Here is a 70,000-nt window from a genome sequence, read left to right on the forward strand (position 1 = left end):
CGGACATCTCTGTGTCCAATAAACACACGGCTCCAAACTAGCTCAGATTAATTCCTTCTGAGATGCCGCCAGATGTTATTAAACGACAATGAAGAAAGAAGAGACCAGCGTTTGTGCAAGTGATCCTAGTGATATGAAAGAGGAAAAACTGCTCTGAAAGCCGTGTGTTGTATTGAGAGCTATCTCTAGACCCTGTTTTGCGTTCGTGGTTTGTGATTGGCGTGATTTGACGTGGGTTTTTTTATATGTTTTAATCACAAACAGCATTCGCATATATTTTAACATCTCTAAAAGAAACTGGCAACAAAAGAAATAAATAAATAAAAATATATTTATTAATTATAGAAACACAACATAAAAAACACATATCTATAACAGTACACAAATTATACTTCTGAATTCAAAACACTGCTCAAAACTTACTTTTTTATTGATTGTTACTTCTCATAAACAATTTTTTTTAACTTGATGTCTGAGTTCTCTTCAATAAAAGACATAAAAGGCATCCAAGCATCTTCATAAGCACATATTTGTATATACGTCTTCTTCTCCATTAACATATTTATTACCATCTCTCTAACCTACCTCTGTATTCTCTGTTTCTCTAGCTTTTTCCAGTGAAGTGCACTAAGGCGTTTAGATTGCAAAATACAATTTAAGATTATTTGGATATAAATGTAATAAAAAAACTTTGGATTGAAAGGTACATTAACATCAATTATTTTGTTCCTCAAACAGTTCCCAGTCAGACTCATTCATCACATGCGACGCATTGTAAAAACTTCTAACTACATAAGCAGAAATGCGTCTCATATTCCCGTGAACCAACAAAACTGTCATGTCCTGAAATAAATCCTGTAATGTCCTGAATGTCCTGAAATAAATCATTATCCTCTACGGTCCGCTTGACTTTCATACCCAACATCTACTTACAGTTTCTTCCTGAAAGAAGAACTTGTGTTAAAGTTCCAGTGAAATTTAAAACGACAATTCTTTTTTATATTCTTATTTATTGTAAATAGTTTATCAATGTGGGTAATTTCGTATTAAAATTGGTGTGCCCTCATGTAATCTGTAAATGCACTTCCGTCCTGTAATGACTTTCCATCTCGAATGATGTATATTAGACGGCTTGGGCGGAGCATCGTTAACTCCTCCCCTTCAACCGTCAGTCTGCTACCAGTCTTATTTCAAAATCGATGCAACAGCTGTTTTTACACATCCAATCAATTAACAGTGAAAGACGCAAGCCACGCCCACTAATTTTCTCCTTTGAAATTCCTTTTCGCATGTGTCAGAATACGATAGTAAAAACAATCGCAACTTCCAGTTCACGTGGACTTTAAACACAAATCTTTCATCATTTTTATTATCTAGTTTCATATACATATATCGTATATATATTCATTTATAATGCTTTCTAAATGCCTTTTATATATATATGATATTGTTCTATCACACCTTATAGTCAGTCTGTCATTCTTAGATAATCATTTAAAGAAAGTGACATCATTTTCATCACAACATAACATAACATTGTCACATTTTTAACAAGTGTTTCGGTGTCTACAGTTAACAGTACCGCATATGGTTTGATGACGTCATGTGTGAGTTTGTGTAAGATAACATATAAGGGTTTTTTATCAGGGAAGGAAGACAAGCGTCACTCCTCATTCCACTAACCCGTCTCACTTTGCTCTCTTCCTCAGGCTCATTTTGCCCTATGAGAGATTTACTAAAGGAGAGGAGGACAGACCGCTCCCCCCCTCCAAATCACGAAAACAGGAGACCGGCGGTCCGGAGGTGTCGGTCAAAACAAAACTGACAGCCATCAAGCGACCTAAAGACGAACAAAATCCAAATTGTGGGACTGAAAAGGAGGTCTCTGGGAACGTCTCAGAGCAGGTTAGTATTTGTGTCTTTAAGTCTTCATTCATGACCGCATTTCCAGAAATGATGCAGACACTGATCCCAGAACAGGTGCACTCGAACCCTCTTCATTTCACTTATTCACTTCAGTGCACTCACAGAACCATGAGGTTAACACACTGTTATTGATACTACGCTCTATAATTTGATCCAAAAACACATGATGTGAAAAGATGTTAAACATTTCAAGAAATGCTTCTGAGCAAACAGAAAATGTCACATAACAAAACGTGTGTGTGTTCCTTAGCATATCACTTACAGCACTCAGCATGTGCAGAGGAGCACATCATAATGTCATTCAACATGTTTACTTTACATCACTATGGTTATTTGGCTGCTAGACCGTACTTCATTTTTTCTTTCTGGTTTTAGGTCTACATATATTTAAGTCATATTTTTTTAATTATATGTTCCGATTTTTTATAATTTTGCTTCAATTTACGAAAGTAAGTAAGTATTATTAGATTATAAAAAAATGTTATAACTTGTTTTCAAATAAAGGACTTTTAGTTTGATGGGGTGCCGCACAGGGGTGTTTGACGGTAGCTTCCTCGTTGTGAAACGCAGACGCTGAAAAGCTCCACAAACTCAACCATCACTCTTCATCCAGCAGATTACAAAAATATAGGGCAGAAATCATATGGCCCTAGATATCACACATATGATGAGCAAACTTCAGCCATTCTGACATCATTCATGGATGGAAAATGACAGACAGAAGCCTCTAATTCACCATTTATCACCCGAATACACAGAGATAAAACGACACAAGTATCGATAACAGTATCGTTTGTCATGAAGCTTATCCATACTCTGGTATCAATTATGTAACATTACCGATCCAAAAAAGGACCGGTTCTCTTTTAGTCAACAAAAATATGCCATTCAAATCTATTATTATTTCTTATCATACAATGTTCATCTGTCAATCACCTCACACAACGCACATTTTATTTGGAGGTTTTGAGTCCGGAGGGAAACTGTGTCGTGTCTGAAAGTTACAAAAAACAACACTCAAGGATTAGAGTCGAGGAATATGGGATTGTTTGTGAGCTAAAAAAAATCTATTTTGTTAAAATGTGTATATCACATCTGCGACCCTCTCTGTTTGAAGAAGACAGGACATTAAAACACAAATGACTATTTTACTGTCTGTCATGTGACTTGTTCTGTTCTTCCGTAGATCTGTTTAAATTACCTTTGAGTTTAATTCACAAATCAATCAGAATAATCTTGACAGGATTCCTTTTATAAACAAGATCTGTTGTGTTCAGAGCCGCTGCCGGTGCAGATGTTTTCACATCTGATAAACTAACATGAAAGGGCCAATGGATTCTGTCTTTTTCTTCTCATGGAAATTGCAAGAACAGGGCTTATTTTTATCCATGAAAGCCATTAAATCCGTGGTGATTTGCAAATGTCTCTCCAGTTAAGCATAAATATGAAAAAGAGAGCGCGGCTGTAGAACAGAATGAAAATGGAGTTGTTATTTTCACATGAATAAGCAAATGATTACAGACTAGATGAAAGGAGTGTTTGAAAGCGTCTCTGGAATTGTCAAATTTCGACACATTTCAGAGGCGTTATGTGCCGCGTATTCATTTCTGCCACTCGTGAAAGGCATTATAGATTGTGGTGTGGAAACAAAAAGGCTGGTGTGGATTCTATCCAGAGCTCATCTGTCTGGTGTGTTGTGTCATTTGCAAAACCTGTCCATGTAATTGATTGTACATTGTACAAGACAGAAAATGAAAATTGTGTTTAGAGGCGGTATGGCACACAGAATGGAGGAAAAACACTTAGATCTCAGAGAGGAGAGAAAGATGCTGGTCATGTACAGATGCTCTGATCCTCCTCAGGCATCAAATACAATCAAATGTATTGAATGATACACGGTCACGCCCCATAACAGGATGCTCATGGACCCAAAAACATTAATGACGACTTGTACAAGAACCCAAAGGGTAGAAGACAGTGTGACCCCTGAGGTCACCTGATTCAGCAGGCTTTAACACCTTCTCAGAATTTTGGCCTTTAAAAGCATCATTGCAACAAGGGTATAAGATTTTCAAGTTCTAAAATGTCGGCATACAAATGTTTTCAATATTTAAATATTACAGCATTAGGTGAACATGATAATTTTTTTTAAAGGGACAGTTCTGTCATCATTTACTAACCCTCAAGTTGTTGCAAGATAATTGAACAGATTGACTGATATAGTAGGAAGAATGACAATGGTAATCAAAATTGCCCCAGAACTGTTTGCTGACATTCTTCAAAATTCTTCTTTATGTTCAACAGAACAAAAAAATGATCAATTAATTTTTCCTACTAAGTGAGTCAATGGAGTCCAAAGCTGTCTGGATACAAGCATACTACCAAATATCTTTCTCTATGTTCATCAGAACAGAGACATTTATACAGATTTGGAACAACTCGAGGGAGGGAAAATTATGACAGAATTTTCATTTTTGGGTGAACTGTCCATTCACAGTTATTAATAAGATAAATAAATAGAATAAAATAAGGAAACACATTAAACACCTAAAATAAATGTTTCTCTTTGATTGCAAAACAAGTCTGTTATTTCAATTACTAGAGCTGCATAGATTTTTTGTTATTGTTGCTTTGACTATCTGATGTCATGATGAGCCAACCACACCAATAGAGCCTTAAAGGCTGCATTTCCATGAGAAGCGGAAGCTCGCTGATATGGTATGGGTGGGACATCTTCACTCACTCTAAGCGGGGAACCAATCACGACAGACCGGGTCACCTTAACCAATCAGAGCATTTCGGAAGAAGGGACTTTACATATACCGGAAGAACTCCAGTCATTTTGTTAGAAGAGGGACAGCGGTGAACAATAGACTTGAAATATGTGCAATATAAAGCGTTTTTTGGAAATTAGAAACATGAACATGACATGTTAAACACCCATGAAACATCATCAAACCCCAAAACACAGCAAACGACTGGCTCCTTTAAGAAAAAAAGCTGTGACAAGCTGTTGGTCTCTGCAGCGTGTAATGATCATGCTATTATCCACATGCACATTTATCCGTGTTGAGAGGGGAAATGGAGTGAAAGGGACGAGCCAGACTTTCCTTTGACACCAGCTGATGTCAAACATCTCTGCATCTCTCTCTCCAACACTGATGATGAATAGATGGGCGGAGCTCGTACCGCTGTCACGACTAGCATCCGGCAAGCATATGCTGATGAAAGTCATCTGGAGTTTACCCAGAGTGCAAAGCTTGCACTATGCTCGGGATGACAGGACTGGCAGCAGGCGTCTCGCTCTCTCTTCCACACACTTGGGTTTTGTGTTAGAATTTAATCAAAGTGCGTTTAGAAATTCTTCATCCATGAAACGATGTGGAGCTGTACAGTCTCGATTTTTATTTCATTTGTGTTTTTAACAGGAGAGAAAAGGTATTTGTATACAGATAGTATTGTATTATAGGCTTTGAGATTCTCAGATTCATGCCAAGGGTGATAGAGCTTAGATTTCGGCCTTTAGCAAGTGTTCTGTTTGTTTGTTTGTTGGGTTGAGTTACCGATACATTTTAGGTTATAAACCACCTTTGAAGACTTCATGAAACAAACTGACTGCGCCTTTTTCAACAGAATCCAAATGACTGTTTGTGACTTGTAAGAATAAAAGCATTGCATTCTTGCTCTATTCGTAACTTAATTCGTCATTAATGATTGTTTCTTTGTATGTGTGTTTAAAGGGACAAGAGGACAAGGAAGAGCTCCAAGAGGTGTTGGAAAAGCTGGAGAGCCTTCAGGGTCCAGTCAAGAAGGAGAAAGAATCTGAGAGTCCTCTTTCTGAAGATGAGGCTGTGCAGCTGGTGGTCAAGGATGAAGAGCAGAATCCAGTGCTCCACAGCACGTATGAACTGGCCAATGGGATTGTGCTTTCCTCCCTTCCACTAGATGGCGTGCCACTCAAATCAGAGGACTGTGATGCATTTCCTGTTTCTGCCACAGCCATGCCATTACGCCATGCCAACCCTCCTCCCAACTCACACACAGCGGACCAATGGCAGCATGGGTTGGTGGAGTACAAGGTACCTCCATGCGTCCTCGGAAAGGTGGAACCAAAGGAAAGCCATAACCAGGTGGGAACGGTGCTGCCCACTCTGAAGCTGAAACCGCTCATAACTCCAGAAATCCTACCCGAGAGGATTGAAGTCCCTAGAAAGGAAGAAGCGTGCTTCAGTTATAATCCACTCCTCTACCCCAGGGGCAATCCGGGCATCATGTCACCCTTAGCCAAGAAGAAGATGCTGTCCCAGGTCAGTGGCACAGGACTCCTTAATAATTACCCATATGGACCACCACCTCCTTTAGTCAGCAGGAGGTTATCCAGCAGTGGGACAGAGGAGTTAGTCACAGGGCAGCAGAGCTCCCAGACTCCCTCTACAACAGAACCAAACATGGTTATCAAACGGCCATCAGTTATCCAGCATGCTCAGAGCTTTAAGTCCAGGGCTGGCGAGGATAGGAGGTGCTCAACGGAGTCCTCTCAGAAAGAAGGCTGTGGTGAGGCAGAACCTCTAGCCCAGTCACAGCTTACCCAGATAAGAGAGCCATATCTCCCAAGGGCCGACACCAATTCTAGCGTGGAGAATTCGGCTGAGATGCCTCATCCCGGCCAGGCTCCCAGCTTCCTGAGTGACTTTTATTCCTCGCCTCACCTGCACGACCTCTGCCGACAAACCGAGCATCATCTTAACAAGGAGCAGAGAAGTAAGTATCTCAACAGGGACGCTTACCCTCGGGACTGTGAGACAGCGCAGGGCTTTCCCCCAAACCAGCATCCTGAAAGGATGGGTTTGACATACTGTGCCCGGGTCAGTCAGAAAGATAAGGGCCCGTCCGAAGAAAGGATAAAAGAGGAGCAACCCACTGATTTGAGCCTCCCGAAGCCTTCTCCTCACAAACCCTCCCTATCCACATTCCTGCATCCCACAATGCAACAGGACATTAAAAACTCTTCTCTATATCCAGCAGGCACCGGTCAGAGCTCGAGCGTAGATTACCGTCCCAGGGCTTGCCGCGTTCCTCCCATGACCGTGTCCTTGCATAAAAAGGTTGTTGAATCTCATCCGAGGGTTCCGGAGAAAGTTCACAACAGCAGAGCAGAAGACACGTTGGGCTACAAGATGGATGAGATGACTCGCCCCATTCTGGGCACCAAAAGTTGCCCGCAGAATATCTGCACTACACGGCCACTCAAGAGAAACCTTGAAGAGCTGGAGAACGGAGCGCGGGAGAAGAAGATCCGGGCCGTGACGCCCTTGCACTCCTCGATTCAAAGAGACGGCCCAGGGAAATCGCGGACGCCGGACGCTGACGGCGAGTCGACAAAGCCAGCGGAAGCCGCTCACGCAGTGCACAGTTACACTACAGAAGGTCACAAGTTCCCGCTGCACTCCCACCTTTTCCAAGGGCTGTATCCCGGGGCTTTTGTATCTCAGGTACAGGATATGTGCGAAAGCCTGGGCTCCCACGTCACGCCGAGCTACTCTCATCCACTGCAGTACTTGAAGAACCAGGCTGTGCTCTCACCCCTCATGCCCCCCTTCGCCATTCATTCCTTAATGATGCAAAGACAGTTCCTGCCCCCCAACCCCGCCCACATGTACAGGCACCAGTTGGGGACGTCGTACGGGGATCTTCTGCACCCCGGTTTCTACCCCATGTCGGCCCTCCACCCTCAGCCGGCGTTCAGTCCCCCTCAGCTCTCTTCAGTGCACCCCAGCACTAAACTCACCTAGGTGACTCAACCCACCCTAAACTTGGACTCGCACTGTCACACTACATATCTTACCAACAGCAGTGTTTTGAGACACACTGGAAGCTTCGTTTCTGTTTGCATCATCATGCCACTCTAGTTTATGATTTGCACATTTCAGCGAACAGGGGCCAAGATGGCGGCTTACACACCGCACTGTTCCAAAGTGTTGGAAAACACGTTGCCATGGCACAGGTGCTCAAGTGGAGATGGGCGGGATTTCCACGGAGGTGTCCAAAGGAATGTTGAGCGACAAATAAGTGCAATGCAACAAGTGCTAATTCTGTCTGAAACACTACCATATGATATTGGAAGAGCTGCCTGCTTAACTCTTTTCACATCACTCTTGACCGTGTGTTTTTCTTGTTGTTGTTTAATGTAACATTGTGGTAGGTTTTTCAATCCTACAAGGGTTACGCAATGAGATATCACATTTGATACAGATGCAATCAAAGAAGGCACAGTTTTGCAGTTTGACGTGTTACACGGTTACATGTAAATAAAACGAACTAAGATTTCCTCGAAGGAATCTTTAACGTCAGTGATGAAATGTGAGGAAGCTTCTTTGACCACTGTCTGCAACCGGCCTGGCTTTCAGCTCCCCACACACCCGGCCAAACCCGCTGCCGCTCGCAGGGGCCATGTGGAATGTGTTTGTCAAATGTAGGACCGAGGTGCTTGGACATAACCTTCACAAACTGAAGGAGATTGTCACGTTCACGCGCTACTGTATTCTCAGACTGCTCAGAACTGTGGGGCTCCAGGGCCATTTTGGACTTTACTTTCAGGAGGAGAAACGTAGCGTCTACAGAACTGCTCGAGTAACTTTTGTATTTGCTGGTGTACACTTGTGAACGCTCACTCAGAGGACTTTTATATCAGGAGGGAGGAATGAAATTTCAAACTACATTTGGGGAAATACGATTTTAGGAGCACTTAGTTAAGCACACGTACAGACTTTTCCATCTGTTTGAGTTTAAGGATAGCTAGTGAAAATTGGTTTTATATGATGTTTAAGTTTAAGGTGCTGGCAGCAGTCACATTTGCGTCAGAATTAAATGAAGTGTAACATTTGCTGGAAAAGTTTTCCGTTTCAAATGGCATGATTTCTTTGCACAAAAGATTTTGGGGAGGTACCAAGAGACAATTTGAAAGCAACACAGTACTCCTAGGGGTAATCAATTGTATTTTTCTTTCTTTCTTTTTTTTGGGTTCAGTTTATGTATTGGTAGTAGAAACTAAACTTTAAGAAATGTATTTACTCCAACCGTGTTTGGAGTAACACTCAAGGTTGCTACGTAACATTTTGTAATGAATAATAAACAGTTTTATAACTTAAAAGACTGCTCTTCATCCAGAAGGGTATGTGTACAATATTTCATTTTTATCAGAGAAATTCCACTGGATGTAATGGTTCAAATGGGAATTGTCTAATGGGTTTCATGGAAACTATAATGGTCTCTGTGGATCTCTACTGGTTATGTGTGGGTGGGATGTTTTCTGCCAGATGGGAACCAATAGAACACCATTAAATTCTACTGGAAAAGACCAAAAGTGCACTACATCTATGAATTTTGTAATGAGTTTAGTGGTGAACAGCTGATGTGTCATAACTGCATTTGTAATGAAAACCAGTGAGATTTTTTATAGCAATGAAATCGGTCGACTTGAACATTTTTAGCCAAAAAATAAAACTTTCGTCATTTACTTATCTTCATGTTTTACCAAACCTGTAAGACTGGAAAAGGGTTTAGGAGGATGTAATGTCCATGCTGTCTTATTTTACACAATTCTGCGGGTGACAGGACAGATCACCATTTACAACAAAATGTCATTTCAGTCTGTTTTTCACACTAAGTGTTCCTGTAGCTGCACTGGCGGAGTATAGTTATAGCAGCTCATGGGTTTGATTCACGACGTTAAACATATAAAAATGTGTACCTTAAAGGTCCAGTGTATGAACAGTAGCGGCATCTAGCGGTGAGGTTGTGAATAGCAACCATCGGCTCACTCCACTCCACCCCTTCCCTTTAGAATCATTACGGTGTCTGACACAGAACTATAAAGTCATCACGCCTTTTCTGATTTACCGAAGGAGATCATGTATTTATGAAATGCGTTCTGTAGAGCAGCTTGTCCCTTTAAGGCTACTGTAGAAACAACATGGTGAATTAAATGAAAGGGGACCCGCAGTGTGTGTAGATAAAAATAGCTCATTCTAACATAATAAAAACATAACGCTTCATAAGATACATAAGTTATGAATATTATATTGCTTTTCTGTCAAAAAATGATACACGGCACCTTCAAAGACTGTAAAACACAGATAAAATAGTCGAGGCATAAATGTTTGTCGCGTTTGCTTTTTGTGTGGGATTGACATGAGGGCGAGATGATGAGAGTTTCTGTTACGGTGAACTGATCCCTTAAATGAATCTGGAGCCTGTTTCTCTGCCCTACTTCACACTCTTCATTTATGCCATAACTGTTGGCTAGAAATGAAAACACGTGTGGAGATTTGGAAAATTCTGTGTTTGAAACACAACTGTACATGAAGAAAGCCCAAGTGTGACCTATTTGAGTTTGTTTCTGCAGCACACTTCTGAAAGAAACACTACTCTAGGACACATCTGCTGTAGTTTACACTGTTCATTATTATTGTAATGAATGCTGAGAACTTCAGAGCTCATAACTGAAGTGTTTGTCAGGAGCATTGAAAAAGACGGTACATCCAAACCCTGGACCTGAATCTGCCTTCCTGAACTATAGTTACACACTTTCTATTTAAAGTTTCACTATGATGTGTGTATACAGTGTATACTGTAGCATGCCACGGTTAAAATATCAGCGGTGGGCCTAATGAATCACTGTATATTTAACAGGTTTTCTATATGTTTATTGAGCGTTTTAATAGACACGTTTACTTGACCCACAGCTGGACTTTACTTATGGTGGAGTCATGAGATTTAATAGGACACATACTTTCAGGTTGACCACAGGACAGCAAATACTTCAAGTGTACCACTTCAAACACTCAATAACAAATATTTAAAGAGAACAAGCTCACCATGAACCAACTGCACTTCATTAACATGTCAAACACACTCCGAGTGTTTGGCGAGCATTTGCAGGACAGCGCCCTCTAGTGCTCGATTTAAAAACAGATACCTTGTTTGTGAAAGAGAGAGAAGAGAAAAAACGTGCTTAAATTTTCTCTAATAAAGTCTGAAAATCTCTGTTGGCTTGAAAATCTATTTGAAATGCTACAGTGAGTCTAAAACAGAGCGTGTGGAGTCTGTGTTCACATCATCACATTAAAACTAAAGCAAATGATTGTAAAACCCATGAGATTCTGATCATGATAAATGATTTCTGCTGGCCTAAATTCATATTAATCTCACCATAATAAAGACAAAACAGACAAGTTCTTCATCCACTAGACACGCTGTATATTTTTAACACAGAGATTGAGGAAAGCGTCTGGGGAACAAATATAAACATCTGAAACATTCAAGAGTAATTCTTTCAATTTTACTTCGAATACAATAATTCTTGATTTATTAATGGGCAATTCCGTGCATATCAAAGGTGTTCAGGTCAGAGTTTAAATGTTTTAGGTTTAAGTGCCCAGGTGATGTTTCTCTCTTAAGGCAAAGTTTTCTTTAGTGAATTGTCCATATTATTCATAGGCGCATGAGAATTAAAATACACTTTAAAACATTTTGTTGTTCTATAAAGGGCCATTCCTTCGTCATCTCTCAGGTATTTTTGCTGGTTTGCATATTTTAATTCAAATAAATCCTACAGAAAAGTATGAAACATTTGTCACATCCATAACACATGAATGTTTCCTTGTTTAAATTAGAAAACGAGTACATATAGACTGATATTTTTTCTGGTATCTGGACTCTATCATCAGGGGTTTGGCAGAATTATTTAATATATTTTTAATAAATACATTCTCTGAGAATTTAGACTTCAAGTTTTGACTGAAAATGTCACATCCACAACGCTGGAATTGCCCAAATCCGACCCAGTGGACAGTAACTGAAGCACAGAAAAGAGAAAGTACTGATGATGGTTTGTGAGCTCTCTGCTACCCCCAGCACAGTATTCATCACTTCAGCGTATACTGCTTCACCTCTCTATGGGTTTAGTCCAGTCCCAAATATTATAATTGTGCCCACATATTCATTTATTTTATTAGAAAACAGAAAAAGAAGAAAGAGTATCCAGAAGAGTAAACTTTTTAACAGTTGCGTACATTTTCCGCACTTGCTTGTCCCAGTGATGACAATGCAGTTTCAAAAATAAACACAATAATATGGACACATTTAATGTCCAACTACTGTAATGCTGTATTAAACTGTTATATATTTTTATAATATTGTATTATTGCTCCTGTATGAAATGTTGCTGTATTGCTCACTGAACTCTCTGTAAGTCGCTTTAGATAAAAGCCTCTGCTAAATGACTAAATAAGTAAATGAGTAAATGTAAATGAAACATGAGAGGGCTGTGAATGAGAAGGTCTGTATCTGGTTTGCTTTTAATCTGTTATGAAATCTTTCAAGCAGTTTGCGGCTGTTTGTGAAACTCTTATTTCTCATTACAGTGGTTTGGCTTGTAAAACAGGCTTTTTATAAATCTGTTGAGTTCTCCAAATATCAACCAGAGGGAAACCAGCAGTAAAACCTAACAGAGGGAAAAATAACTTTGGGGTAAATGCAAGACATGTTTTGGACAAAATGTGAAAAAATGTAACTTTCCTTCACATTTCTTTATATTCAAGGCTATGAAGACTATGAAGATTTTGTGATTTATTCTGGAATGTAGCTCAGAATAACCAGACCATCATACGGTATTGTTAAGTGATATAACAGTCAATGATCTTTTGCTTTGAGAAATGATGTTATCATTTGTTATACTGGATTGATCTCATTTTGCTTTATTTCTTAAGGATGTGTAATGCTGAATTCAACAGTTTTATTGCATTATTGCGGCACTATTGATGTATTCAGCTAAAACTGTCTGACTGCACTGAAAATAGATTTTTTGGACTCCAGCAAAATCACTCAAATTCATATTCTAAACCAGCATCCAGAAAGATAAAATGAAGTCGTGTTTGAATCAAAGCGACGCTGCATGAGTGATTCTGGTCAAATATTTCTCTCATATTAGAAACAGATCTGTACTGTACACACGGTTAAACATGGAACAAGTCGACACTTCCACTTCTCAACCCAGAGCTGCCAAATATAAAACATGTGAATTCATCATGTTTGTTTTGGAATATTCAAATAGAAGTCAGATACAGATGTGGTCAAAAGCTTACATAGACTGTACCTTGCAGAATCTGGAATACTGTATGTTGAACATGTCAGAAACATAAGAATTCTGAACTTTAGTTTTTGTTTACTGCCCTCAACAAAAGTCCATAACACAGATTATGCAAATATCTACATTTATAAAAATAAAGTGGTTCAAATGTTTACATCCACCTGATTCTTAATACTGTATGACGTTATTGAACCTTTTTTATGTTTTCTAATAGTTATTAAAGAGTTTCTTCATTGATCTTAATAAAAATAAAAATAATATTTGACCCTTGTTCACTGCACTGCACAATAATGACTTTCTTTCTTGTTTTCCAGTACAAATGTCAGTAATGTCTTGAATCAAAACGCTTTTTCTTGTTGAGCACAATGACCTAAGAAAAAAGTCTTGTTTTAAGACAAAAAATATGAAATTTCAGTGAATTTGTGCATAAAACAGATAAATAAATCTGCCAACAGGCTAAGAAAAAGAATCTTGAATTTATTGAATAAGAAAAAGGTCAACCTTAATTCAAGGTTCTTTTTCTTACCCAATTTGTTAGATTTATTTGCTTGTTTTAAGATATTTGTACTGAAAAACAAGACAATAAAACAAAGTAAGAAAGTCATTTTTACAGTGTGGTGACTGTATGATGATGTATGATGTTATGATCCATCTTTACACACAGAGGAGGAGGGAGAGACTCATACACAACTATCACAAAAGAAAGCACACATTTAGTCAAGTGTATGTACACTTTTGGGTTATTCTGTTGAACATCAGCTATGAGGGATGAGCGTGTGTGCGTGCCTGCATGTGTGTCAGACATCAGATCATAAAAAGTGAAATATTGAACGCAACGGTCGGATTCTGTCAGTATTCAGATCATCTGTTGAAGTTGTATTTTAGTGTTCAGTGTTTTTCATGTCCAGATCAGAAGAGTTTGAACAGTGCTGCACTGTCTGCTCAAACACATCAAGCTTCATATGTGTTCTGTGAGTCTCTCACATCCGGTCCTGAAGAGCACTGCGGTATACAGAGACAGTTCTTCTTCTTTACAGTCTGGACAGCAGGGTACAGGCGCTAATCAAGACTTATTTATTTCTTGAAAGAGCTTCATTTGTTTCCTAAAGAGGCTCTCAAACAAGCCTTTAAATATCTTAAATACAAAAAAATAACTTGCACATAAACAATCAGAGGTAAAGCAATCATGTCATTCTTTTCATGTTAGTAACCCAGTCAGACTTCTAAAGTATTGTCAGCATTTGTTTAAATCTCATTAATGAAGAACAAAGAATTGACTCACATCACATGAATAATTCAGAATGATGCTTTTGATATTTATGCATGTTTATGGGTCTGCTGTATGAAGTTTAATTTTCAGTCTGTGTTTTGTTCGCTCTTGTCTTTTATTTTAAAATCTTGTTTTGTAGTCCATGTGTCATGGTGTTTGTAGTCTTGTATGTCATCTCACCCTGATTGTGTTCAGGTGTGTCTGATTGTGTGTGTTTATAAAGCTCTTGTGTTTGTGTTGTGCGTGTCTGCTCAAGTTTTTGTGTTTTGTGTGGTTATAAACCGAACACGGGTTTGTTTTAAATATGCCTTCAGTGGATTGTTTTGACACATTTGAAGACGTTTTGAATTCCTTCAATCCACCTCATCTTCAGGATTTCACTATTTCGCTGTTAATGGCAAAGATTTTTTGTGTGTGAATGTTATCCTGCTTGGAAGTGTCGAAAACAGATGACATTTGTGAAATAAACATCATTTAAAAAATGCCCCTGCTGAGAAAAACAATAGAGATTTGAATAGATTTACTGGTTAGAATGGGAATTGTATAGGTTTTAATGGGGTGTATAAGGGTGTCTACCGATATTGTATTGGAGGGATAAATCCTAATGGACTGATGAACAAACACACTCTCACACAGATGTTGTAATGGTTTTAATGGAACAAGCTAATGGTTCATAATGCTTTTAATGGAAACTATGAGAATTTCTCTTGGGTTTCTTTTGATGTTTTTCCAGCACGGGCAGCTGACATGTTGCATGTGTTTGTGTCCTGAGTCATGTTATGATTTCACAAGTGTCATTGATGTCATTTAACAAAAGCCCCTGCTGATCAGATAATAATAATCATTAAACACACTGTCATCACTGTCATATGATCCTGAAATTGTACTTGCCTCAAAAACCTTCGTCTTGCCTTTATATCTGTGCACAGTTAGTCAGGTGTCTACTGATCGTCTATTCTAGTCACATCTAAACATTTAAACCGCACCACTCGCTTATAAAACGAGATGTTTTTGCCATGTTATGTAGATTAATTGTGTCTGCTGTTAAAATGTGTAATATACCGGTGATCTGTGCTGTGATTCATCACATGTGATTGACCGGATCAGATCACTCACTCCTGCATCTGGTCTGAAGTTTATTGGATGCCTTGACTTTAATTTCATCATGGTTACAAAACACAAAAAATACCACAGCGTGATACTGGAACGAAGGGTGGATGTACATTATATATACAAAAGCATTTTTAAATATTAAAATAATGGCAAATGCTGGGCATTCATAAGTGTCACAGTGTCTAATTATAGTAATAAAGATGATGAAGTATAAGTGACATTATTCTTCAGTCTGAAGGGTTGTTTTTACAGCTCACACGAATCAAACCTGAGAAAATAAAGTTTCTCTTACAAGCTACACAATCCCAGTACAGCGTGACAGATGATCTGTAGAGGAAAAATGTGGGAAGACATATGGAGACAATCAGAAGGAAGGTCCCTCGGGGGCACGAGCGCGCATGCTCAAGAGAACTTCAACTGTGCCACAGCATGGAAATGGAACGACGGAAATCCGAGACTGTGAAATGTGTAGAATTGAACTGTGTGCTGCTCTCCGGGTGTAAATATTGTGTCGCCTCACCCTTCTTTAAATGGAAACACTATCCTCCATCCTCAAAGTCAGATTTTGGTAAAGCAACAGATGGAGAGTTTATTCACAACACTCTCAGTACAGATACATGCTCCGGCCAGATGTCATTATTGAGTATGTATGGCTGAATAAAAGAAAACAAGTAATTTTTGTCACCACTAGATGACATTGTTTTCCTGTTTAAAGCATCTCAGCAGCAGATGTGTCTTGAATTGTTTTCCTCAACATCTGATCTGCACTGGGAACTTTGCTGTAGTTTTTGCAGCAGGTTTGCTAGTAACTTACTGAAGATTTATTTACTACTTAATATAGTTTCCAATTAGTGCTATTATCGATGACTTTAAAACACTTTGACTTTTGAGATTCAAAATGTGTAAGAGACGGCATTAGCACAGCAACACTGCAAAAAAATACATTCTTCCTAAGCATTTGTCTCTTGTTTTCTGTATAAATGTTTAATATTTATAACATAAGAGTTATATTTCATCTTGTTTTATGAAAGAAAACTATATAAACTAGGTAAGTTTATGCTTAAAACAACATTTTAAATTAAATCTACAGTAAGTTACTGGCAAACCTGCTGCGAAATTACAGCAAAGTTGATCACAAACCATACAGTGAAGCAAAATTGCATGCAGATCTCACATATAAATAAGAAAAGCTCAGTTATTTTTAAGCAGAAACCCAGAACTGGTAACTGGAAGCTGTTAAGAGAAATAACCGCGTGTAATTACAGTTATTTTTGCAATTGCCCTCGAGGGTTTGGGATTTGGAGTCTTGGATCTAACACATGTGTTTTGAAGAGATGTCTTTCTTTATTGATTCGCACTCATGGAATATGTCAGACAGCCAAAAACATTTCTTTCTCATTATTGCCTTCCCTTCCACACGGCCTCTTTCTGCCATAAACATTCTCTGATTAATTTTTATAAAATGAGATTTTCATGGGTGGGGAAATCATTTGGTGAGGCTTCCTCATGGGGACAAATGTGATCGGTGCTTGTGTTGTGTTGTGATGTTAGATTATAGCTCTTTCATTCTCAGGAGATTTTATGGAGCATTTTAAGTATCAACTTTGTCTCAGATGTTTCTCCAATAATTGCACAGGAGATATAAAAAGAGAACGAAATGAGAATGTAATTGTGTAAAGCCATGAAGAGTCTGGAGGTGTAAATGACTGTAGAGGTGAAATCATCTGGATTTGAGTCAATGTGATGAGCAATGTTTGAGTTCATATTGAGATCTTCAATAATATTGACTTTTGATTGCAGACGAGACAAATCTGATCTGAGTTGTTGACATGATTTGTGAGATTTCTTGCTCTTTTTAGATTTATGTATGAGAAGTAATTCTCATGTGTGATTGCGGTCAGGTGTGGATGTTCAGGCGTTGTTCGGCTGTGTGTTTCAGGTGGGCTCAGAACTCATCTCACACACTTTCAGGGTCTGTCGTTTGACTCTCACACTACACAAAACTGTACACCACAATGTCTGCTTTATCCCGCCTGTCTTTGATAACACATCTAAGAGACGCTGCGTTCACAGATGTTAAGGTACATTACAGTCCGTCTCTGAATGTTTGGTACCTCTCATGAAGGGTCGCTCTCAAAAATGCTGTTTTCTGAATGCTGGCCACAAAGAGTCTGTGTCACATGCACGACGGGGTCTCAGCGGAGACCAACAGAAGAAATGAGGAGCGCTTAACAGAAATGGCATTGAGATGAAGTGCCTGGAAATGTCAGAATGAAATAAGAGTGTTAGTTTTTTGTGCTCTTTCATACAGGCTTGGCAGAACATCAGAAGAAACTCTGGAAAACAGCTCGAGATCTGAGTCCGTCTGCTCTCTTCAGTGTGGGGTCTGACTCTTTATAACCTCCATCATTGTTCATTGTTTTCTCAGAAGACGTCAAAAAACAGAGAGGTTTTTACTGTAGTTTTACTCTTCCATCAGGCAGCATTCACACTTAGTGTAATATCATCGCCAGAAAAGGATGTGATTTAGGAGCCTTTGGGCTTGCAGACGGTATAAGAACTTTTCTATTTGTGTGCTAGTGTTTGATTGTGGGTTTTCTCTTGGTCTTGATGTATTTGATCCGCTTTCTTGTGGATACAGATAAAATAAAAGATTTTTACTTGACTACCTTACGAATGTCACTTTAATCAAACTTCCCGCCACAGATCTCTTCTGCCTGAGGATGTTTTATGGTTTTATTTGAATACTCGAAATCTGTGTTTGCTAAGAAAAGCGTCGCCGTTACGGCTGAGGTGTCTGAAGCTTTCTTAAATAGTACTTTTTGACCTTGTCAAAGCATGTTGAGGAAAGCTGTGCAGTTTGGGAAAATGGTTAAGATGAGAGACTCGAGTCCATTCTAGAGAACACAGGTGGAGGAACATAAGCAGCCCATAATAACAACACACACAACACTCTTTGAATATTACATGGACAAACACCAGATGCAGGCACATCTGAAACACGTGAAATGTAAATAAATAAAAATTGATTAATGAAATAAACAAAACAATCCCCCTCCCCACACACACACATAATGATAGGTAATGAATTGTTGCTCAATTATTTTCAATTTTGCGTTATTGTGATGCAAGAAAAGTAAAATATTAGTTATGAAATATATTAAGCTTATGTACATTGCTTTTTAATATTACATTATAATATATGCAATGTAATATAAACAATTTTTAAATATATATTTAAACCAGTTTGGTTTAGGTGTAAGTATAAGGTCTAGTAATCTTGTTTTATTGTCTTTAATTTCCAACCATGTCAGAGATATCATGTGTAATATTATGAGTCACATTGTACAGACTTTTCATCTGTACAAAAGTCTTTTATCTTTAGAATCTTTTTAGACTGTAAATCTTTATTATAATACAAGCTTCCAGCACCAAAGAAAATTCCTTGTGTGCAATAATGCTCTTCTGATTCTGATTCTGAAATCCACTGAAACTGAATATAGACAGATGCAACAGCAGCACATCATCAGAAAGCTTATAAAACCCCAGCAGAGCGTGTATGTACCCGCAAACGGCCACTAGGTGTCCTCCTATAGACACAGATTGTGTGAAAACCCTCTCGATATGTCTTCAAGTGCACAGTTGATCTGTCTCTCACACAGCTATCTTACAAAAGATTCTTTCTGGTAATAAATGTGATGCATTTTATCTGCAGTGCCAGTGCGAGGATGTTTAGTCCGATAGATCATTGGACTTCATTTGATTTTATAAATATGAAAGTAATGCATCTTTCTGTTGCTTCTGCACTTAAATCTTAAAGATCTTAAATGTGTATATTTAATACTTTTTGAATACATGTTTTTTTAACAAAAAAAAAACTATACACACACACACACACACACACACACAGACAGGTGCTTTATATTTTTCCATCATTTGTCTTAATGTTCCAGGATTAAAGACATCAATCTTCACACCGATAGAGAGTCATTGATTCTCATCATCTCCCTTCACAGATGCAGCATCACACAAGTGTTTTCTTCGTCTAGTGATCATGTTGTATAGGGTCTTTTTACCCCTCGCATGAAGATGAAAACGATTGTGTTGTGTTGTGTTATGTTATAAAGTGGTCATTTAGGGCGGGTGGGTATATGGGTGGTGTTAGGGATGGTTTATATATAAGCCTATATGTTAAATGTATTTCTAAAAAAACTCCTTTGTTACTCTTTATGTTTTTCAATAAAAATATGTTTAAAAAAGTGGTTATTTAGATCATATGGATTCTTTCTTTTACATTATTAGTATCATCTCCCATTGTGTTGTAAATAATGCAACAAATTTCATATCAATTCATGTTCAGACTGCATGGAATATTCGCTTTGTGCATCAACACAAAGTCAGTCATGTAGCAATCTTTAAACCTTTGCTAGTTTTTATCTACAAGTTCAATAATTCATGAAAAGTTAAAAGAGTAATTTAATATATTTTTGATGAAAAGTCTCAGTGGTTTTGTGTTCATGCTATTAAGTCAATGAGGTTCACTGTTGTTTGATTATCTACATTTTTCAAAACATCTTTTGTGTTCTGCATGAGAAAGAAACTCATACAGGTTTGACAATCTGATGAAGGACATTATATATTTTTGGGTGAACTATTCCTTTAAACGTGTACGTTATCCAGACGTGTCCTCTTAACTTCTGCTGATTTCTTGTAAATGTGGGTCCTGTCCCAAACAGCAGCTCACTGCAGAGCTCATCTCAGTACAGGCCTGAAATATTGAGCACTGTTAAACCATCAAAACAGGATTTAATGTCATTCAACATGAGAACTCTGATTTAGTGCTGTCTGTCAGGTGTAGTGTAAATAGTATGTAAGTGTAGTGTTGTGTAGCGTACACTTCAATGGTATTGTACAGTAGTGTGTTTTGTTTCTTAAACAGATGTGATGAATGATATGGAGCATGACGACAGGTTCTCTTATCATGAGCGTGTGAGCTGTATGGAGAGGTCAGCTGGATTGTCCTCTGAAGATCTGCCATCATTCTGACCTGCTCCTCCACACGCGTCAAGTGAACACTGCGATTATGTGCTATTGTCAATGCTTTTGCCAGGACATGGAGAAAGCCCATCTCATGTCTGAAGAGGACTTTACATCATTAGCATTAGCCTGGAGAATCAGAAGTGAACACAATGCTCGTCACAAACTGTAGCTGCTGCCAAAGTGTCCAAGAAACACGTGACCCTCATTAACAACACATACATGATGATGACATCTGAAGAAACTTTCTGTACATGTCCTGATGATGCGTCCAGCGTCTCTTCAATGCTCAAGTGTCAATTCAGCTTATGTCATTGGTCATTAATAAAGTTGGTTACACTTAAAATAATGAAATACTTTCAAAACATCGAAAGGACACTTTTCAAATAACTTCTTTGTTCTAAATCATATTCTTATGTTATTGTATATCACATTAAATAAAAACATTTTTTTTTACATTTTACATCAAATCTCTTGTTTTGTACTTTTTGCAGAGATGGAATTAGAATTTCATAACAATGTTACAGAGAGAAAGTGAATTGCAAAATATTGAAGGTTTCAAATGATCAATATTTTTCTTTTCTTTTGATTTGTCTTAAGTTTCTCACAACTGTTGTGCCTGATGAGGCCTATCTGTGAGTACATATAAAGTTAAAAATACAACGCTACGTTTAGTAATGTAGTTTGTAACCAAAACATTATGATGTCACTCTAACTCTTAAATTTAATGAGAAATAACAAAACATAAAAGTGCAGTGTATTTTTTTCAGAAGATACATTTATATTACATGAATTACCTATACACTCTTAAAAATAGGCTAAAGTTGTTCAAAAGGTACTTCACACCGATGCCATAGAACTACCATTTCTGGTTCCACAGAGAAACATTGGGTTCATTGACTGTGAACCATCTAAAGAACCCTTTTCACCACAGAAAAGCTTCTGTGAAACAGAAAGGTTCTTCGGATGTTAAAGGTTCTTTATGGAACTTCTATGGCATTGTGAAACACCTTATGTTTACGATACAATATGAGTCACACTGTTATCAATGTATAGGAAAGTGCCGACATTGATATAGGAACACAAATGAACACTGTAAAACTTTGCAGTAATTTGGCAGCAGGTTTGCCAGTAACTTAATGTAGAATATATATAAAATTTATACAGAAAACAAGAGACAAATGCTTAGGAAAATGTCATTTTTTTGCAGTGGTGCTGTGCTAATGCCGTCTCTTCTTGCACATTTTGAAGTTTTTTAAAGTCATTGATAATAGCACTAATTGGAAACGTCTCGGTTACATATGTAACCTCGGTTCCCTGATGGAGGGAACGAGACGTTGTGTTGAGAGACGACTGGGTTTGATCTTGAGAACCTATCATCTCCGAGAGGAATTTCTAAACGCCAATAGGATTGGCGAATGGCCCGCCCACGCCAGTCTCCGCCCCGTACATACGGGTATAAAAGGAAGATGGCGGCGGTCATTCACTTACCTTTGTGCTGAGGAACCTGAGAGAGTGTCTCTCGTCACTGCAGCGGGTCGGCGCAGTGGTGTGGCATGAAGACACAACGTCTCGTTCCCTCCATCAGGGAACCGAGGTTACATATGTAACCGAGACGTTCCCCTTCAGTCGGTCTCTCGACGTTGTGTTGAGAGACGACTGGGGAAGAATCTACACACGCCACGGCACTACGCCGCATTACGACCTCTAGCGGGGCGACAGTGACTGGCCCTGCGAGTCAAGACTGAGCGCTACCGCGAGATGTAATCCTCCAGTGGATTCAGTATCAGACATACGAAGAAGCTTCTACTGACGGTCATCACGGAAGGTGGCGTTACCCCTGTAACGAGGTCCCTTCCGGGCCGCACTGGGAAAAACACTATTCTTCTCTTGAAGAGTGTGTTGCGGAGCCCACATCCAGCCACGAGGGGAGGTACATGTGGAGGTATAAGGCATGGTCTACCCATAGGGAGAGCGCATGTCGGAAGTGTCAACCCGATTCCGGGGACAGTAAACCCGGTGGAGAGCCACCGGTGGGGAGGTCACCAATTCGCCAGAGGGGAATACGTGAAATCTTCATACGGGACTACCTATAAGGGAGTCACTACGTATGGGGCACTAGTCCAAGTATAGGGGTTCGCCTAAATAGGGGTAACTCTACCAGTACTGGACCTGGTTCCAACAGATCGCTCCGCCCGATCTATTACCAATGCTGTGCTTAGTGATGGATGGAATGCCTATGCTTCACCCTAATGGGGGAATTGCAGGGAGGCAGTTAGCGCACGTTACTCACCTGAAGAGGGGAGAAGGCGCTTTCGCAGGCGTACGTCCGGGCCAGATGCCGAGCCCCTATCCCAGCAGGACACGGGCTGACACCTGTTCCACTCGGAGGTCGTAGAACCTCACGAAGGTACTGGACGTAGCCCAACCCGCAGCTCTACAGATGTCTGCCAGGGTGGCACCCTGGGCCAACGCCCACGAGGAGGCCATACTCCGAGTGGAGTGTGCTCTCACTGCAAGCGGGCATGGTTGGCCCGTGGACTGGTACGCCAAGGAAATGGCATCCACAATCCAGTGTGCCAGCCGCTGTTTGGAGACAGCTCTCCCCTGATGCTGTCTTCCAAAACAAACAAAGAGCTGCTCAGAACTCCTAAAGTTCTGTGTGCGGTCAATGTAGAGGCGCAGCGTGCGTACAGGACACAACACATGAGAGGTCGGGTCTTCCTCCCCGGAGGGGAGCGCCTGCAAGGTCACCACCTGATCCCGGAAGGGAGTGGTGGGGACCTTGGGCACGTAACCTGGTCTGGGTCTCAGGACAACGTGAGAGTTACCAGTTCCAAATTCTAGGCATCCCGGGGACACGGAAAGGCCCTGTAGGTCCCCAACCCTCTTGATGGATGCGAGCGCCGTCAGGAGTGCTGTCTTCATCGTAAGATGAGGAAGAGAGGCATCTCCGAGGGGCTCAAACGGGGCCATAGCCAGGCCCTGTAGGACCACATTAAGATCCCAAGAGGGTACAGAGCGCGGTCGAGGTGGATTCACCCTCCTCGCACCCTTAAGGAACCTGATGATCAGGTCGTGCCGACCAAGAGACTTACCCTCCACGAGATCGTGATGAGCGGCAATAGCGGCTACATACACTTTCAAGGTGGATGGGGAGAGGTTACTCTCTAGTCTCTGCTGTAAGAAGGCCAGCACTGACCCGATCGGGCAATTCCGCGGGTTCTCTCCAAGGGAGGAACACCAAGACGAGAAGAGACGCCACTTATAGGCGTACAAACGCCGCGTGGTGGGGGCTCTAGCCTGCATGACCGTCTCTTGGACTGCCAGAGGCAAGCCACTTAAACTCTCCTCGTCCCGTCCAGGGACCAGGCATGGAGATTCCAGAGGCCCGGATTGGGGTGCCAAACCGTGCCCTTCCCCTGCGAAAGAAGGTCCTTCGAGAGGGGAATCGGCCAGGGGGGAGCTATCATCAGAGATATGAGGTCTGGGAACCAAGGCTGGTTGGGCCAGTACGGCGCAACTAACAGGACTTGGTGCTCCTCTACCCTGACCTTGCACAGAGTCTGTGCAAGGAGGCTCACTGGGGGGAAGGCGTACTTCCTCTTGTCTCGCGGCCAGCTGTGCGCTAAGGCGTCCGTGCCGAGGGAGCCCTCGGTCAGGGAGAACCAAAGCGGGCAATGGGTGGAGTCCGGGGAGGCAAACAGGTCTACCTGTGCCCGCCCGAACCGCTCCCATAAGAGCTGGACTACGCTGGGATGGAGTCGCCATTCTCCACGGGGAGTCCTCTGACGAGAGAGCGCATCGGCTGTCTGATTCAGGTTCCCCGGGATGTACGTGGCTCGCAGGGATTTGGTCACCTGCTGACTCCATTGGAGGAGGCGTCGGGCTAGTTGCGACATCTGCCGTGAGCGTATGCCGCCCTGATGGTTGATGTACGCCACGGCAGACGTGCTGTCCGACCGGACTAGCACGTGTCTGTCCTGCACTAGGGGCCGTAGCCTCCTCAGTGCTAGATGAACTGCCAGCAACTCTAGGCAATTTATGTGCCATCGCAGTCGGGGGCCCGTCCACCGCCCTGCTACTGCGTGCCCGTTGCACACTGCCCCCCATCCCTGCAGGGAAGCGTCTGTCGTAACTACGACGCGCCTCGAAACCTGTCCGAGCGGAACCCCCGCTCGCAAGAAGGACAACTTTGCCCAAGGGATGAGGGTACAACGGCACCGGGGCGTGATCGTAATCCGCCTGGTGCCGCGGTGCCACGCCGTCCTCGGAACCCGACTCTGAAGCCAGTGCTGTAGCGGTCGCATGTGCATCAACCCGAGCGGGATTACCCCGGCTGAGGATGCCATGTGCCCCAGGAGCCTCTGAAATAGTTTCAGTGGGACCGCTGTGGCCTGCCTGACCTGTGTCAGGCAGCGAAGCACCGACTGTGCACGCTCGGTAGTGAGCTGCGCCGACATGCGGACAGAGTCTAGTTCCACCCCGAGATATGAGATGCTCTGCGCTGGGGAGAGCTTGCTCTTCTCTCGGTTGACCTGGAGGCCCAAACGGTCTAGGTGCTCGAGCACAAGATCCCTTTGCGTACTCAACACATCTCGCGAGTGTGCCAAAATAAGCCAGTCGTCGAGATAGTTGAGTATACGCACGCCCTGTTCCCTGAGGGGAGCCAGGGCGGCCTCGGCGAGTTTCGAAAAAACCCGCGGAGACAGGGCCAGACCGAAGGGCAGGACCCTGTACTGATACGCCTTCCCCTCGAACGCGAACCGTAGAAACGGTCGGTGTCGAGGAAGAATGGAGACGTGAAAGTACGCGTCCTTCAGGTCGATTGCCACGAACCAATCTTGGTGTCGAACTGACTCCAAGATGCGCTTCTGAGTCAGCATCCGGAACGGTAGCTTGTGCAGGTACCTGTTCAGGATGCGCAGATCCAGAATAGGGCGAAGCCCTCCTCCTTTTTTTGGGGACAATGAAGTACGGGCTGTAGAACCCAGAGGACATCTCGGTTATGGGGACGGGCTCGATCGCACGTTTCGCCAGCAGGGCGGCGACCTCTCTCCGAAGCACCGGGGCATTCTCTCCTCGTACTGAGGAGAACAGAATGCCCCGGAATTTCGGGGGGCGCTTGGCGAACTGGATCGCATAACCGAGACGGATCGTTCGATCCAACCACCGTGAAGGGCTGGTATGCGTCTGCCACGCAGCCAAGAACCTTGCCAACGGTGTTAGAGGAATGATCTCCTTCACCGTCCCTGGAAGAGGTGGTTCGGTGGGTGGCAGAGCGGTCACCTCGCACCGGGACGGATCCCTGGGAGGTTGACGGCTCTGCGGACTTACCTGTCTGATGGCGCTGGCCGACGCAACGTCGCGTGGAGGTTGAAGTCGTCCGCGCCGTCCACCCTCGCCACTGCGCGCCGAAGGGTGCTGTGGGAGAGAAAAACCCAGGGAGAACAACTCTCTTAACGAGGAAGTGGGCGCCGGGCCCTGAAAAGGGCCCGGACTTTGTGGAGACGCGACAGGCAGCGCCTCGTACCGACTCGGCGATGGTATGGCCGACGTCGGGCCCGATGTTTCCCCTGGGTTCATCCCGTCAGGGCCGCTGGGAGTCCTTTGCGGGTCGCTGGCGGGGTTTCGCTCTCCTCCGCGTGGGTCTGCGTCTCGGGTGGGCCGTCCTAGGGGAGGGCACCGGAACCGGAGGGGCCACAGCAGAGGGGCGGGGCTGTTGGGAAGCAGGCTGCGCTCGGGAACGTGACGACCGATGGGTGGTCATGCCGCGGCGGGGCAAAATCTGTTGAATCGCCTCCGTCTGCTTCTGTACCGCGGAGAACTGCTGTGCCACGTTCTCCACGGTGTCACCGAACAGCCCTGCTTGCGAGATGGGGGCATCCAGAAGGCGGGCCTTCTGTGCCTCACCCATCTGCGCAAGGTTCAACCACAGATGTCTCTCTTGGGCCACCATAGAGGACATCGACCGACCTAATGCGCCTGCCGTGGCCTTCGTCGCTCGCAGCGCGAGGTCGGTGGCAGCACGCAACTCACTCATGCGAGTGGGGTCGGGCTTCCCTTCATCCAAATCCTTCAGGACTTTAGCCTGAAAGACCTGGAGAATCGCCATGGCGTGGAGGGCGGAGGCGGCCTGTCCAGCGGCGTTATAAGCTTTCGACACCAGGGTCGAAGAGAGCTTACACGCCCTAGACGGGAGTCTAGGTCGACCCCTCCAGGTGGCAGCCGTCTGCGGGCAGAGGTGCACCGCTACAGCACGCTCCACCTGGGGGATGTCGACGTAGCCTCGGGCCGCCCCGCCATCCAGGGAAGTCACAGCCGCCGAGCCCACGAGTGTAGAACGCGCCGAGAAAGGTGCATTCCACGACCTCGTGAGCTCCTCATGCACTTCCGGGAAGAACGGCACCGGGGTGGTTCGCGGTTTTTGGCCGCGACCCGTACCCAGGTACCATTCATCAAGCCGCGAGCGTTTCGGGGAGGGCGGGTTAACGCACTGCAACCCGATGCTCACGGCTGCCCGGGCAAGCATGGCCGACATCTCCGGGTCGGTCCCATCACGAGCTCTACCGCCCGTGGACAGGAGCTCGGAGAGATCGTCCCCGTCTGATGCCAGTAGGCAGCTGTCCGATGCCGCGACAGAGATTTCGTCATCATCCCTCTTGCGAGTCTGCCCGCTATGGAACGGTCTACCGCCGTCCATCGGGGACGCACCAGGTGAGCGAACTGGGGTATGGGCGGTTCGCCGAGCCGGAGCTGGCGAAGCGACATCCATAGCAGTCCCCATATCACCCCCGCTGCTCGTCGAGGCGGTCGACTTCGCCGAAGCGGCAGCCGAACTCGCCTGAGAAGCGAGCGGGTTGGCGGCAACAGTTCCGAAAAACGTCGCCAGCCGTGACCGCAACACCTTGATAGACATGTCCTCGCAGATAGGACATGTCGTATCACTGAAACCTGCTTCAGCATGCTTGACGCCCAAACATGTGACGCAGGTTTCATGGCCGTCTGACTCGGGAATGAGTCTGCCGCACCCAAGGACACAGCTGCGAGACATGCTCAGCAGCTGGGAAATTTGCTCTTTTAGAATAAGGCTCTGTGGGAATTTGCCGGGAAGTCGAAGGGAAGACCGTCACACCAGGGGATCCGCTGCTTCCACGTCGCGCCGGCAGGAGAAGAAAGACTCTCTCGAAGAAATAAGTTTGACACATGTAGTGCAAACAGTTCCGAAGAACAAAAGGTAAGTGAATGACCGCCGCCATCTTCCTTTTATACCCGTATGTACGGGGCGGAGACTGGCGTGGGCGGGCCATTCGCCAATCCTATTGGCGTTTAGAAATTCCTCTCGGAGATGATAGGTTCTCAAGATCAAACCCAGTCGTCTCTCAACACAACGTCGAGAGACCGACTGAAGGGGAACTATATTAAGTAGTAAATAAATCTTCAGTAAGTTACTAGCAAACCTGCTGCAAAAACTACAGCAAAGTTTCACAGTTTGTTCAAATCTGCTGAATTACATTTACATTACATTTACATTTAGTCATTTAGCAGACGCTTTTATCCAAAGCGGCTTACAAGTGGGGTAGATAATGGAAGCAATTGGGACAGCACAAGTACAACAAAAGCATAAGTGCAATCAAAAAGAAGACTAGTCTCATATAGCCTAACACAGTATACGGAACCACTCATTCATACATTTTTTTTTTTTTTTTTTTTTTAAGAGTAGAGTAGAAAAGAGTAGAGAAGAAAAGAGTCAGAACAGATCAGTCAGATGTTGGCGGAAGAGATGTGTTTTCAGACGTTTCTTAAAGATGGCTACAGAATCTGCAGATCTTGTAGCAGTGGGCAGATCATTCCACATAGGTGGAACAGATCCGGAGAAGGTGCGCGAGAGAGATTTTTTACCTTTATGGGATGGCACCACAAGACGTCGTTTGTTTGCAGAGTGTAGGGATCTGGCAGGTACATATTTCTGCATTAACGATTTAAGATAAGGTGGTGCCGAACCAGTAGTAGTCTTATAGGCCAGGAGCAGAGTCTTGAATTTGATGCGAGCGACTACGGGAAGCCAATGTAGCTTAATGAGTAGAGGAGTTTCTAGAATTCATTGCTAGAATTACATGTTCTAGCAATGACACTCCAGCAGAATGTGTTGTATAACAGAAGAGATAACTGACACTATTCTCATTGACACACTGTACAGACTTCAGCTTTCTGTGGAAATCATAACATCATAGTATCTGTTCTTCAGGTTTTTACTGTAACATGAACTGTAAACGTTTCAATTCCATAAACCTTTAATGACTTGTAATGATGTAAGGCTCAAAAAAAATTCTGATAGAAAGTTCCACTTCACTGTGTACTGGCAGCATTTCAAATACACAAGCTCTGTAGTGCAGAGGGATGTTTTCTTACTCGGGATGTGAACTTTTCTTCAGTAAACATTTAAACAAGCATGATGACATACACAAGATGCAGAGAGCCACATACATCTGGCCCTGAGCCAGAGTAAATAAATCTCCCTAAAAACACACAACACACTTCTGAGGAAATCTATCATGAATCAGATGTTGCTTCAGTGTTCTCTTGTTTGTATCGTCAGGTGTGATGTCTCGTACAGCAGATCTGAGTGAACAGTCATATTATTTACTAAAAGCACTGAAAGACATCAGTCGCCTAAAAACACTTTTCAAAAAGACTACAAGAATTCTCATTGTGAAAAGCATTACATCAAATAAATTGTATAAATAAATTTCACACTCATTAAATCTGTATCCCGATTAGTATGCAACTCTGTGATCTATTCTATCAGAGTCACTGGGATGAATGAAAACTTTTACAAATAAAACAGAATAGAAAGTGTTTAGGGATAGGGTTGAGAAACATTTCACGTTCTACTCACCCACATATCATTCCAAACCTATATGACTGCAGAACACAACAGAAGATATTTTGAAGAATGTTTAAGCCACTCCCTTCACCATTTAACCTTATTTAGAAAAAAAAAAATGAATGCCCTGTTTTCATCTCTGGAAAAATTGTCCGTAGGGTGTGAGTGCGTGAGTGAATGAGTGTGTGTGCCCTGCGATGGGTTGGCACTCCATCCAGGTGTATCCTGCCTTGATGCCCGATGACTCCTGAGATAGGCACAGGCTCCCCGTGACCCGAGGTAGTTCGGATAAAGCAGTAGAAAATGGATGGATGGATGGATGCCCTGTTTTGTGGAAGGTGCCAAATGTTGAAATGTTTAGAAGAATAATGAAATGAGTCATTGTGTCAATTGTCCTGACGCCTGATGTGCAAGACGTCAGAATGTGAATAAGAACCAGTATTGAAGACTATTCACCACTTTGAAGTTTTGCATCAGAAACAAGGCAAAATTTAGAAATACAAACCATTAATTTGCTAAACATATACTTCCGGATCTGAGCAGACGAACGGACTTTTGCTTGTCCTGGTGCTGCCGGTTTTTGGAAATAGAAGTCATTCTTGCCGCTTGTAAAGGATTTGGATGTTGACAGCCAGGTGCTCTCTTTATTTATATATCAATGACATAATTTAAACATCATTAAAAGGCTGAAATCTGAAACTGTTCAGCTGCGCACGATAGATTTCACATCTGATAGAGAGGCATGTTTTCTGTGCATACCTTTGTTCTATGAATCACACGTGCGCACGCTGAGAAATTATCGGTTTCAAATCGGTAAAATCAAATGTAGAATGGTTTCTACGCAAGATTTTATAAATGAGGCCTCTGATCTTTTTTATTGAGGCCTACTGTTGGTTTCTAGGTTACCAATAGAGCTTGTCAATCTTCGTCACGCCTTGTTGAATGTTCCGCCATGCTGGGAGGCAGACTGCTATTGTGTTTAATGGAGTTTTCTGTTTTTTCATGTTTGATTAAGAAACATAACTACGGTAGGTCGGTCTTGCTGTATAAAAAACTACAATACCATTACGCGGAGTCGTTCTGGAAAATGCCCTGGTAGTTTCACTTTTGATATCTCCATATATCAAACAAAAAAGTAACGGTACATATCAAAACAATAACAACAGCAGAGTATGAGCCTCTAAAGATGGCGGAGCAGGCGGCGGAACTGCAACATAAACGCAGGGGGTGACGTCAGCTTCACATTCTCTAGACCAGCGTGATCCACTCGATTTCGCACTTGTTTTTCCTCCTGATATTGCGAACTTTGAAAAGATTTGCATCACGAGTGAATGGAAACCCAGAAATTGTCAGTCCACTTTGTGCGTTGTTAAACCATCACACAGACATGTTGAAGAATCAGTATCTCATATTCGACATAAGTTTCTTTTAGATTTTTAAGCCAGGGAATACTGTTACACAAGAGATCGAAAGAATGACTTGATAGAAGAATATCGTGTCAGACAAATGGCAGTGTTGTGCAGAAGAGATCATCTCTGGGACGGCCGCTGTCAGCCCTGTTTCCTGTATATACCCAGTGGACTGATGGGACTGATGTCTGGAGCTTTAACAACACATTCTCTCACACAGCTGTCAGAACATACGGCTAGATTTATACTTCATATGTTTAAGACGGTGATTCTAAAGTCCTGTCAATGTTTCTTCAGTACTAGAGGCCTTCAGAATCATCTTGTGTTGTATTTTAATATTATTTCAAGGGAACAACATTCTGAAACTTTAAATTAACTTATCATTTATGAGTCATCCATTCCCATCGTGCTTCAGAGTACAGAGTCTCATATTGTGTGGCTTGTTGAGGACAGATGTGGTGTTGACCAAATGTCTTATTTGCCGTAAAAGCACATCAAAGTCCCAGTGAATATAAAATGACAATGTCTATTTTTCATTAAATATTATTCTTAATAGTTTATCAATGTGGGTCATTCTCTTTTTAAAATTAGTGTGCCCTCATAATCTTTAATTAAAATCTGAAAATGCGTTTCCGTCCTGTAATGACTATCCATGAAGGCTTATGTTAGACGACCTGGGCGGGGCATCCGTTAACTCCTCCCCATAACTGTCAGTCTGCTACCAGCTTAATTTACAAATGCAACGTCTGTTTTTACACATCCAATCAAATCACAGAGTAAGCCACGCCCACTATATTTTTCATCACTAAGTCGGAAATGCATCAAAATACGGATGTAAAAACCATCGCAATTTCTGGTTCAAAGGGACTTTAAACCTGTTTAATGCACAGGTAGTTCCACTCAGTTTGATCAATGTTTAAGTCAATCCCCCTACACGAAAATCCTTTAAAGGAGTCATATGACATGTCTTAAACGAATATTATGGTTTGTTTAAGATGCAATGTGTATACAAGATTTAAAGTAATATGCATGGGTCTTCAATTGTACTGACAGGTACACCACCTTACTTGAGTATATGTTTGGGTGGTCTTAGTCAAATCAGACCATGAACTGATGTATATTTGTGGGGGTGTGGTTACACGAGGTGTTTCAGGCAGGTCTGGGTGAGCATTCACTTTTAGATAGAATTACTTTTGTTCACACACTTTCATTTGAGTAATTAGATGGTGGTCTAGTGGGTTAAACCACTGAACTGGTAAATCAACGGTTGCTGGTTTGATCCCAGCAGTCACCACCAGTGTGTCCTTGAGCAAGACACTTTACTCCATGTTGCTCCAGGGGGATTGTCCCTGTAATAAGTGCACTGTAAGTCGCATTGGATAAAAGCATCTGCAAAATGACTAAATAAATAAACACATGCATTGGCAACTTATAACACACCAAAGACACAAAAAATCAGGTGTTCGCGTCATATGACCCCTTTAATGCACGGCTAGCTGTGAATTATCCCTTACATGACTATCAAGACTAACATTAAAACCACTCAGAACCTTCTAGCAATTGTAAAGCAGACAACTACTTTTAGCACTGCTTTCCGGACAATGTAGTAGACGTTAGAACTGTAGGGTGTTTTCTATCAGTCTTCAACATTGAAAGTGAAACAATAAAAGCTAGTTTATCTCTTATATAAACTGACATTGTCATCTCTGTCACTTGTGTCCTGTTTAATAATGAATGAGTTTTTTCGTTTCTGCTTCAGCCACAGGCTAACACACGATGCTGATGTACTATTCTCAAGTGACAGAGCTAATAGACTTACAAACGACCAGAGACGACTTGAGAAAACTGCATCCATACATCAAACTCCCATTTGGGGGAGGATCAAACCATTTTGTCACGGAAAAGAAAGTCATTCTGCCTCCAGTCCCCTGCGCGCACACCTCCACACCGAACTAACCGTGACCTGATGAATGAAGCTACTTTCACTACAGTAGAGCTCTGAGGTCGAATGAACACTCATTTAAAGACCAAAATGACCAAACTCCATCAGACACACAAACACAAACATTGACTCGCGCTGAGATGGATGTGACGCTTCCCACCTCAATGACTCTGATCAATGCGACCAGAGAAAGATTTACTCAACATTACTGTGTTTGCTCTTTGTAAAGTATCTTCTAACCAAACAGTCCAGCGTGTGTCATTACAGGTTCTTTCTAAAACAACTTAGCAGCATAAATCACTCATGCATTGTTAAAGAAAAAAATCACATCTCTTTAGTATCTCAATTATTTCTGTATGCGGAGAGTCTCATGTGCATCTCAAAGATGTCTGCAATGTGTCAAAGTGAGCTCAGATTTGTCTTGTCTGCAATAAAAAGTCAATATTATTGAAGATCTCAACTCAAACTTCAACATTTCTCATCAAATTTAGCCAAATCCAGATGATTTGACCTCTGCACCTCATGGATTTTAAGAATTTCTGAAATCTTCATCAGATCTCCTGAGGAGGGAAAGAAAAACCTTCTGCCTGACAGATGATGACACAGAAAAATAAATCACTTATTGAAGGAGGGACTGAAACCAGGAATATCAAACAAACCCATTTTCATCTTAGCAACAGCCTAGCAACCACACATCAACACACTGGACATCCCGGCAACCACCCAGAACACTCAACGCTGATGTGCTGATAACCATACAGAACACCTAAGCAACCACATAGCAACGGCCTGTCAATCACTCAGAACACCCATAGCAGTGTAAGTTGCTGCTGACACGGGTGAGCATCACACACACCTTCACAGAAAATCTATAAAAAAGATCAACTTCAGTCAATCCCGTCTTCTCCTTCATACAGAAACGTTCAGTTGTTTGGTTGATTGATTTGTTTTGCATCATATCCGGTGATTTTCACTTTTCTGTGCAATGAGTCACTCTTTACTTTTCAAATAAAAATAATCATGTAAATGAACAAGTGCAGAACATGTCTCAAAGGGCAAAGTGTGACCTTTAGAAGGAAGGATTTTGGCAGACAGGTTTCAGATCCTTATTTAGAGGTCTGTGGATTCCCCTAACAGCCTTCAGTCCTTCTTCAGACTCTCTCTCTCTCTCTCTCTCTCTCTCTCCCTCTCTCTCTCTCTCTCTCTCTCTCTGCCCCTCTCTCTCCTTTTCTGCCTCTCTCTCTTCATCACTCTCTCTCTCTATCTCTCACTCCTCTCTCTCCTTTTCTGCCTCTCTCTCTCTCTCTCTCTCTCTCTCCCTCTCTCCCCTCTCTCTCTCTCTCTCTCTCTCTCTATCTATCTATCTTTCGCTCTCTCTCTCTCTCTCTGTCTCTCTATCTCTCAAATTCAATTTCTCTCTCTATCTCTATCTCACTCTCACTCTCTCTTTTTCTCTATCTCTCATATTCAATTTCAATTACTCTCACTCTCTCTCTCTCTCTCTCTCTCTCTCTCACTCTCTTTCTTTCTTTATCTCTCAAATTCAATTTCAATTTCTCTCTCTCTCTCTCTCTCCCTCTCTCAAATTCAATTTCTTTCTCTCTCAATTTCTCTCTCTATCTCCGTTTGAGTATTATGGGGGAAGAATTGATGCTTGTTCCACAAGACTATTTTCACAGCTATTTATGTTGTAAACCTTTACATTGTTTAGACTTAAAATAAAAGAAGTGAAAGAAGAAAAGGGATTCAACAGAGCACAAATATATGTGAAACAGATACAGTCTGGCTTCACAACCCTAAACTCTTGGCGTCGTGACACTAAACTCTTGACTGGTTCTAACTAATCTCTCGATACACCTCATGTACCCTCTGATACCTCCTGACAGAATGTATTAATGTAAAGTTCTGTTTCATGGATTAAAGGATTGTATATCACACGTCTTGGTACATGTGCACACGTCACAACAACAATCAGCAGAGATGTGTAATATACACAATAAGATAAATGAGCACACATGCATATATTGTGTATTTTAGCAGTGTCTGGACCACAGCATTGACCAATCAGCATCCAGAATCAGAGAACAATCTGTTTTAATACAAGTAGTGTGGAAAGAGCCGGAGAGATGAATCTTTGGATGCAAACATATGTGAAAGGTTTCATTCCACGCTCATCAGATAAGTGTGTTGTATTGAATTTCTTTCGTCATACGTACTACACAATACTGTATGTGACTCTTTGGGAAAGAAAGGTAATGATTCTTCACTTCAACCATTTCTTTGAAACATGTTTGTGCTATTACTATCATTCCCTCTGTACACGATAAACCATCAGTGGTTTCATTAGAGTCACAAATCGACCCGTTATACAGAGTTAAAAAGAGATTCATGCGCACACACACACACACACACACACAGAGGAAGTGAAATCCCACAAACAGCTGAAAGTGACACGGACATCCTTCATTCCATCCCCATCCCCAGAGTTTCCCAACCTGTGATATGGATACAATGCAAGGAAAATGCAAGGAATGCCTCTCAATGTCACGAAGGAATCAGAGCCTGTGAGCGGCTGTCACTTTCACGAGGTCTGGATGGGAGGACACTGGCGAAGGCAGCGTGCCCAGCAGACGTAAACCGCCAGCCGGATGAGGTGGCTCATACGAAGAGCCCGCTTCAATCTTGATCCACAACAAAAACAGGGAGACAGGACAAGGCTATCAGTCACCATTATGGAGACAGTGTTTTTTCTCAAATTACCCTCACTGTTGTGTTCTCCGCAGCGTCTATAGGAGCGGCTGTCTCGTGCATCATTTTGCTCACAAAGCTTGAAAGCCCCCTGAAGGGCAGAGAGAGCTCCTTCCTGCCCCGCTGCTCCCTCCCTGTATGTCCGTCCACCTCAGCTGGGACGGCCTCTGCCGACAAGCGGGAAATTAGCATAGTAATGGAGACCCTCTCGGAGCTGACAGGGGTGGATATTGTAAGTGACTCTGGTACCCCCACCCCCCGGACTCATTCCATAGCCGACTGTAGTGTCAGGGAGACCCTCTTAACAAGTGGTGGATTAAAGCAGGACCACCGGCTCACCTTACAAACCTGCCTGGCGCTGCTGTGCGTGCGGAAGAAATGTTCAAGGCCGCATCTCAGATCTAAACCGACAGCTCATGGATTGGGCTGCAGACAGCATAGAAAAAATTGTAAAACTTGTAAATTGTAAATTGTTAAACACATATCTTTATTGCACATTGAACAGTTTGATGCTGTGTTGGGTGTGGGGTTTGAAGCTCTGTGCATTTCTAGATGTTTCTCTACCTCCGATCAGCCAATCAGCAGAGAGACACTTTGACGTAAGCGATGCAGATGAATCAACACACATTCATAAACATCACACACAGAGAGTCACGCAGGTGTGTGTGTTGTGTCTACCTCAGAGCTCCGCACTTTTCATTCAGTACACTTGACCACAGTACATCCAGAAACGATGATTACCTGAACATTAGGATTGGTGTTGTCATGTTTTCATGTGCTTTAATGGCATCACATCAAATCTTTTAAATCTACAAACTGTAACTTATTTTGGTTAAAATGAACCTAAACCACGTATTGAGTGTTGAAAACTGTCTCATGACATGATTTACAATTTTATTTTCATTATACTGATTTTGTATTTGTTGTCATTTGACATCAGTTTAAGGTAACGTGTCATTTTCAAACAGAGATAGCTACCAACAGCCAAAAGTTACAGACTGCATCTTTTATAAAAGCTTTTTCAACAAAATCGGTCCACTCGGTTAAGGCCCAGTGTCTCCGGTTCATCATTCATGTTGTAGAAGTGTCGTGTCTATGATCCAGCAGGTAATAAGTGCTCATTCTGTTTACTTCAGACTGAATGTGAACTGTGTTCCAGCTCAGAGATCAACCCCGTCTGTGATGTATAGTGTGTTAGTGTTATTGTCAGGACCTGTTGCTCAAAACCCACAGCTTCTGTGAACTCATTCATTTCACACCATGACACCACTGCATTCAGTTGACATATCTATCCTCTCCAGCATCTGTGTGTCCATTACAGTGTTGTGTGTAACTGGTTTCTAAGTTATTAGTTACTGTAACTTCATTACTTTCCCCTTGAAACAGTAAAGTAAGGGATTACTCTTATTTTGTCTGTAATTTAATTACGGTTACATCTGATGTAATTAAACTAAATACTGTGTGTAATATATGTGTGCAATAGTGGAATTGACATCAAAATTCAAAATCTAACTTTAAAATCTGTGCTTTAATGTATAATTCTCACATTTGTTATACTTTAATCAGTTAAAAATAATAATGTAGTTTTATATATGAATTAAAAGAGCTGTTTCATGTCTATTCTTGAATCACTGAACTAATAAAGGTTGATGTAGGATATAAAAAGTCATTAGTAATAAGTCATTAAATACTTTTTAGAGAAAAGTACAGCATATATATATAGAAGTACAGTCATCTGTACAGTAATCTAATTACACTTTTATATATGTCATTAGTAACTAGTAATTTACCCAACACTGCTGATAATAATCATGCATTTGTTTACTTGATTATGAGGAAATAGCCCATTCTTTTATATGAACTAATGAGGGAAACAGGTGGATAAACTGAATGACAACACATACAAAATTATTTTTTCTCGTACATTTTAACAAGGTCTTACGAGAGATGTTATGCGTCGTCATTTCTCAAATGAAACATCCATCCAAAGCATATTATTCTGCATGCAGTGATGATGATTTGCACGATGACTGCACGTAAACACATGTTCTGCTTGTGTGTGTAGCTGGAATTTGCAGGAACGGAGCGATGACGTATAGATTACGCAGATATACTGCCTGTGAGACAGCCGCTCATTCACCGAACGCACAGATCATCCAAGCAATGCATTAAACAGCATGTAAAGAACAACAACAGTTTTACTGCCCTTTGCCTCTTAAGCATGCAGATATTTTCTGTGGAGAACAGACTGTGCAGACTCTGCTCTCACAAAGGCATGCGTGTACCAACAATCATAACAGAACAGACTGCAGATTCACTGCAACAATGACAACGTTCACCACAAGATGTTTGAGCAATTAGAAAGTCTTTTTGTCCTCCGCTCGGCTCATTCAAGATTCTTGGCTGGAATTATGCGGAGATGTATGAACTCCATTCTGTTTGACCTCTGTGCAATGTTAGTCATGCACATTTTAAACATCGTCGCATAATGTTGCCTTTCTTGTGGCCCTGACATTATCTGCTGAGAACCATTGCATCTCTCTTGGAAAAACTTGCTTATTCTGAACTAATGGATACAAACCCAAGGAATTGTTTATAACAGTAATGGACTTGTAAGACATTATGTACGCTTTCTACCACATTAGGGTTTCTGGTTCTGGTTTAACCTTTTGCTCCAAATCGAGAAAACCGAAACCGGATGACACTTATCTGCCATTGTTCAAAAGGATATTCAGAATGTTTGAGATGTCACTGTAACACACATTTGGTCATGTTGAATAAATTCAAGTGGTGTGTAAGCAAGTGAAGGGTCCATGTGCCTAACTATCGAAATATTGCAAATACTTTTTCTGAACAACAGAACACGTCTCCAGGCCACAGTATTGATTTGTTTTTAGTTCATTAGTGAATCAATAGATTCATGTCCATTTTAATAATATTAGTGATCATACTAATAAATGTCTGTATGATGGGGCTGTGGGGAAAACACTGACATCTCTGTGCCATGATGAAAGATTTACAGCTTGAAATTGACGGAAAGATCTTGCTTATTTGTCTGATCTCCATATTCCGGCTGCTGAAAGAAGATGTAATTGAATGACCCGAACGGAAGTGAAATTTGGATGTGCCTGTAAATGAGAGGGTCTAATTATTTCTCAAGAGGATGGTCTTTGTGGTGCTCATGCACAAAGGTGCATGTGCTGAGTACACACTCAGTCAGAGCTGCGCTCGCTCCATTCACGCTTCCGGCATCAACACCGGTCTGACAAAAACAATAAACCTTAGCTTTCCTGTAGGTTGGAGTTCAGAGTATGGTGCTAGATATGCAAATGTCATGGGTTCGATCTCAGGGATCGCACTTACTTTGATACAAACATATAACTCAATATAAGTCGCTTTGGATAAAAGCACATGCCAAATGCGCAAGCATATAAAACATCCAGCTCTGATCCTGCAGACTGTAGCCCTGACCCTAAATTTCCTTGTTTTCTGCTTTGCTTCTTTTTTTCAGCTTGACGATGTATTAGAATAAATGTGACCCTGAACAACAAAACCAGTCTTTTGGGTCAATTTTTCAAAAATGAGATTTTTAGATCATCTAAAAGCTGAATAAATAATCTTTCTATTGATGTATGTGTTGTTAGAATGGGACAATATTTGGCTGAAATACAAAACTTGTTTAAAACTCTGAGAGTGCAAAGAAAATGAAAATATTGAGAAAATTACCTTTGAAGTTGTTAATCAGCTCATCAACTCACAGAATTAAAGTTTTGATATATTTAAGGTAGGACATTTTAAAAATATCTTCATGGAACATGATCTTTGCTTCATATCCTGATGATTTTGGGCATAAAGAAAAATCGATCATTTTTACCAATTCAATGTATTTATGTCTTTTACTGAAATTGTTCGTGTGCTACTTAAGCTCCAGGATCACATATTAGAATACACAAACAAATGTTCATGCTTATCTGGATTTAATGACTCGAAAACAGACAGATAAATAACAATATGAAAAGTAATAAAACCAGTTTATATTAATCAATTATTTTAAACTAGCCAACTCACATTTTCCTTTATGTAACAATTTAATATAAAGATCTAAAGACGGTTGTGCTAAAGTGTTCAATGTAAACATGTTTTTTTTTAATCTCTGTTGCTGCTGGACTTGTTGATGTGACTCACAGTAAATGTGGATCTGTTATGTGTTGAAGATGAGGGGGAAGGGAAAGGGTTGAATGGCCCGACGGACAAATCTGAGGCGATTGCTGGATATTGTAGTACCATTCAAAGTTAAATTATACAGTTAAACAGAACTGCTGAAATGTTTTTTTAAATAATCTTATGATATAAGTATTAGACTGTATTCATATTACATGGGGATTCTTTTCACATATTAACAAATTGTAATAAAGCTAAATTATAAACACGGACGCAACCAAACTACAATAGCCGTCATTCTTCTGTTGTGTTCGCGCATGCGCAGTCGCTGCGGACGTGTGGGTCCGACAGTCATGAATGGGGTGGTGGAGATGCGGGTCTGTGGATTTTGTCCCGACGTTACGATATACATTTGTACCGAAATGGACTTGTTTTTATCGTAACCTTTAGCATTAGCAGTGTCGCGACTTTATATTTGTTCTGTCACGAGCCAGCAGATTTCCGGTCATCCGGCGGCTGGAAGAAAATCACGCTCGCGGTTGTTGTCGTACATTAAACATGCCGAAGAACAGCAAGATCTCGGTGATCCAGAAGATAGCGAGTCAGGCTAATCAGACCTTCCAGAACATCCCATCGTCCGGGAATAACGCGGACAGCAAGGTGTTCGTGGAGCAGCAGACGGAGCTCGTGAGTCTCCTGTCCCAAATCACGGCTGAAGATCTGAATATTGCGCCACCTAAGAAACTCTCCGCAGCGTCTCCGTCTGCTCCAGTCACCTACATGCACATCTGTGAGACCGATGCCTTCAGCATGGGGGTGTTTCTGCTCAAACCCGGGGCGTCCATACCCCTGCACGACCACCCTGGCATGAACGGCATGCTGAAGGTGCTGTACGGCAAGGTCGACATCAGATGCTACGACAAGCTGGACGAAGCTGCTGGTGCTGAGGCTGAGCACGAGAGGCAGGGGGAAGCTGTGAGCAGAGCGGTGCTCAGGTCTTCCGGACAGTTTACTGCACAGAGTGGCCCATGCGTGCTGAGTCCTGCCAAAGACAACCTTCACGAGATCGATGCTGTGGATGGACCGGCTGCCTTTCTTGACATACTGGCACCCCCCTATGGCCCCGACGATGGGAGGGATTGTCACTACTACAAAGTTTTACAGACTGCTGGCAGAAAAGAGCAGAGCGAAGAGGATGAGGTGTGGCTTTTAGAGATCCCCCAGCCGGATGATTTCTGGTGTGGGGGCGAGCCGTACCCCGGTCCTCAGGTTTCTGTGTAGAGTTGCACACTGGACTTTGGTTTCATTTGGTCAAATGCCATTTTCGTTACCTCAAAACATCACTACGTGATTTAAATGTCTAGTCCACACTGGCCGTGGGTCAGTGCCATTTCTTTTTTGTTGATGTTCTGCATCAACTCTCTGTGGCCTTTCATGTGAATAATGAATGTATTCATGCTTGAGAAGCATTAATCTTGTATAAGTGCACATTATATATCTTTATCAAATACTCTTGTTTAATTTATTTTAAAGACAAACACCTATTCGTATTACTGTTATATTTATGCCTTTAAAATACTATTAAAATGTTAATATTTTCTTTTGACTTGGTCTTGATCAGAACACTTCTGTTTGTTTGACAACCCTATTCATATTTTTGTTTATATTTAAATTATTTTTACACTTTTTGCAAAAATTTGCATTCTTCCTTTTTTATGAGATCACTGCTTATGCATGTGATGCTCTATTTATAGCATTTTTTTAATTATTGTATAATTATACATACAATTTTTCTAAATAATGAGCAAAATGCTTTTGAATGTCACACTGATTCCAGCTTTCCAAAAACATTTAATGACATGACATATCTTCATTGTGTATTTGTTAATAACCCGAATGCTTGTAAAACATGACAGTTTTCCCGGACAGGCCTTAAATCTAGTCTCCGACTAATTTAAATGTTAAAGGTGTCTTGTTCGAAAAAAACTTGCACTGACATATCTTAAAATATATCAGTCTGATCGTTTTGTCTCAGGATGCACAACAGTGATGTTGTTTGGTAAAGTATGTTTTTAAAATGACTTAAATATCCTAATTTAACTAAAACCTAGTCCTAATTTAAAATAATCACTGTCTGAACCGCCCCAAGTTGGTTTGTCTCCTGCAGTTCACTGACACCAGAATGATATGTGTGTGTCCGTGCTGTTTGGTAAGAATAACTGAGACATTCATGTCTTCTTCATTTACATTTAGTCATTTAGCAGAGGATTTTATCCAAAGGGACTTACAGATGAGATCAACATTGGAAGCAATTGGAACAAAAGGACAACAAAAAGCATGAATGCATTAACACTGCTCTCATATAGCCTACCATAGTACACAAAGTTTATTATTATATTTTAAAAGAGTAGAAAAGTGATGGAAGTCAGATCTGATTGGTCAACTGATTCTTCAAGTATCAGAAAAAACAGCACTGACAGTTTCTTGACCCTTCATAGCTGTTCTCCGTTTAGGAAACATTCTGTAAAATTCACTGATGGAGAAAAGGAAAACTTCAAATTGTCAACTTGAAAATGCACATGGCTTTGCTTTAGTTGTATTATCACTAATGATGTTTCTGTTCAGCGATGGACGCTTTCATATGCTGTCAGACTTTCACTGTGAATGTCTGTAGACGTCAAGAAATATTAATGTCAAATATGGCGTAATGTTTCCTACACAAAAATATCTGAAAGAATAATGTAGGAGGTGGCTTTGCGTTGCACATCTAAAGGTAAGAAGTTAAATGGGTAATTTTTTCTTTGATGTCGTACACGGAGATGCCACTCTCTGAAGTGAATAAAACACAGTGAGTATCTCCTGAGGGAAAGTGTCCTCTCACAGACCACAGGGTTCTGATCGATGTGAGGTTTAACATGCTGAGTGAGTTCATGTGTTTGTATAAAAGCATAACTTCAACAAAAACTTTATGCACACTTTAGTTCCTAAAATGGTTTTCAACACAGATGCCAAAAAATGACAATTTTTGGTTCCATATCAAACCATTTCTTTCATACCTTTTTATAATCTGAAATACCTTTTGTGAAACAGATTTTCTTCTATGGCATTGTATCGTTATTTTTAGGAGCACAGATTGAACTTCAAACTGCCATGAAGTAAAGATGTACAAAATAAAGTCAGGATCTAATTTAAGAATGAAGAGCAGTTAAACATCATATTAACAATACCGCACTCTCTCTTTATTTTAGATAGATTAGTAATTTTGCTCTAGATTTGGTAACCATGATTTAAACAAACACAAAAGGCAGCAAAGGTTTAACCCAACAGAACAGTTACTGTATATACCTCATGTAAATATGGGGTTGTCCCAGAACTGAATGTGGTGTTTGGTGGAAGCTTTAACCACACATACATATGTAAAGATTTATAAAGTGGCAACAATTATTTGTTGATTTTCATGCAACTGAGACCATAAGAGATTCATTATTGTTTTTGCCTCAAATGTGTAAATGTTGAAAACCACACATTTAGTAGTTGTTACTTTACATGAACCTCTGAAGGAGTGTGAATATTCACACCCTGTGTGTGCAACTGTAAACAACACAGTGGGTGCTGTGAGACCATGAGTCAGAACTCAATGCGGTCAGGAGGGAATGCACTAATATTCTTCACTTTTTCCCTTGACACCTTCATTATTTAATCAGACAAAATCAATTGCAGTCCACAACCAACCTTCTTAATTCATGTGTTTTATTTTCAGTAGTTCGGACATTATTGATTTAGTCAAAACAAACACGATTATATCAGTCAGAACAATCACACAACAAACGTCAAGAGTTAACTATTTACAGTCTTTGTTTTAACCACAAACACTTTTGGCACGAAACAATTTGTACAAAAATATATCTTCGAAAACTTTCATATTAAAGGATAATGTACAATTTCATTCATAGTTCGGGGTTTATGTACACGGCGAAAGGCACAACACTGGGAGAAATAGTCATGTTACAAGCTCATTGTTAAAGTTACACATGTGAAGGTTTGTTTTCTTTTAGATTGAAATAAACTTTTCCAGATGCAAAAGCTGAAAGGTGCCTGACAGCATCCACTCAACGCACCCCTTTGAGTCGAGTGCACAATACTCCCACGTGCAGTTTAAGGTTGTTTTATTTTTTATTCAATTAGATTAAAATTCGCCTAAATGTTCAAACAAAGTGCGTTTCGTCAGTCGGCATGTGACTGATGCAAAAATAAATGTAGCAAGAAAGACAACACGCACCACCTTTAAAGTGGGCGCGCGCAATGCGTCCCCGTGGCTTTTGGCACTGTGGTTGGATTTCACTACATCAGTCGTCCCAGTTTTAATATATTACGAGTAGTCCATTATTATTATTATTATTATTACTATTGTGGTCACTGTTCTATTGCCTAGATAGTGTTGGATATCGCAAAGTCCAGCTGGAAGTTTACTGGCTTGAAGTGGACGAACAGATGCCCGCGGACGAGCCCATGGTGATGTTGCGTTCTGAGCCGGAGGACGCGGAGGATTTTCTCTCTTTCTGTCGCAGGTGGATTTTCGTGTGTCGCTTTCTCTCGTCGCTGCGCGCAAACTTTCTCCCGCAAAAGTCGCAGGCGAACGGCTTTTCGCCGGTGTGCGTGCGGATGTGGGTCGTGAGGTGGTCGCTGCGACTAAAGTTTCTCATGCATATCCGACACTGGAAGGGTTTGTGGCCGGTGTGGATGCGGATGTGTCTGGTTAGCTCGTCGGATCTGGAGAAGCGTCTGTCGCAGCCCTCCGCGGGGCAGGGGTACGGGCGCTCGTGAACGGGGGTCTTGCTGGGTCTGTTGGGGTATTTCCTCGGGCGCAGAATGGGCCTGAGGGGCAAGTTTTGCGGGGTGTAGGCTGTGGGTACCCTTGGTCCGTCAGACACCGGTCCCCCCAGTGTGAAGTTTCTTATCGTGTTCAGGGGTGTTAACGGAGGGGGAACGCGGAACGACTCCAGTGGGCACGAGAACGGTTTGCGATCGGGCATGGACTGCATGTCCCTCTGGCACGGAGGCTGGAAAAAGCCGGAGTAGTCCGGGATGATGGGGTACAGCCCAGAGTCCGAGTTCGGTTTTGGTGACGAGTAGGACGGCGGAGGATAGGAGATGGGGCAGGTGGAGGTGGAGAGGAACGCGGATGGATCTTGATAGACCTCTCCACATCCAGAGTAGGGTGGTGGAGGAGAGTAGATGTGTTCCATGTCGGACTGGTTTTGTGCCATGGTGCAACTGAGAGTGCTGGCGAAGTGGCCGGGAGAGACTGAGGACGCAGGTGAAGAAGATGCTGAAGACGGCTGGGTCATGCCCAGGATCCCCGCGCTCACGATGTTTATCACGCCCTCCGGGTTCCAGTTTCCTGGGTACTGGGAGTCGATGGAGAACTTTCCCATATAGGTGAAAGTTTGGTTGCGATGGCCGGCTTGCGCGAAGCTGCTGGGATAGGACAGGTCGAGAGATCGCTTCTCTGTGCTCATATCAACGCCGATCAAGCCATCTGCAAGAACGACACAAACAAAAATGACATTTAGATGGAGCCGAATATCCCACAACAGACAACTTGGATGCGCTAAGCGCACAGCCCTCCACTTTTACGCATACGTATAAACAAACTGACTCACGTGCACGTTTTCGTGAACATCCATACAACAATGTCTCAATATTAAACACGTCAAACATAAAAGCTTTAAATAAGTCACTAAGACAGGTGAGACGCGCGTCCTCCTTACCTCCCGAATGCCCGTTTATCTGCTCGTAATGTCCTCCCAAATCACCGTTTGGAAATATAGTCACAGATGCTGGCAGAGACGTGGCGATCTCATCCACCGAGTAGAGGCTTTCGGAGAGAGGGTGCACAAAGCCTCCAAGAGCTATATGGGCTTTCTCCAAAGTTTTGGCTGTCATCGTTCAGTTTTCTTGAGGCACTCGTTAGGATGTTCGCAAAGTGCAAATATTGGTCACTTTTGGTTCTCAAAACTTTAAAAGCGTTACATGTGTGAAGCTGTCACTAACTCACTGTGACACCACCTCGCCGCTCAGCGCTCTTGAATGACAGATCCTTGCGGAGCTGCTGGTAGTATGTATTTATGGCGAGCCCATCAATGTGCCGTTACGTCACTGACCAAATAAGGACTGGATGGCAAAAGAGAAAAAGCGCTGCCCGATCTGATTGGTCGCGGATCTAGTGACGCGTTGAAACAACACTTGTCAATGGAGAATCCGCTCTTTACAAGCCGACTGAGTATGAAAAGCATTTTGCTTCACGGAAAAACGAACAACTTGCATTTTCTTCATTAATTAAACACTGTAGTATTTAATTGAACGCAAGTGTGACCGTGTACTTGAATGAAACTATCGCATCCGGTGAGAATATTGAAAATGTTGCTGCAATGTAGCATTTGCAGTCAGGAATTCCGGTTCATGTTCATGCCATAAATGGTTTTATCCGGTAAACTGTAACACCCCTTTCACCCATTTATGGAGCATGTTCCGGAAACTGAGTATCGGAAAGTGGCGAGTGTTGCCGAGAGACGCCGCTGAGCAGCATGAGAAAACCACAATCAAACAAATGAGAGACACAATCACGGAATTTATACCCTGCTCAATGGCGCTGTCGGAAAGTGCGCGAGATCTATTTGAATACAGTCCGTGCCTTTGGAAAGAGGAAAACGTTTTTAGTAACACTGTCCTATTATTAGAGTTCTTGTGGAAAATGTGTGATTAATATCACGATAAAAAGCTTTCTTTATTTTTTAGTGTCTTTCGAGGGTTACGAAATTCCAAAGCTTTAATATTGCATCCAATTAAAACACCTCTTTATTGTTATCTTTATTATATGATGCTTGAGAATTCGTGACGTATCGTATACTTAAAAAAGTTATTATTATTGTCATTATTATGCCCACTGATACTTCAACATTATTATTAGCATTATTTATATTATTACTAAACATCGAATATACAAGCTTGAAAAGGTCATAAACTAAAACTTTCCAAATGTAAATGCCTGTATACCTAAATAGAAATGCTTTCCGCCGTGAGGTTTGAAGATGCGACCAAATAAAGCGATTTTAGAAGTGAATTCCCCTCGTGGGTTTAGAAACTTCTCTTAGTAAGAGTTACGGGGGAGGAGAGCTGAGGTCGGAATTTAAGCCAATGACAGAGTCGAGATTTAAAAACGAACAAATGAAGTCTACAATAGCGTCTTCTCCAACAGAGTTAACAGAGACATTTTAATGTCCTGAAGCTATTGGAGAAATGATGAATGTTGTTTTCGCTTAACAACCACTGAAAATGTCTTTTGTTAGCTAAGAGGTATTTGCGTCAGGTAACGGCATCAAACAGAGGGATGAAAGTGACATAATGTTACACAGCACGTTTTATTATGTCACAATCTCGCACTGCTTACTGTGTACCATAATCACATTTTTTTCGTAGAAAAATCAAAGTTTTGTAGAAACTGTTTATAAAAGTCGGTTAACAGTAGTCAAGTCTCGATGTCTGCGTTATGACTGTCGGAATAATGGCTTGAGTGTGTGTATTCAGGGCAGATATGTTCATCTGTGGAAAGACTCTTTTATTCCATTAAACCTCCAACACCCCACACATCACGAAGCGCGCGCTATGACTGTGTTGTGGTCGCCAGTCTATAAACATTTTACACTTCAATCTTCTTTTATCATTTCAACATCACAAGATTTGTGCGAATCTAACATTTTTTTAAACGAAAATAATGCAGTGGATTTGTAATGCATATAGCCCAATAATGCAGGGCATGTATGAAGAACTCAAATACTCGTTCATATTTTGTCACGCGCTCACGTGTTTTAATTGTTGTTTAGTTCCGAGTATATTCCTGATTTCCTTAATATAGCAGTGAGTTGCAATTTAATACGACGATAATAATAATAACAACTATTATTAGTCTATTATTATTATTATTTATAAAACAAATGATTTTTATTATGAATGTATTGTTTATTAAGGTTCTTGGATCTCTGCTATGTCACATCATATGGACAGGGGGCAGTATGGTGCATTTGCCCTTCTACCCCAGTCTGACATTTACAGTATGAATGCTCTTGTTGACGTAAATAATTAAAAACTGTTCTAAATTTTTTTTATGAGGCAGCTAGAGCGCTCTTTCCTTTTTTACATATTATATGCCTATTCGGTGAAAAACTTCATTCACTATTAGCTTCTAAAATATTAAAAACAATTAATGTACTTTCTGAATACGGCTAATCTGTCGTTTAAAAAAAAGGGCAAATATGAAAATTCGCGTTAGGCACCTTTCATAAGGGTTGTCTATATTGTTCTGTGTAGATTTATGACTTTATGATCTAACCAGGGTCGTTTTGGGCATATAAACTATATTCATTATTATGTTAATAATAATAACAGTTTATGTCGATTTGTATAATATTAATAACTAGAGTATATTCCCCAAATAAGTTAAATAAATTGACACAAAAAATGTTTAAAAGGGTCGAAGACGTCATCTGAAGATCACCGGGGTGCTCATATTCTTTCATGATGAGATCATTAGCCATTCGGAAAATCATTGTTCGCTTGCTTTTGAATATGTCACGCACCCCCGGTGTTGATCGTACAATAAGAGAAACCCAAATACCACAAAGCTTCCTGTTGTCCATCAGTCTGATTTATTTTGATCTCCACCCACGCGCGCTCTGGTTATTTTTGAGAAGGTGTTGCTGTCATCATACGCATGGCTTTGGCAACAGTTTGTGATCTCAGAGTGTAATAAGAATTTCTGAATGATTTACAAATACAGCCATCTGTTGTGAGTGCATGCTCTTACCAATCACTTGAACTACTATTACTGTGTTCCTGTACTGTAGAGCATTGCGCTAAGGCAATTGGGCAAAATTCCAGGGACCAACATAGTCAAATAAAAAAGTTTAAATGTAAATGTAGTGTACAAACTAGCGCTAGCAACCTCTGGGTGTTAAAAGGCAGAAAAAAAGGCAGAGTATATGGCTCATCTATCGTGGCTCTAAACGGAGGGGTCGATTGTATTTTCAGGCCTGGTGATCAGCTCCATGGGTTGTGATTTAATAACGGCCCATCTGATGTCTCCTCCGGTGCGCGCAGCGCGCTCTGCGCTCTTTTATCGCCGCTGTCGCTCAGGCGCGCAATTAATACAGAGACACCAGGGTAGATATTGACCAGAGCGCGTCACCGCAAATCACCCGAAACGCTCGATACAACCCGCCACATTTACATTATCGCCCGCTGACGTTTAGTGCAAAGAATCCTGCGCGTTTGTCAGGCGCGTCGGTGCGCTTTTGCTCTAATGTCGCGTCCGTGAATAAAGACCGTCATGCGTAATGTGACAGAGCGGGGACAGACTGATTACCGGGACGTGTCAGTGGCTGTTCATGGGGGAAGCCCTTTAAGCACTGTGGCAGTTCAGAGCCTGAACATCCAAAATGAGGATGGAGGTAATGAAGCTGGCCCTGTTTCTGCGGCCTGTATTAATTGCTATAGAAAACCTTCAATAAGGACAGTGAGAGTTTTGGGGTGGTACCTTTGTGATCATTTGCAGGATGCGTGTCAAGTATACCTCGCATAAGAGAGTCAGGTGCTATCACGAATCTCCATGGATCATGAGCTGACCCTTCACATTTACGATTGCTGTGATATAAACTTCTTTGTAAGACACCCAGTGTTTGCTCTCTATGGCTAATTGTAGTTCTATGACAGCTGGAGAAAAATGTCCAGCAGGACACAATAGCGCTCAAGTCTGCACAGAACAGTGACAATCTTTGCCGCTGACTGCCGCATCTGAATGCTTCACATTTTCAGGAATTCTTGCATCCTCCCCCGCGGACGAAAGAAGGAAACTTCTTCAAATGCATGTGTCTTTTGTTGTACGCCTACAGATGCAAAAATGTTTGCACACTGTGCAGAAGTGGTCTGCTTTTGCCGAGCGTGCCGGGCCCTCCGAATGCCCGTTGGCAGCTGGGATCTGGCCGTCCCTGCTGGGAATGATGGACTCAATGTGATGGACACCCACACATGGCAGCCAGTGAATTGAGGAGCTTTCTTTTCTACATGTGCACAGGGTCTCCTGGGGTCAAATGACTCTTGCTTATGAGGATGCACAGAATGGCATCTTTCTGCATCAGCTTTTACATTATATGTCTGTTTCATTGTTCTCTATCGCTCATAAAACAGCCATCTGATGCTCACAGAGTAAACATCTCTAGCTCGGTGCCATATGATACACCTGCACTCTTAAAACTGAAAGGTTCTTTACAGCCGTGCCATAGATGAAGCATTTTTGCTTCCACAAAGAAGCATTCGGTCAAAGGTTCTTTAAAGAACCATCTCTTTCTATCTTTTTATAATCTGAAGAACCTTTTTTAACCACAAGGTTCTCTGGAAGTTAAAGGTTCTTCATGGAACCCCTTAGACCAAAAAAAGTTTTTTCTGTGAAGCACTTTTATGTTAAAGATATTTTATGCATCAATATTATATTTATTTGAGATAATATATTGAAGGTTGACAATGGTCACAAAATCCCTGCAGCATTCTTGTAAAAAGAACACTTTACAAATCCTCTCGAAGAACAGAATGTCTCTTTAAAAAAACGCTGGTCAGGCATATGACAATACACCATAAAGAAAGCTGTCAAGTTACGCCCACAAAATTCAGATGAGGTTTGTGGAAGAAGGGGTGAATGGACACAAACCTGCTCTGGAGCGGCTGACATCTGAAGACTAGCCGTGGGAGACTCCGCACAACATGAATTGTTCTCTTCAGAGAGTAGGAGGCCGATTTTCTTAGTGAATTCGAGTAGGTGTTACTTTTCTATGGACGCTCACCTTCAAAGGACTTTTTTGTTTGTCTTAGTGCTATGTAGGGCGAGCTAACAGTCATTGTATTTGCCAATTAATAATCGGTTTGCATTTCCTACTCGTGTAGGATTAATGAAATGATGTCACTGCCTCGAGGAAAAAAAGCAGCAGGATCAGCGATGTTTGGGCGGTGTGAAAAAGCCCTTATTATTATTACACACAAGATCCCTGTTTCTTTTCATAAATCAGAATTTTAAAGAGAAAAAAAATATTCTAAAAATACAGGCTTTTCATTCCTCTTCATCACAAGTTAAGTCTATTTACCCCATTGATTTTTTTTTAATGACAACAACATCAAATTAATTTTATACGCCGGCAGAACCAGTCGAGGGGTGTAACACCTTTTCCAAAAAAAGTTTCACCCTGGTATTTTGCTGTATTCTAATCTCCCATTATCCACATTATCTCAATGAAGGTCTGTGCTCAGAGAAAAGTACTGCACACCCACAGGCTCCATATCATGCAGCATTACCGTACATTAAAGCACACACACACACACAGTAAAAGAGAAAGATTGGCGATGTTGAACGCTATACTCACATCATCAGTGGCGCGTGGAGAGAAGTGGCTCTTTGTGACTTGCTATCATATGAGTGGGCTCCTCCAAGAGCTTTCCACGGCACGCTGCTCCACACACACCCTCACACACTCCTGGGATGGTGCTCCTCGTGCAAACTGATCTAGCGTCAAACTGATACTCTATATTCTACCATGGGGCTATATGAGGTACTGGCTTTCTCTCTCGCGCTGTTTTGGGGGGGTGTAACAATGTAGCCACACAATGGTTGGACTTTGGGATGTGTGTTCTGCATCTTTGACATTGAAATTGTCATGGTAATGTCGAGTCAGAGGCGCAAGAGCTGAAACGCTTTGACGTGTGTGACGGTGTCATTCAAACGCGCTCGAATGCATGTAACACACGTGTCACGAGACAAATCACAGATGAGATGTCTCAGTTATTTCTATCAGTGATGTTAAACGCAGAGCAATTTAAACACTTTTCCACCTGTGTTTCAGATGTTTCTCCTGAGGAAAAGAGGCAGGAATCTCACAAATAACTCCATCAGAAGAGATCTGCAATAAAAAGTCAATATTATATTATTTTATTCAAGATCATAATGTGAACTTTTTTCAAATGTACCCAAATCCAAATGATTTTACGTTTGTTTCAATTCTAAAGCAATTTGTGAGAAACATCTGGGACTACATTAACACTTCAAAGACAGCTGAGAAGTCCATCACGTCTCCCAGTATTCTTCTCTGGGATGAACTATCATCGGTGGTGTTTGTTAAGCCTAATTTCCAGGCTTCTAGATTTCAACCAAACCCTAAAACTGCTCTAGTTTAAAAGACGATTGTTTGTGTAACACCTCATTGATTGACAGGTGTGTTATTACTTACAGAGTAGGAAAATGTTTTGCAAAAATTTCAATTGCATTAAAGGAAGACCAGAATACACTTGCTACCGACTGCCGGGCATAGCAGGCAGTTTTATTCAGACAGAAAAGTGACTTGTATGCTTGTTTGCATTATTGAGCTGATAAGAGCATGTTTAAAGAATAAAAGTGTGTTGATGAGAGTGTCGTGTGGACGCAGGTTTTGTTCTGATTCTACTGGGGCTTCAGGTCACGACCCATCATCATCTGCATTACTGATCACTCTGTCCGTCATTGACTTCTGCTTCACTATTAACAGCATCAGCCATTAACACTAATGTTGTGTTTAACGCTGAAGACGCACGACTGTTTTCTGCTCTCTGTCAGGAACGGCCAAACGCTTCAATGTTTTGTTTTAAGAAATGAGAGACATTAATATCAAATTTCCTTTAAAAAGAAGCCATTAAACTTTGAATGCCATTTGTTTACAATGTATTAGTATAGCATAAAAATATAAAGGGAATAGTTCATCCATTAATAAAAATCAAACTTGACTTATCCTGTGGTACATACTTAAAATGTCATGTGCACGTATTTTCCGGATTACTACAGTATATTGAGAGTAAAGTGTTTACAATGTTAAAAAACATCATCATACAACTCAGAGCTTCAGCTTCAGAAAATCACAATCACACTTGTCACAGTTTCATACAATTTGTCATTGAATATTCAGACGGAGATATTGTTATCCAACATTTTCATTCTCTTTAAGACCTTTGTGTGTTTTAAAGACAAAACAAACAACATCACTAATACAACAGAGCATATAGAAATCAGTTCATTATAAATAAATAAAGCAAATCATGTAATTAAAGCTGTGTGTTTACCGGTGCGCGCGCGTGTGTGTGAGCAGCAGAAATGAAGTAAATGGGATCATTATCAGAGCTCATCTCTGCTGGAGATGATGGGTGTCTGGATCTTGGCTGGTCTCAACAGACACAACTACATGTCAGGCGCTGGTAACAAATGGTTTTCCTAAATCAATCTTTAATTCGCCGCCAGCCTTCAGCTAATGTGGAGTCTTGTTAGAGTCTTAGCCTTTTGTCGGTTCTGTCAAAGTTTAGCCATTATGTAGCAGATCCATCATTTCTGGATGTGGTCAGTAATGAATTGTGTGCATCAGCGTCATTAGAGGTTTATGAACCGACGGCTTCCACCTATTAAACGGAGCTATTAAAGAGCCTCTTAATGTTCACCCTGTTTAATGGTGAGAAATGGACGAAAGCCGTCACGGGAGAAAAATTACTTGATTTTGATTCATTAGATGAACACTCATTTATGTGATTCTAAATGATTGCTTTCTAATATACTGTTTGCTCACAGAACAACGAAAGGAGGGGTTGCCTTCATTGTGAAATCCAGCTTGTGTGTGTGTGAGAGCTTATATTTATGGACAAGTTATGGACATCTGTCTGTCTGTGTGAGTGTGATTGTGTGTGTGTGTGTGTGTGTGTGTGTGTTTGTGTGTGTGTTTGTGAGTACATGTGTGTATGTGTGTGTATGTGTCAATCTTAACTGAGAGATCTGTGCCGTCTGTCTGTCTGCTCTCTCTCACTTTAACACACACACTATTATTTCATATTATGATTCATATTCCTCGTTGACTACTGTTGTTTTACATTGAAAATAATTGTTTTAACCAGAGGAACACATGTATCGCCAATGTTCTGCTCTTTTGATTACATGAAGTTTCAATAAAGCATACAGATTCAGGTGTTTCTCGTTAATTGTTCAGAAGAAATAAAAAGAGAAACAAATGAGACCGTAATTGAGATTGTCATTTCCTAAAATCTTTACAAATCTTTGCTTGTGGCATTGTTGAGATCTCTTCACGGACACATTTGTGAGATTTCTGAATCTTTCTCAGGAAAAATATCTGAGACACGTAAGGGATAATCCACAGCTAGCTGTGCGTTAATGGGTTTTATTACACGGCTCATTTGAATGCTTGATTCTGATTGGCCAGTCGCGACATTCCAAGGGTTATTATTTTCAAATAACATCCGCACAAAACTAAAACACCCTGTAACCCACATGCTGCAAGTCTTTTTGAGAGGGGCAGTTTAATATTAAACAAAAATGTATTATAAATATGTATTTTAATAACATATATGACATTATGTCATATATGTTTTGTCATAAGACAAAATTGCCTGTTAGTGACATTTGAACGTCGTTTCTTTCTTTAAATCCGAAACTAAACGTCTTTTGCTCGCGGAAGGTCTGCATTTAGTAAAAATGAGCTAATAATATATTTCAAATTCACAATTCATGTCCAGTTTTTTCTCATGTGGCAAGTAGCCGTGTAATAAGCAGGATAATGTACAAGCAGACGGTTGTTATCGCCAAATAAGACCTTTCAGTGTGACACAAGACCCTCCACTTCACGTCCTGATCACATTGTCGGGGCTTATTTTTGCGAAAACAACCGGCTACATGTACCTTATCCCTTATTTAATACACGACGTGGAGGCCAAGAACCACCTTACGGGAAGGTAGGTGCAATAAAATCCTTTAATGGACACCTAGCTGTGGATTATCCCGCTTATATCATGGTCATTTGCCAAGTTAAAGCTATTATTGAAGTTTACAGTCATTTTAGATCAGACAGGTGAAAATTTTTTATTTTCATCAGTTAAATTCGTATCAAACTGGCTGGACCCGTGGGTTAAAGGGTTTTAATGCACACCTTCCAGACAATCAGAATCCAGTATTCGAACAGACCATGGTATAAATGAGTTGAACACAGCTCTCCATTTAAGTTCATTGATGTTTTAATGTCATCTGAATCTACCTATTTATCGACCAGCACCCATCCCATTGTACCGTTTCACTCTCTCTCTCACCCTCTCTCGCTCTCTCCCTGTGTTCTGGTAGTAAGGTAAAGTGCAGCGTTGTTGACCAGGGGAGAAAAGACAAAGGCCCAGCGGCATGTCCATTCTCCCCCAAACCCGATACCACCTGCAGGGTCCGGCCCTCTACTGAACGGCCCTGCTCCACTCTCCAAATGATGATTAATCGTGGGGGGTCGAGGGGGGGCTCGGTCCCCGACGAGGCCATAATGCCGGTCACCCGAGTTCGGATTGGCCGGCAACGGTCAGTGGGCGGATGTCCACAGAAGATGGATGACCTCAGCAAGGCCTCGGCCCACTGTCATTAACACCAGAAAAAAAACAAGCAACAACAACAGACAACAAAAAGAAAGGGAAGCTCAGCGTGAGGGACACCAGGTTTGTGTGTGGGAATAAATGAGCATCTTGACATTAGCCAATGTTCAAAAGACACAACTTTCCCGGGCGCTCCGACGGCGCAGAACTTCTGGAAGTTTGCGATGGTTTGCGTTCATCAGCGGAAAGAAGAGCCGAGATTTTCTCTGACAGTTACAAATGAAGCCGCGATTCATTATTTTCCAGGGAATTCGCTCTTCTGCAGACGAAGATGGAGATCCAGCCGTAGCGTCACTGCCCATTTGGATGGAGATGAATCAAGGCACTTTAGCCCTGACAATCACATCAGCCAGGCTATCGGACTCCCCTCTACTCCTGGCGGACGGATCCGATGTGGTGCGGAGCGGGTAATAAACGCTCCTACAGAAACCCCATTAAGGCTGGTCTCTAAAGACCGCCTCATTAGCATACCGGAATATTCCCCCCGTTTGTGTAATTCTATCAACTCTTATTGCTTCCACCATCCTATTCTTAAATGACGCTAATAACGTGGAAAGTTTAGACGTATAAATGAGTGTGTTTGCGCGCTTTTGCGGCTCGTGTTTGTTTTAATCCGGGGTCTGGTTACCTCATTCGCGGCCCCCCTAATGACCCATCGATGTTAATTAAACACAGCGAGAGGAGGGGGGCGAGGGGTGAGGGGGGTGCGGTTGCGGCGGTTCTCCTTTGTTCTCGTATTGAGACGTCTGTGTGTCTTTTCTCTGAAATTAAAGACGGATTGCATAATAAATGTGTTATTACACCATTATAAGCGTGTCATGATAAAAATGACCTTTCATCATGATTATCTGTGAGATAAAAGTCATTCAAACTCAGTCGGCAAACTTCACCTGCAGGATATATACAAACATGTACATATAAATAACACAAACAATATATATTTCTCTAGAGAAACGGGACAAAACAGGTTAACAAAAAGACAAGGCCATTTTCAAACCTATCTTACACTTTACACAGGTACATTCACAAGAGATGCATTTTACACTTGGCATATAGAAGTGTGCATTAGCATTAGAGAGAACAAAAGAGCGAAGCGCTCACCTGTAGACCTGTAGTGTGTTTTACAAGCAGAGTAAGAGTTCAATGAGCGGAGTCTTCACTCACCGGAGGCTTCAATGAGCCCGGGGCATGTTGTCATGCGGTTTACTCCAGTCATCATTTACGATTTCTTCTTTAGGGCACATATCAACTGAGAACAAGACAAAATGAACTCACAACCACCTGTCTAACAACATAAGCAGGGCGTTTCTACACAGGATGAGATGTCCATCAGACAACTTTTAAAAAACATTCAGAAAGACCAAACAAAGAGAACACATATGTAATCACATGTGAAGCATATGTGGTTTAGGGGATCACAGAGTTGTTTGTCCCAAAGGGATCAGACTCTTGTGCCAAACATTTCTTGGAGAAATATCACGTCCGTTGAATCCTGTCGTGATGTATGTCTTTGTGATTGTATATGAACAGATATGAAGACTTTAAAGAGTGTGGTTGCGAGATCGCCTGATCATTTGGGAAGTGGAAACGGGCCACAGTGTTTCACTTGGTAATTTCTTGATGTGTCAGCAGGACGGTGTTGTAGGTTCTTGCGCTGTGGGTTTTTCTTTTCTCACACAACATCCTGTGAATCCCTCATGACTTCAGTGCATGAATGTCCCTCATACAGTAAAAGTACAGACAGGGCAATTTTCTCTGACGTGCGCTGCCATCTTGTTTTGCTCAGGGAGACAAAGAGGGAGCGATTGATGGCTTTGTGTGAGCAGACAAGCTCTTGACAGGCCACCTCTGTATTGAAAGCACCGGCTTCCTCTCGCAGACCCGGCTCAGGACAAACGGTCAGAGCCTGCGGGTTAATCTTTAACCAGGTACAGGAACTGACGTTGTGCTTACGTAGTGGAAGCGTCCCCCCGCACGTCCGGACCGTCCGTCTCTCCTGACAGCCAGCTCCACTTAGCTTGTTCTCAGCTTGTAACGCGCCATATCCAATTAGCTCTCGGGGTCTTCCGTCTTCATCACTAAAGAGAGGAGAAAGCAGCAGGCCAATGGAGGCGATCATGACGGAGGAGGCCTTGATTGGACAACAAGATGTCCTGCAGGCTCTCTCCAGACCGAGTCAGCTAATCATCAACCGCACGTTCAGTGAAAGTCTGTGGCCGGACAGGAAGCGTCACGCCGGGCCCACAGCACCAGGCCGTGGAGATCAGAGACACACTGCCATTGTCTCTCACAGCTCGTTGATGAATTTCCGCTGATGAAGACCTCCTCTCCTCTGTGTTTCGGCAGGAAATGATGTCCGAGAGATTTATCAGAGGACAGACTTTTATTGACGGCAAAAACTGTAAATCGTGTCTTCGTCGTTTATTTTCTTTATTTCATAAACAGTGTTGTGTGTTTTGTTAAAGGGACAGTTCACCCAAAAATGAAAATTGTATCATGAATAAGCACACTCTATTTGTTCCAAACCTGTTTAAGTGTTTGACCTTTAAAAAAAACTGTTATTAATTGTAGTATGGATCATTATGATAACTGAATTGTTATCAACATTGTTACTGTAAATCAAAAGACGGTAATTAATTCCAACTATGTCAAGATCAAGAATACTCAAACACAACCCTTGATCATGGAGAGCCAGAGGGGAAGAAACGTCTTCATGAGAAGAATGTAAGCATGCTGAACCCTCACACCTAACACAACCAACAATTTTACAACAGTTACATTTTTTAAGTTACTGTAGATGTTTCTAAATGTCAGTAAAGAGAATTTCAAAATAGCATGTGTTGAAAAAGTGTAATACATCCTGCCCGAATCTGACCCCCCAAGAAATAGCCCAACATTGTGTGCGTCCATGCGTGTGTGTGTGTGTGTGTGTTGTTCCATAAAGAACATCCACCAAACCTTTCTGTTGAATAAAGATTCTTCCAGATGGAAAGCAGTTCTCCAGATTATAAAACGCAGAAATGAAAGAATTCTTCTGTGATGTATGTACAGCATGTCCACTGTTTCTAACATATCAGTGTGAGTGTGAAAAGAGAGTTTTTGTGTTTTTATTTCATACATTTAGACATGAATAATCTGCAGTTATTTGTCTGCTTTACTCATTCTGTTTTCATATGAAACATCCCCACATGCTTTTTCATCTGAAGCTTTCAGTTTGACTAACAAATGTCAAAGTGCAAAAATAGTTGCATGTAATAATTTTGCCCTGCAGTAAATATTTGACGTGTGTTAACGATAGTGTCTTTCCTGCGAATTTATCTAACAAATGTGATTAAAAGAGTTCCCCGCAGGAGAGTGAGGAAACATTGAAGAATATCTGCTGTAGCTCGGTAACTTTGGTTTACCCCAAAAATACCCCTCTGAATGCCCTGCCACCCCCCGAGAGAGGGAATAAAAACCCCCAGAAAAATGAATCTGACGGCAGAAATCCAATCCATTTACCACAGCTGAGCTATTAGAGAGGCAAATATTGCCGAATAGATTAAGGTTCAAAAGTGATCATTGGATTGAGTTGAAATAGAATTACTGCTTTTGTCAGTATTGCAACATCTATAAAGATGTCAGTGATTTGGAAAGATCATTACAACCTTAAATTGCCTGCCAGGGATATGAGAATCGGCAGCGGCTCATATATTACCCACAGTCCTCCTGTGAAGTGATTGAACTGCTTTGCCTGTGAGGAAGCATTAATCCTGCTCGGAGCCCAGCCTAAATTCTTTATGTTTGCTAAGTGGATGGATGCATTAAGATCGGAGACGCTAATGAAAAACGGAGGAGACGTGGATGAGAAATCCTCGTCGACTTGAAGGAATTTCTCATTTCACCAGGACGGAAGTTGCGTCGCAATTGGATTCGGATTTGGCGGCCACGATTATTGTTGCGTTGGTTACCTGCGTTCATCCGCAGTTATACTGGAAATTCAGGTTCTTTCGGAGAACGTTGTGCCAAAAGCGGCGAATTCTCCTCGTCTCGAGTAAAACCGGGCAATAAACGAGGTAATAAAATCAGTAATGCCCTGATGTGAAAACACAGCCTGTAATGATGTTTTTGACTCTCAATCTTCCATTTCTCACCAATTAAAACAGTTGAAACGAGGCACCCAGCTGCATCATATTTCTCAACGCAAATGATGGGAATTGGGCTTGTTCTCCGGTGACAGTAAATCTAATAAATACCACCATTCTCTCCCGTTTTTCCTCCATGATGAAATGCAGGTGCGAGGTAATTGGTGTATTTATCCTTGAGGAAGTGATATCGCCGTGGAGAGACGAAAACGGCTGACGAAACCACGGGCCGATACGTGAGATGAAGCTATAGAGTCGCTGGACGGAATCCACGGGAAATTTGGCAAATCTAGTTTTCTGTGAAGTCGTTTCTCAAGACGTCTCGCTGTTTGATCTAAACTCGGCGGATTGGAAACGATAAACACTTTAAAGTTTGAGCGTTTGATGCATGACGGCTCAAGCTCGGATGTTATGAGCGAAACGCGATACGGCCGGGTAAACACACGCCACTTAAAATATCTCATCCGACCGAGGGCCACGTGTGAACATTCACGTTTGTCTTTTCTATTTGTCATTGTTTGTTACCTTAACAGATCATAAGTTATCATTCATCTCAAAAGAGCTTCAGAGCATCATAATAAAACAATATCCCTTAGCGACCACCTACCAATGCCTCTCAACACCTGCATAGCAACAGCATCCCGACCGGCCGGTCACACGTAAACTCGTGTCTCATTCCTACGCCTGTCATCCGTTGTGTAAGAGTAAAGTGAGAGCTGCCGGGCCGGTCCAGACTCGTTTGTAACCAAAACAAGCCATCAGCATTCAATTGAAGCCATATTAGCAGTCAGGGAGCAGAGTTGACTAATTTACTCCTACTCTGATGTACAAACATTAGCATGTCTTCGCTTTTTTTAGATTGGACCTGGTAATGTCTTCACCTCCCACTCCTGTACAGCTAAATGAAAGGCTTCTGTGGCTAAATTTCCCCCTAGTTCCTCCCACTCGAGCCAAACATCATTAGACGTACTTTAGGGCAGATATTGTTTCCTATCAATTCTATTCAAAGGAAACGCGAGCCGGCGAGCATCGTTATGAGGCGGCTAATAAAATCATACAAGGTGTTTATGTATGCAAGATTCTTAGGAAAGGGTAATCGCCTGCCTTATTAAAAGTGAACTCGCCTGTAGCGTTTCTGACACCATAGCTGCTGTCGCTGGCGTGTCAGATGACCGTCGCCGAGCCCGAAGAGTCAAAGGTCATGGGTTGTTTGCGTGTTTGTAGATGGAAACCGTGAGCTGATGCCTCTCAATGTGTCTCTACAAGCTCAAAATTAGATGAATTTGACTCGAGCAATAGCTGTGGTTTCATTTTTCCACACATGCCTGTATGATCTACAATTTGGAAGTATTGTGAAAGGACGTTCAGTCACATTTGACCCCTCCACCACATTTCATGAAACTTTTGATGTTGATGGTGAAGAAAACGTCACTGTATGTTGCTCAAAGGGGATTTTTATGAAACATTGAAGGCTCAATATTAGATGACTGGTCCTGTGCAGGTTTGTGCTTTGGAAACGGATGATTTACATGGAAGTTGGCGGCTGTTTTTCTCAGTTTGTGTTGCATTGGAGTGTTGGAGTTTATCTCAGATATCTCGGGCTGAGGCATCGGTCCTGTTATGAAGCATTCCCTCAACATACTGAAAAACTTCTGCGAGGATTTGACAAGAACATGTTGAATATCCGCCACATTAAAGTCTGTGTCCCTCCTGAAGTGTCTGCTAAATGTAATGTAAATATGGAAACACAGAGAAATCACGAGGCACAGAAAAGGCTCAGGGTCAGCCTGTGAGATCTTCTTGGAGAACATTTTCACCTTCCAGACACTCCAGGACCGTGACGGGAGGGTTTGGAGAGTGATGTCTATTTACAAACTGTGTTACACAGCTGTGTTGTTGTGACATCATCCATCTGACCACATGGTGCTCTAGATTTCCACATATTTCAAATACAATGACTGAAATAACTGACCAAGCAGCAATTATAATATATGATGATAAGTTTACGTTTTACAACATTAATAGCAAAAAAAATGATGAGGTATTAGGACTGTATGAATTCCAATCTTTCAGTGTTACAGTACTTAATAACTCACCTTCAAAATGAGAATTGTGTCATCATTAACTCAACCTGATGTCATTTTAAACCTTTCTTCTGCAGATCACAAAAGAAGACATTTAGAAAAATGTTGGCATTGACTTCATAGACTTCTATTGTATGGACACAAAACCAAGTCGATGGGAACCCACGGTTTATGTTTACAACATTTTTCAAAATATCTGCAGGAGAATGAAAGACATACAGGTTTAAAATGACAAGAGGACATGTTAATGACAGAATTTCCACTTTGAAGGTGAACCTTTAAGTATTTTTAATTTTAAAAGTAGGAAAGGACTAGATCTTTTTAAGTTATGTATTAAAGTAAAAAAAAACATGTGTTTATGAAGTAAAACTAAAGATGTGCTACAAGCTAGTACAAAATTAGCAACACTCTCATAAAGTACAGATACTTGAAAAATGTACTTGAGTAAATGTAAAAATACTTAAATACATCTTTAAGATGAAACAAGCATTTTGTGAGTGAAAGATTGTTTTTCAGACATTTCTGCAAGCGTTTTGTCACATATTGACAGGCATAACTGCAAATAACTATACATACAACAGAAAGATAAGACATTAGCACAAATGAAAGTACAGTATGATGTTTATGATGTGTTATACAGCGTCAGGAAAATCCCATCAGACATGTCTGATGAAGGTCCACTGACAGACTTCTGAGCAGAGACTGTGGGAGGTGGACAGTGTGGGGATTTCCTCCTGTCTCCCACTCCATCATCTGTCTGTCTGTCCTGTTTCTGATCAGCAACACTGCTTCTGCTGTCACAATATTTCTATCATGCAGGTTTCTTGAAATCAGGTCAGTTGTTCTGGAAATTGACACTGAATGTATTATAAAAGACTCTTCACATCTGAGAAAATCACAGTGCTTTTGTTTACTTCACAAACATATTTTACTGAATAAATACACTGTGGCTGTGTTAGTGGGTGACACAATATACAGACAATAATCATAATAAAATGAGAATATTGATCCTGTGATCATTTTCTTTCTGTTTGTGTGTTTGTGAAAATCTGCTAATGTGACCTAATGTAAATATACAGAGCAGTTCATGTGAGACTGAAGATGCTTCAGGGCTCCTGATGGGATGTTCTGAGCTGTAATGTATTTAATTGTAAATAAAGGATTAAATACACACAGAATAAGTTAAGTGGTTTTTAAAGAATTGATAATGAAGTAGATGGTCTGAAAGTGTTCGGCACATGGACTGTGAGGAGATCCACGAGCGAGAACAGTGATTTACTTCTCTCTTCAGAAGGCTTCAGCGAAACACATCCATCTAGTCAGTCAATGAGATTTAGTTTGGATCCCGAGGAAATTTTCATATTCATATTTCTAATATTTCATTATCACGGCTCCCGTCAGCAGAGTAATGACTGCAATAATAGCAATCGCTGTGTGAATGAATCTTTTTCAAGTGCAATATGAAATAGCTGTTTATGGAGTCATTAGCATCATAAGTGATATTAAATACGGGACGATTTTTCTTTCCACAAAAAAGAAGAACGATAACTTAGCCCGACAGACTTTAAATATGATCCGGTTATAAATTTGTTGGGTTGAGATTTGTGAAAATCTCAATTTGTCAGATTTCAAACTCTGTGACACAGAGGAGAACTTATGATTCATTCTGTTTTATTATCTCATATTGCAAAATAACTCACACGAGTTAGATGAGGTTAGACAATATGATCCATGGTGACATGTTTCCATTATTTAAACGATTCACACATGACGGTTTATTGCCATTTTTGGGCATAAAGAGGATTTAGTGGCCACTCCGTATTTAATGAACATAAAAATAAGGAAAAACATATTCTACACTTTATTCTACAGTTATGAGCTTAAAACTGTGTGCAATCCTGCATTTGTTTACATGTTGTGGACTGTCACTTATTCATTCCAGTGTCGGTTATCTGACTATTGAACAGTTACATGTGTCATTTCACATGTTATTTATTTAATTTTATTTTTGATGTTTTGATCAGAGTGATGTGTCGTGTCATTGATGAGCAGAGCTCAGTGACCTATGATCACATGCACATTTTATGTGTTGTATGATCATCAAAATCTTGATCGCAATCACAGTTATGAAACATAAACTAAAGTGCTGCTGTTTAATGAAGAAGCGACGCATTCATCATAAATATTCTGCCATATTACCCAAACGTAAGCATTTGAGAAGTCCTGTGAGCTGAACACCTGACAGCGGTGAGAATTAACATGTGGAAGAATATTTGTCAGGCACATTAACTCACTGTGGGGTTTCTATTGTGTGTGGAGGGCGGCCTTCAAACCCCCCCACATTCTCTTTGACTCTCTTTTAGGACACTCTGTGTAGGAGGCTATGTGGGATTCCCATACAAGCGCTCCAAAAGCACATAGGAACCTGCTTCTGCCGGTCGACAGGCCAGAATGCCCGCTCTAAGCAGAATCCAGCGTCCCGGGACAAAGAGCGAGCGGTGAGACTCAGAGAGAGGGAGAGAGAGCGTGGGCTGGAGGATGGCCGGGGGTCTTCTGGAGCTTGACTGCAGGCTCGTCGATACTTTTCAAAGCCTGAGACTCGAGCCAGGTGAAAGAGGCGACAGCCGTCCTCCTACACACAGATTCCAGAGGACACCGGCCACACGCTCTCTCATAGACGTCAACTGTCACGCGCTGACTGAGGAACAGCCGCCCACTTTTAGGAAGTGCAGAGACGCAGGTTTAAAAGGGCCCGTGACAAGTGATGGGCTTTTGTGAAAGGTGTATGCGTGCCCGATAAACCCACAAAAAAATACACTGGCAGCAGGGGACGTGTTGCAAATACTTTCAGGTTCAGATAAACCATCAGAAATATGAGGTGGATGACACAACACTCAACTTTTGAGGCGTTTGCAAGATGATTGGGATAAAACTGCAAACTACAGTACAGCAGAGAATTTATTTGACGAAAAAAGCATAGAAAAACTGAAAGGAAGCATTGAGTGGAGTTAAATCAATAATATTTTGTGGATCCTCTCTTGTGTGCTGTTTTGCCAAGCCTCCTTAAATTCTTCTTAAAGATGAACTTTAGTTTTCATTCTAAACACAACCACTCTTACACACACAATCTTTAAGTATATGTGACCCTGGACAACAAAACCAGTCAATTTTTCGAAATTGGGATTTTTTACATAATCTGGAAGATGAATAAATAGATTTCTATTGATCAATATTTGGCTGAGATACAGGAATCTGAGAGAGCAAAAAAAAATTAAATATTGAGAAAATGGCTTGTGAAGTTGTTAAGCAGAGGCACTGAAGCAGACCATCCACAGATATAAAGTTTTTATATATTTAAGGTAGGACATTTACAATATATCTTCATGGAACATGATCTTTACTTCATATCCTAATGATCGATTATTTTGACCCATACAGTGTATTTTTGTCTTTTACTGAAAATGTTCCAGTGATGCTTAAAACACATTTTTACAAATTTTCAGTTCATCGTCTTCACTTTTAGATGCTACAACTGTTTATATTTCATGCATGGTGTTGAGCGTGTAAATGATAAAGATATTGTGATTAGTCATAAAAGTTTTAAAGGAGGATTTAAGCTGTGGGGTAAAGTGTGTGGAATGGTTTGGGGTAAGTTGTGCCAGTGGCTCAACTAACAGGCTTTTGTAAGATATCACAGACAATAACTTTGATGTAAATAAAAGTATTATTCATGGCCTGTGATAACTGATTATAACTTCAGTCCAGGACATTATAATATATGATTTTCATCTAATGGCCTTCTCACAAAAAGGACAACAAGTGAAAAACATTTCCAACTCGCTCCTCAGTTATTCCAAATAGTACAGAACTACACTTCATTTTCATGTTTATTTTATTAAAGTTGTTCAGTTGTCGTTATTTCACATTGTTCATCCATTCTCTGATGAATATTCATGACAGTTCGAATGAAGAAAGTGAAAAATCCCTCGACACTGAAAAGTGATGTTGAGTGCACTGCATTGTGGGAAAGGATGATTCCAGTCAGTGTGTTCTGTATCAAAGGTCATCTGTGTGTACGGTTTACAGCATACGTTACATATCCTCATAATGTGGTCCGTGTTTCACCTGTGGTGCTTCAGAACATTTGATCTGCTTCATGTGAGGGTCGCAGCACACAGTTGGCCGTAGTGCATGTGAAACACGTTCACAATGAAGCTCACACATACACGGCAGTTCGCAGAAAATGAAGCTTTGAAGGAGAAAAGCAGGCTAACTTTGCACCTCAGAGTGAAACACAAGGACGTCTTTGTTCTAACGCCCTGCTGTACATGAACGGCCATCATTTTATTTTTCAATGAGTTATGACTGGATTCACATTGGACTGTTGTCTCAGTGGACACCCACGGCGAGCGAGAATGATCTTCTGTCTTCTGATACACAAAACACAACGTGCTTTGCAGTCTCTTAAATATGAAATATTTAATATCACACAGGCCTGGTTTCACACAAGGTTTAGAGTGATAGTTCATCCAAAAATGAAAATTCTGTCATTTACTCACCCTCAGGTTTACATTTCTTTCTTCCAATGAACACAAAGAAAGATGTTTGTAAGAATGTTAGTAATTTTCAGTTCTGGGACGTTGTCCACTATCATAGTAGGAAATAAAATATTGTATATTTGTTGTGTTGAACACATAATGAGATATTTTGAAGAACTTGTGAACACAAAGAGTTGTCGACCATCTTTGGCTGCCATGTTATTCTTCCTACCATGGGAATCAATGATGTCACGGAACTGAAAATGACTAACATTCTTTATACAGGTATGAAATGACATGAGCGTGAGTGAATGATAACAGAATTTTCATTTTTGGATGAACTATAACTTTAAGGCCAGTCCCAGACTTAAATGAATATTTTGAGCTGTCTCAACTGAAAATAACTTACCCTAACATATCTTTAAATATGTCTGTGCCATTGTTTTGTCTAAAGGTGCACACAAGTAATGTTTCTTTCTAAAACATTTTTATAACAGTGACTTAAATATCCTTATCTAACTAAAGCATGTGGCTTCAGCTGGGCCTTGTCTGTGAAACCGGGCCACAGTAGTTTAAATGATCACGTTATGATTTGTGAACATAAACTTATTATGAACAAATGTCTAAAAAGTTATTTTCTAAACAGACATCACTCCAAATAAAACAAAAAATGTTGCATATACTGTCACTTTATTAACTTAGGTGTGTTTTTATCAAGATTAAGTAAGGAGCAAACAGAGACTTGTGTTTCTTTCATTTGTCTGTAGATTGCATTAATACTGTATGTTTGTAGGAGAAAATTCTGTGTTGAATTGTCAGATAAATGAAAGATAACTGAGATCTCCACAGCTCTGTGTCAAACCTCGTGAGCTCCTCTACAGACGCCGTTTTTATGTGTTCCACTGGATGAGAATCTTTCAACCTATTAAGAGTGCGTGCTGAGTGGCAGCATCACATGTATTCACTGTGGACAAAACAATCCCAGAATTCCCTGCGTTGGGCTCCGTGAACAATAATACAAGATGAAGGATTAAACAGAATTGAAAATCTATATTTACGAAAGGACATAACCAATGGCAATGGTGAGATATTCCTCTGAACGTTTATAAGTGTCTGTATTGTAATGTCATTTTAATGTAAACACAGTTGTTCTGAACTGACGTGAACTGAAAGCATGAAAAATCTGATCAAAGATTCTTGTGTGAAATGTGCATAAGGCCCTGAATAATTTTAGTGTACATCAGGACTGATTCATGAATATGTGTCTCTACTGTTCTCTGATAGTATAATTGAAGAGCATTTGGATAAAGCAAGTGGCACTTGACAACAAAAACAAAGTACTCCAGCGGATGATGTCATCAGGCTAAATAGTGCACACTTCTGAACACTGAATGATGCTGTGTAAGGAATTTACAACCGATAGACAGAAAGAGACACAACATGTCATCTTTCTTCTACAGTTGCCCTATCATTTCATTTGAAATATGATGATTGTTTGTGATGAACAGTCGGGAACACACACCACATTAAAACCACGGCCATACTTGTGGTCATATAGTGTGTTTGTGTGACATAATAACACATGAATGACAGCCTCATTATGTTGCATTAACATTGAGTCTAGTCAAACAAACAGAAATGATTTAATATCCACCACAATGTCTCATCATTCTTGCAGTTTAATTTCTTTACAGGATGTTTTTCATATATGACACTACAAACATACTTGCTACACTTTAATCATGGCAACTACAAATGATCCTTTTATATATATAGTTTTATAACAGTAGCCTAACCATAACTTAACCATTTAGTAAGATGTTATAAAAGAGGTAGAGCCAAAGACTGTTTTTAAGGATGTCCTATGAAATGCAGACCATATCAGTGTAACGTTTTTAAGGTATAGACTTTCAGCAGCATATTTTTGTTAAAAAATCTATTTTTTTATTTATTTAATTCTTTTTGTCTTTATCATCATTTTCGGATTGATTTTTTCTGATACTATCGTGGTATTTCTATAATACACATCAATTCGATATCAAATACATTTCTGTAGCGTTTTTCACATTTTTTCACAAAGAACAAACACAACACGAATATATATAATAAAAATATACAGAAATGTTATTTTAGCAAATTTGTCATGAGATTTACAACAGCGATACCAAGTGGAAAAATAAAGCTCTGGGGATTGATATCGGACTGTATACGAGCATATCCATTCAAGTCAACTCTCAAAAAGCCCGTTTTACACTTTCAGTGTCAAGATTTCTTTGTGTTTTCTATGCGAAAAGCTCCATCTAGTGGCGGAACATAAATCAGTTTTGCAGGGCTGATGTCACCGTTTCTAATTATTCCTAATAAATACGGAACTACATTTGAAGCTAAAAAAATGACTTTGTCGTGATATATTATTGATCCTAATATTAACGTGCTTTATTTCAAATTGATTTAAGGAGTGTAGGGGTTCCACTTGCTCTCGCGACAGTTTGATGTCATACGTCGAGTGGTCTGCGCGGCGTCAGATGTAACGCACGTCATGACGCGGCAATGACGCCACAGGGGCGGACGTTGTTTTCTCGCGGATATTCAGCAGCTGTGGTGTAAAAGAGTGTCGGGCTCAGGATTAAAGGCAGTAATGTGTCGTGTTGAGTAATGTGTCGTGTTGAGTAATGTGTCGTGTTGAGTAATGTGTCGTGTTCACTGATGTGGTGAAGGATGGAGGTGTCGGACAGTCCGCTCAACCTCGTGAGTATTTGTTTACACAACACATTAGCATGCTAGCTGCTGTTAGCTACCGCATATCAGCTGTGATCGTCTGTGTGTGTGTGTGTGTGTGTGTGTGTGTGTGTGTTTGTGAATAATATCGGTTCTGAGCACAAACACTTTCTTTTTATTAACACAGAGTGACGGGCGTTCGTATATATCGATGTGTGTGTGTTTGTGTTTGTGAATAATATCGGTTCTGAGCCCAAACACTTTCTTTTTATTAACACAGAGTGACGGGCGTTCGTATATATCGATGTGTGTGTGTTTGTGTTTGTGAATAATATCGGTTCTGAGCCCAAACACTTTCTTTTTATTAACACAGAGTGACGGGCGTTCGTATATATCGATGTGTGTGTGTTTGTGTTTGTGAATAATATCGGTTCTGAGCCCAAACACTTTCTTTTTATTAACACAGAGTGACGGGCGTTCGTATATATCGATGTGTGTGTGTTTGTGTTTCTGTTTGTGTTTGTGAATAATATCGGTTCTGAGCCCAAACACTTTCTTTTTATTAACACAGAGTGACGGGCGTTCGTATATATCGATGTGTGTGTGTTTGTGTTTGTGTTTGTGTTTGTGTTTGTGAATAATATCGGTTCTGAGCACAAACACTTTCTTTTTATTAACACAGAGTGACGGGCGTTCGTATATATCGATGTGTGTGTGTTTGTGTTTGTGAATAATATCGGTTCTGAGCCCAAACACTTTCTTTTTATTAACACAGAGTGACGGGCGTTCGTATATATCGATGTGTGTGTGTTTGTGTTTCTGTTTGTGTTTGTGAATAATATCGGTTCTGAGCCCAAACACTTTCTTTTTATTAACACAGAGTGACGGGCGTTCGTATACATCGATGTGTGTTTGTGTGTGTGTTTGTGTTTGTGTTTGTGAATAATATCGGTTCTGAGCACAAACACTTTCTTTTTATTAACACAGAGTGACGGGCGTTCGTATATATTCTGTGTGTGTGTTTGTGTGTGAATAATATCGGTTCTGAGCCCAAACAGTTTCTTTTTATTAACACAGAGTGACGGGCGTTCGTATATATCGATGTGTGTGTGTGTGTGTGTGTGTTTGTGTTTGTGAATAATATCGGTTCTGAGCACAAACAGTTTCTTTTTATTAACACAGAGTGACGGGCGTTCGTATATATCGATGTGTGTGTGTTTGTGTTGTTTGTGTTGTGAATAATATCGGTTCTGAGCCCAAACACTTTCTTTTTATTAACACAGAGTGACGGGCGTCCGTATATATTTCTGTGTGTGTTTGTGTTTGTGAATAATATCGGTTCTGAGCCCAAACACTTTCTTTTTAT

The 70,000-nt window shown here is 41.2% G+C and overlaps 4 protein-coding genes across 6 annotated transcripts in view; 3 read left to right on the forward strand and 1 right to left on the reverse strand.

Moving 5' to 3' along the window:
• The window catches only part of arid5b (AT-rich interaction domain 5B), an 84,821-nt gene extending 75,541 nt beyond the window's left edge, over positions 1-9,280 (forward strand). The window contains exons 9-10 of the mRNA XM_056771943.1: positions 1,710-1,905; positions 5,667-9,280. Of these exons, the coding sequence (XP_056627921.1) occupies positions 1,710-1,905; positions 5,667-7,718 (2,248 nt within the window). The 3' untranslated portion in view covers positions 7,719-9,280. The remainder of the gene's footprint in view (positions 1-1,709; positions 1,906-5,666) is intronic.
• A 30,684-nt stretch (positions 9,281-39,964) lies between these two features.
• Positions 39,965-41,187, forward strand: adoa (2-aminoethanethiol (cysteamine) dioxygenase a). Its single transcript, XM_056771571.1, has one exon. It carries the CDS (start codon positions 40,201-40,203, stop codon positions 40,921-40,923), a length of 723 nt encoding a protein of 240 aa, XP_056627549.1. The 5' UTR covers positions 39,965-40,200; the 3' UTR covers positions 40,924-41,187.
• A 2,186-nt stretch (positions 41,188-43,373) lies between these two features.
• egr2b (early growth response 2b) lies at positions 43,374-46,889 on the reverse strand. Its single transcript, XM_056770869.1, has 2 exons — positions 45,414-46,889; positions 43,374-45,181 (listed from the first exon to the last, which is right to left on the reverse strand). Exons 1-2 carry the CDS (start codon positions 45,586-45,588, stop codon positions 44,109-44,111), a joined length of 1,248 nt encoding a protein of 415 aa, XP_056626847.1. The 5' UTR covers positions 45,589-46,889; the 3' UTR covers positions 43,374-44,108.
• A 21,569-nt stretch (positions 46,890-68,458) lies between these two features.
• The window catches only part of nrbf2b (nuclear receptor binding factor 2b), an 11,666-nt gene continuing 10,124 nt past the window's right edge, over positions 68,459-70,000 (forward strand). The window contains exons 1-2 of one of the 3 annotated variants that reach the window (XM_056770872.1): positions 68,469-68,550; positions 68,585-68,664. In XM_056770872.1, the coding sequence (XP_056626850.1) occupies positions 68,635-68,664 (30 nt within the window). In that variant the 5' untranslated portion in view covers positions 68,469-68,550; positions 68,585-68,634. Of the gene's footprint in view, positions 68,665-70,000 lie in introns of all 3 variants that reach the window. The other 2 variants (XR_008909371.1, XM_056770871.1) reach the window with 2 other exon arrangements.

Source organism: Triplophysa dalaica, chromosome 17 (genome assembly GCF_015846415.1).
Source record: "Triplophysa dalaica isolate WHDGS20190420 chromosome 17, ASM1584641v1, whole genome shotgun sequence".
Lineage (NCBI taxonomy): Eukaryota > Metazoa > Chordata > Actinopteri > Cypriniformes > Nemacheilidae > Triplophysa > Triplophysa dalaica.

What these genes read in the sequence shown, in the direction of transcription:
- egr2b (XM_056770869.1), bottom strand. Translation starts at nt 45,588, where the DNA reads ATGACAGCCAAAACTTTGGAGAAAGCCCATATAGCTCTTGGAGGCTTT. An exon ending in GATAAACGGGCATTCGGGAG is followed by an intron (nt 45,182 to 45,413) that starts GTAAGGAGGACG and finishes TCGTTCTTGCAG; the next exon opens with ATGGCTTGATCGGCGTTGAT.
- adoa (XM_056771571.1), top strand. Translation starts at nt 40,201, where the DNA reads ATGCCGAAGAACAGCAAGATCTCGGTGATCCAGAAGATAGCGAGTCAG.